The 72,089-nt window shown below is 38.9% G+C and overlaps 3 protein-coding genes across 4 annotated transcripts in view; all 3 read left to right on the top strand.

Moving 5' to 3' along the window:
- Positions 1-14,817: 14,817 nt before the first annotated feature.
- Positions 14,818-20,770, top strand: fgf8a (fibroblast growth factor 8a). Its single transcript, XM_053621377.1, has 5 exons — positions 14,818-16,532; positions 16,649-16,685; positions 17,430-17,610; positions 19,046-19,152; positions 20,495-20,770. Exons 1-5 carry the CDS (start codon positions 16,501-16,503, stop codon positions 20,768-20,770), a joined length of 633 nt encoding a protein of 210 aa, XP_053477352.1. The 5' UTR covers positions 14,818-16,500.
- Positions 20,771-28,457: 7,687 nt separating this feature from the next.
- On the top strand, positions 28,458-58,918 carry fbxw4 (F-box and WD repeat domain containing 4). Of its 2 annotated transcripts, XM_053621375.1 has the most exons (9): positions 28,460-28,858; positions 31,545-31,640; positions 34,733-34,921; positions 37,266-37,398; positions 38,913-39,007; positions 50,450-50,515; positions 56,071-56,211; positions 57,669-57,810; positions 57,976-58,190. In XM_053621375.1, exons 1-9 carry the CDS (start codon positions 28,674-28,676, stop codon positions 58,108-58,110), a joined length of 1,182 nt encoding a protein of 393 aa, XP_053477350.1. In that variant the 5' UTR covers positions 28,460-28,673; the 3' UTR covers positions 58,111-58,190. The 2 variants fall into 2 exon arrangements, with proteins under 2 accessions (XP_053477351.1, XP_053477350.1); XM_053621376.1 differs by lacking the exon at positions 57,669-57,810 and having other exon boundaries at positions 28,458-28,858; positions 57,976-58,918.
- A 12,354-nt stretch (positions 58,919-71,272) lies between these two features.
- wbp1la (WW domain binding protein 1-like a) overlaps positions 71,273-72,089 on the top strand; it is a 16,466-nt gene continuing 15,649 nt past the window's right edge. Inside the window, exon 1 of the mRNA XM_053621373.1 lies at positions 71,273-72,089. This exon is cut by the window's right edge and continues 207 nt beyond it. The gene's annotated coding sequence lies outside the window, so the exon portion shown is untranslated.

The raw sequence follows: 72,089 nt of genomic DNA, 5'->3' as shown, positions 1-72,089 counted from the left end.
CAGAAATGGATGCCGTTTAGTTAAATAGACCCACTCAAAATGTCTGAACTATCAACAGGCCTCTCGTAGATACTGTCAAACAAGCGGTTTTCAGTAGAGTGAAAATTTGAGGTAGAGAACATACCACAGGCAGATACAGTGAGTAGTAAGTAATCGTGGTGTAAGCTTTTGGGACTGCTCAGCAGCTCTGTGCTGTGGTGTCTGGATCTAATTAACACAGACAAATGAGCACTCCCAATGCAGCAGGTGCTGAAAAAATGTCCTAATTGTGTGCCGATGAATGGTTTGTATTAAAGGGAATGTTATCTGTTGGTTAAGTGTGCATATAAGTAAGTATGCAAGAGTGATTGATGTGTGTTGGAGGCGAGGGGCCACAGCATACATCTCTTATGTCCATCCATCCATCCATCCATCTTCTATACCGCTTATCCTTTTCAGGGTCACGGGAAACCTGGAGCCTATCCCAGGGAGCATCGGGCACAAGGCGGCGTACACCCTGGACAGGGTGCCAGTCCATCGCAGGGCACACTCACACACACACTCACACACCCATTCATACACTACGGATACTTTGGACATGCCAATCAGTCTACCATGCATGTCTTTGAACTGGGGGAGGAAACCGGAGTACCTGGAGGAAACCCCTGCAGCACGGGGAGAATATGCAAACTCTGCACACACAGGTGTGCACACAGGCCTCACACAGGCCTCACGGTGTGAGGCGAACGTGCTAACCCCTAAGCCACCATGCGCCCATCTCTCATGTCATATAATGCAATAGTAAAAGATTTCCTTAAAGCATGCCTATATTCTGGTGTATCCTAAATTCCCTGCTGCACAGCACACATGCTTTTAGTCTCAGGCATTACCTCTTTGGTCCTCAGCAAACATAAGATTAGAAAAAACTATGCTTTAAACATACTGCATTAAATCAGCCCACTATATTCAATGTACAATATACACACAGTAATAAAAGGAGTGTTTTAGATTCGAGGACAGGAAAGGTTATTTTAAAAACATAAAAGTGTAGATCACTTGGGAAACCTAAACCCTTAACCCATCTCTGCTTATTATTCAGTTATTCGTCTTAAAGTGCATTATTCAGAAACTACTGTTAATAATTCAGTAGTAAGAGTGAAATTGATTGAAAAAGGTTTGTAGTTAAGAATTGCCCTGTGAGTTTAAAGGGATTAAAGTATCTCATTCTCTCTAAACCAACACATCCAACATTGTGTGTATAAGTAAGTCTACTTTAAACAAAGTGAAATCATTATCCAAGAGTGGGGAGAAAGCTTCTGTCCACTGTTTGTCTGACACATCCTTTGTGTTAAAACAGATGTTTATCGCCCTGATGAAATGTCAGACAAATCTGCCAGTTTGTCAAAACCAGGTTTATTTATTTATTTATTTATTGGATGTTGATCAGTTGAAACATTGTAGAAATTTTGTCTTTAGGCTATTCAAGATAGTAACTGCTGCTTAATGGATACTGTCCTGAAGAAGGGTATTTAAAGCACATTATTCAAACTAGTGTTAATTATTCAGTAGTAACAGAGACACTATAAAGGCTCCTTCTTCTTATTATTCTTCTTCTTCTACTTCTTCCTCTTCTACTTCTTCTTCTTCTTCTTCTTCTTCTTCTTCTTCTTCTTCCTCTTCTTCTTCTTCTTCTTCTTCTGCTTCCAAACAGCTTTCCTTCTATTCATTGTTAATTAAATATTTCCAACAGATCAGACAGATCACATCTCTATTTCATTCAAGCAGGCTACTAAGTGAGGTTTCTCCAGCCTCCATGAGTCTAACAATCGCAAAGCAAAATTATTTCCTCCTCTATTTAAACAAAACAATTTACCAATAATCACTTTTTTCCTCTCTTTAATTTAATGATGTGCTCCTTTTGTGTGGCAAAGGGACACATCCCCAGTGACTACACACACACTCATTGTAATACTCCCAATTGACTTTTTCAAAGTAAGCCTAATAACATGTCTTTATACCCAGCAGGGGCTTTTTCACGTCGTATTTATGAGCTAGCTGCACTTTACATATTCATTCTGCGGGTGTTAAACAATTGTCAGTGAGTTGCCTCTCTGTCCCCAAAGCTTTTGCAAAGCCACCTATCACTCCAGGTCACAGCTGTGGGCTTGGACTGGCACATCATTCAACCAGTGGATGACAGAAGCCACCTTGCTCTTCTGCCACACTGCTACTAAACAGTTAGTAAACCATCTTCAAGCTCAATTAAGAAGCAACTACTGTGTCTAGCTATTGTGTCACCTGTCTGCGCTTGGTCATCCAGAGTATTGAGCAACGGTGAAACCCAGGCAAGTCCTCCTTAAAATCTGTCCCAATGGTCTTGCCGTCAAATTGCAGAAGTGACATAGTGACGTGAAAGCGACAGCCACAAACATGGAGAACTGAGGATAGGAGTCGCTCTACTCTAGCCTAACCGTAGTGTGATGATGATGGTGGTGGAAAGGCGGGGGGTTTGCTGTAACATCGCAGCCTTCAGCTTTACAAAGCTCGTTGAACACAAACAGGGCATCCCTAGGCTCCAGGAGACAGGCAGGAAGATAGAAGGCTAGTGATTGATAAGTATCCCCTGCTATCACACTGACAGCTCATGTCAAGCATCTAGTGAGTTCCGTATCAAATGTATCAACTGCTCGCCAAGACAGGTCTTATTTCAATGACCACCCCCATTCTCTCCTCCTTTTTCCCGCTGGCAATTCATCAAAACTCCTATTCAGCCTGTTCATTTGTTAGGCCCTCTATTTCCTCTCAATATAATGTCAGTAATAAATCAAATTATTGCAACGTTGGAAGGCTGCAATCTGTTAGTGTGAGTATTTCATGCAATGAAAATAATTACAACATTTAATACTTGGCATTAAATAACCATACATTACTGACAAAATCTACAAGGAAGTTCTTTCATATTATTTGACTGGGTCCATTTTTTCCTGTAAGGGCTCCATGATTATGATTGTTCTGAGGATAAAACATGATTAAACACAGCAATCTGAGAAGAACTGGTCTGTTAAGGAAAACAGTGTGATAGTTCTTCAAGGTGGCTAATATTTAAGTGGGAACAAAGATGCTATTTGGCACTGAGGTCTATTTCTGGGGCCTTTGATAAGGAGTTTTTGAGCTGGTTGGGTGGCGGCGAGGGCAGCGAGGTGACACTCAGAGACAGGGCAGTGTGTGAGAGAAAGGGAGAGAAGGGCGACGGGGTCCAGTACAGGGTTATCAGGACGTTAAAATATCTGGCTCCCTCTGTCAGCAGAGCTGGGTGATTAACACGTCGACAGCCTCAAACTGGAAGACAGGCGGGCAGAGGGGTGAGAGTGGCGAGATAACAAGACTGATTGACGTATGAAGGGTGAGACGAGAGAGAGAGAGAGAGCGAGAGAGAGAGAGAGAGAGAGAGAGAGAGTGAGAGAGAATGCTAGTGGAATGCTCGGTTGTCCACCCCACCCCTTTCCGTGTCTTGTATTTACCCTGTCCGACTGAACATTCTTAAAAGCATTCCTGACAGTTCAGCCACCATCGTCCTAAATAGCCCAGGTTTACCAAATTAGGTATTTAAAAGTATCATAGTACAATAAAGATATTTCATGAGATACAGTGATATTACAATAAAACTTTTTTTTTTTCTAAATAAAGCTACACAATAATCTAATATTGTTAAATTCTGTAATGAACATACATAATGGTAAGAATTACTTTGATAGGTCAGATCATATCAAAACATACTACACATAAAAAGAAAAAAAAAGATTTAAAAATGACATAAAGCATGCAAACATTATAAAATTTCATAAAGCCTTATTAGTGAATGGCCATGTTGACACATTTAGGCCCCTGTTGAATTTAACAAGCTCTCTGTTCAATAGAGTACACAGGCCCACTTGAGCTTTGGCCTCTGTGAGGTAGCTAGTTAAGCATGTCACTTAATCTAGCTTAATAGAACTTCCCTCATATCCTACTTAATCAGAGACTGAGTGTGGTCTAGAGATAAGTTCTCTTCTGTACCTACTGGTCATTCACTGCCTGTTATTTCCGTTTTATCAGAGTTTAATTCATGCATCATTTCTCCTCATTAAAAAAGGAATTCCAAGGTTCGATCTAATGCTGGAAATATAATTAATCTCTTAGATCAATTCAAATCTTTTTAAACATCTAAGAGATCAATAATATTGCACAGCATCTGATGGAACCTTGGATGCATGAGCTAATTTCGTCTATTCTTTTACTTAATGGAAATTACACATAAGTGTAATGGTCAGTCAGTGTCTGTAATTCAAGGGTATGGAAATGTGTCCTCTGGTGAAGTGTAGCTGATCTCTGGCCTCTTCGCTGCAAGGTCACCCAATACTTCAGAAGTTAAAGCAGAGCACATGGGGATTATTTCTGGAGCATGCCTGTGTCACGTCTAATTGGTTCCCCAGGTTGTCTGCAAAGGTAACATCTTGTTTCCATGCTAATGATGCTTCACTATGGTTTTACAGCTGCAAAGAGACAGGAGGGGTTAGAGGGTCAGGCGAGGTGTGAGGATGGTAGGCCTTCACCCTGCTCGTGTTGCCTCTGAGACTGACCTCAGCACGATGTGGATACAAGCATAGCTTTTACTGCCGGAACATTTGGGTTAGCTTGTGTTAGTGGCATGCGATGTTATGTTAGCCTGACTTATGACTTAAATTGCTATCAATGGGAATGTGCTATAATTTTGGAGTACTTTTGCATTGGATTTTTATTTTATTTAAGTAGTTTTATGTAAAAATGCTAAATAATTCTAACGTCAAGAGTAAAGGATTTTGTGATTTTTTTAAAAAAAGGCATGGTTATTTTAATAATTTTTAAATCACAATATTTCATATGGCCTTTAAGTCCTGGTTTGGACTGATAACTGTAAGTTTTCAACAATTAGCCTGTATTTTACTGACAGATATCATGAACAATGTGCATATTTTTTTTAAGTTGTGCACAGAGTGGACTACATAGAGCACCATCATTGTGCTCACTAGCAAATCATCTGAATGTGTATGCAGTGCGGTTGTACTTAGTATGGAAAAATAATTAACCTATCCTTTGAAGCAGACTACATAACACTACAGGTCTCTACATGCTGCTTTTTATCTATTCATTCGCTTTCCTTTACACAGTTCTTATTGAGCCCCAGCTTACTTTCTTTCCTCACCTTAATCACCTTTTCGAAAACAGTCCATCTCTCCTCATCCTTTCTCACTCTCACTTGCAAGTTTGTGACTGATTGAACAATTAAATTCACATGAACAGTTATGAAGGTTAGCGTTAGGGTTAGAACAGGATTGTCTTTCATACTTTTTCACATGGCTATGTTTCAATAAAACTGAACAAACTCCAACCACCTTGTCCTCATATGTTTGAATTCAAACATTTTTAATAAGATCAGATTCAATAACCATAACCCTAACCCTATAGACTTTGTCTTGGCAATATCGTTCAAGCGTTTATATCACACATATCTAATTGTAGATATGTATTGTCTACTGCATGTGTGTGTGTTGCCAGTGGAGTTTCTGCCAGACAGGGGTCTGTGATGAGAGTGTTGGGAGGCCTCTAGCTGAAACATGATCTGCAGAGCGGGAATGCACTGAGGCATCTCTCTCTTTCTTTTTCTCTCTCAACTCTCTCTGCAGCCCAGGGATGATTGAGAGACGAGTCAGACTCCCACTGGGCCACTGAAATCTCTTTCTTCTTCTATGCTGCCTTTTTCCAATTGGTTTTGTTGAAATCACCCTTACCATAACCTTGTCTTCACAGCTGTTCTGGCCAAGTGAGTGTCTACGAGGCCCAAGATTAAAAAAGGTGAGTTTTAATAGGGTAAAAGAAAAGGGCTGTGAAACACATTGATCTATGACAGAAAAACAGACACATAGAAAAAAGACAAAGAGAAAGAGACAATTGATAGAAATAGAACAAAAGGACTTAAAATTAAAATTTGTATGGTTTATATCAGATGAAGGACAATGAATTAAGAATTGAAAGTAATAGAAAATGATAGAAGGAGTGATAGAAACGTGTCTAGGAGCTGCAGGTAAAAGCAATTGGGAGTATACCAATCCAAAATGAGAGCAAGAACAAGCAAAACTACATCAGTTTGATACATAATACACCCCAAATGCAAATATATATATATATATATATATATATATATATATATATATATATATATATAAAATCTAAGATACAGTATTTTCTCGTTTGAAATGCATTTTGTAATGGGAACATGACATCAGTATTGCTACATAATGCTAACATAACGCTGTTTCCTTCAGATACTATACAGGTATCATGAATTAACTCATGATTCAATCAGTTATACTGTTTCTTTGATTTCTAAAGTATTACTGTACCATAAATGTAATCTGCTGTTAATTTTATTTAGCAGCTTTATGAATACATTTTTGTTTTTTGTTTTTTTGTTTTTTGCACAGTTTGGCTACTTGTTTATGGTTTAAACAAATACATGACACTGCATATGTTTTTGTCAGAGCTGCCTCATCAAAATCTTAAAACTTGTGTTCAGCCAGGACAGTTTGAAAACTGGCTTAGAACCTATATATTAAGTACACTGTATATAAATTAATTAGAATCGATTAGTTCAATAGATGAAGTTCAATAGACTATCAAAAGAATTGAGCATTAATTCTGTCACATTATACAGATAATTATGAGTTGACATACATGTTTTAGGGACTCTCAATTTCTCATTGAAGCCCCACTCTGCAATTCATAATGGCACAATAGCTATACCGGCCATATCAGTTGATTTAGACTCCTAATCCACTAAATGTGAAGTGTAACCCACCTGTATCCCAATCTACTGTCATGGCATCAGAAAGGAATTATTTCTCAATAAATTTTATATATAGTGATATATAGTATACAGACCTCTCCAAATGTATTGAAACAGCAAGGCCAATTCATATCAGTTTGTGCTATACACTGAAGACATTTGGGTTTGAGCTCAAAAGATGAATATGAATAATCAAAATTTTAGCTTTCATTTCTTGATATTTACATCTAAATGTATTAAACAACTTAGAACATGGCACCTTTTGTTTCAACCCACCCATTTTCAAGTGATCATTATATTGGAACATGTGACCGACTGGTGTTTCTTGCTTAAACAGTTAATATCTCTGAATGTCTACTCGTGGTTTGAGCTTTAGTTTTCGCCTGTGAAGAATTCATTTGCTGTTAAAAAGGATAAACCATCATAAAGATCAGAGAGCTGTCACTGGGAGAAAAGCAAGCCAGTTTGACATTAAGAAAAGAGGGAAAATCAATCAGAGGCTTTGCACAAACATTGGGCATAGCCAATGCAACAATTGGGAATGACCTGAAAACTAAAGAAACCACTGGTGTACTGAGCAACAGACACTGAATGGGTCAGCAAAGGAAAACAACAGCAGTTGACGACAGAATCAGTGTCAAAGCTGTAAAGAAAACCACCAAAACAACAACCAGTGACATCACCAACAACCTTCACAGGGTAGGGGTGAAGGTATCACAATCCACCTTTCAAAGAAAGACTACAAAAGCAGATATATAGAGGCCATACCATAAGATGCAAATCATGAACCAGCAGTAAGAATCAGAAAGCCAGATTGGAATTCAAATAGAAATACAGAGACGACCCACAAAATTTCTGGAACCAAGATTAACCTCTACCAACATGATGGAAAGGTCAAAGTGTGGAGAAAGATAGGATCTGCTTATGATCCAAAACATACAAGCTCATCAATCAAGCATGGTGGAGGTAGTGTCATGACTTGGGCTTGCATGGCTAATTCTGGAACAGGCTCACTAATCTTTATTGATGCTGTAACTCATGATGGTATCAGCAGAATGAATTCCGAAGTCTACAGAAACAATCTGTCTGCCAATATACAGAGAAATTGATCTCATCTAATTGGGAGGAACTTCATTATACACATCATCAAGTTAATCACCAGATTGACTTAACCCAATTGAGCATGCATTTCACCTCCTGAAGAGTAGACTGAAGGGAGAAACCCCCAAAACAAACAACAACTGAAATAAGCTGCGCTACAAGACTGGAAAAGTAAACGAAGAATGTAGTTATTGCAAGCAAGGGACATGCAGCCAAATATTAAGTGTTGTTTACTTTAGTTTACTTTCAGACTATCTGTTCCAATACTTTGGCTCACATAAACATTAGTTGGTCTGCCACCAAAGGTGCCATATTCAAAATTGTTTAACAAATGTAGATGTAAATACCAGGAAATGAAAGCTGAAATTCTGATCTATTGTCTCATATTCATTTTCTGATCTCAAGTGCCCTCAATGTATTAGCCTTGCCATTCCAATACTTTCAAAGGGGAATGTATACTTTCTAGCCCATTAGTTAGATCTTATTTATTCACTCCTGAATGCTTCAATACATACTTGAATACTGATTTTTTTTTTTTTCAATTTAGTGACTATATCGAAAAGTTTATTGTATCAAGGTGTTCAAGTTTTTGTCAAGTTTCCCATTAGAAACCAGTGTACAGAAGTACATATACACAGAAGTAGTATTAGAGTAAAGTAAAGATTAAAAAAAAAAAAAAAAGATTGTCCATGGGCAGAGCATCTAAGGCTGTAACTACATGGGCCTTAAACATCATTGATTTTAAAAAATAATGCAACACACTGTATTCAACCATGATTTTATTCACTACCTTTTACTACCTTCAAAACACATCAGTGTTATTAAGGTGTCTCTTGGTAAGTAAAGAGTAAGGGGTTGAATGGGAAGCTTTTGTTGACGTACTGCCTATTCCGATTCATTTAATTTATTTTATTCTGTTATAATTACATTTTGTCACATTTATCACTTATATTATCACTTATACTGAAACTCATTTGGTTTCAAAAGTCATTTAAAAGGGTTCATAATAAAAGGGTTAATGAAAATTAAACTTAGGGTTAATATTATGGTTAGGTTTAGTCGACATGGCCAGCCTGTGTTCATTTTTGCCATAAATTTAATTGATGGATCTCACAGACAGACTCCTTTATAACCCAAGTTTGCAGTGCAAGTTGTATATCACCAAGCAGTTCAGTACAGTTTAGTAGAACATTGTACTATACTTGCATTTTTAAAGAACCAAACAGGTACATTTACGAAATAGATTTCACAAGCAAATGCTTTTTCTATGACCTAATCAGGGTCATAACCCAATGGTCCCAGGCCAAGAGTAAAATGAACACAACTGGGATTTTAATTTTCAGCAATATACCTCTAACTTATGTTTGACCTTACAGTTTGACACAGTATAGCACATTGGAGGAAAAGAAAAAGGTTCCACCACTTAGTGGTTTTAAACCCACGCCTGTCTGTGCAATGCCATTTGCCAGCTAGAAGGAACTATTTCCCACGCTTTTCCCCAGCTTTGCCTACACAAAGAGTAGCGTTCACTCTGCTACTTTACCCACATTGCTTCTCCTTGTGCTCCTGCAGCAATGTGTCTTTTTATGTCATGCCTAAGGCCACCACTGCCAAATCGTGTCTGTTCAAAGCTGTCTCTGACATTTAGTCACTTCTGGTGGTTAATACCAAGCGGTGGTGACCTGCCAGTGATTTTACAACATTTGCCTCTGTGCTGCTGATCATGTAGTCCTATTGTATTAGCAGAATAAGATGTAAAAAGCAGTCCAGGAGAAGGTGGGGGTAGTGGAAGGTGGATGGCGAATGTGAAAAGCAAATGCACTGAGAATGGGGCAACACTTGGAGGGAGTCCAATACAACATTCTCACAAATGGACCCCAGACCCTCGCATGAGGCGTGTGAAAAATAATGACACAGTGATATGGAAAGCCTGGCTTTGCCTTAGCCTGAGAGAACCAACTGAGGTACAGAATAAGGAGGTTGGGGGTGGCAGCATGATTGTTGATCCTATTTTACTCTCAACTACTTTCCTTTTCATTTTGGCCAAGTATGGCCAATAGGACATCATCACATACTAATCCTGGAAACAAAATGTCTTGGTTATACATATGAAGTCATGTCAGACATCAGTTATATTTAAGACATTCCCAGAGAGATTGGAACCACAAGGTCAAGAATGGATGTCTTGCCTTTGGTCTGGTTTTCTTTTCTTTTCTTTTCTTTTCTTTTCTTTTTCTTGTTAGCATGAGCCTAATTCTAAAGCTGCAGAAGGATACAACAGTTTTCTAACAAACATAAAAGCCAGACAAGTACAATCAATTAAAAAAAAAAAAACCCACTTAATAACATATATACAGTAAATGCTCACTCATTACTAATTCACTCATTCCTTTTTTATAGCATTTGTATTTGACACAAACTAAGAGAGCAGGCTAGACTGATACATCTACCACACAGACAGACAAATAGAGAGCAAGGTGTGTGCATGTAGTGTGTGTGTGTGTGTGCACATGCATGTATAAATTGGTAGGTCTGAGCTGGTGCATGGCTATCCGTTGGCCTTCACCCCCCTGCTGACCGAAGCTTTTAAACAGGGCACGACGCTGCTCTTTAACTTACCACCCAGGAGTCAACCGTGAAGCCGCGTCTGTGTGATGGAGTACCCTCAGCAACCTCCCATCAGCTTGAGCTCCAGGACCCTAAGTCATGTCCAAACCAAGCACTGTCCTCATACAATACAACACAACAACAATGTCAGAATTAGCAAGTGTGCATGATTGCACAGTAAAACCGGATAGTTCATTTAACTCAAAAAAATTGAAGAAACTAATTACTTCAAAATTTTTAAGCTGATAAATCAATTTCTTTAAGCCAAATACACTTAAATTATAACAAAAATTTAACTCAAACTTTTTATATTTAAGTGTTTTTGGCTTAAAGTAATTGATTTATCAACTTAAAAATTTGGAGGTAATTAGTTTCCTCAAATTTTTTGAGTTAAATGAACTCATCTGGTTTTACAGTGTGGACATTAACCTCATCTGCCATTATTCTCTAATTTCTATTGTACAAAACACATAGGACTTTTCTGTAGTGAAAACAGTTTTATTTTTTTTATTTAAAAAAAAAAAACTTGAGAATTTTTTACATTAACTGTTTATATAGATTGATTTGTTGTTCAATTTTAAGGCAATAAAAAAAATGATAGAATGCTCAATGTTAAAACCATAATGTTCAACATGTTCATATGGGATATGTATTACTAACATGTGCTCAAATTAAAAAAAGGGGTATATTTGGGTGAACCCAGTGGGGCTATGAAAAAAACAACAAAAAAAGCGACATTAGTATGGCAAGGTTACTGTATCTGCAGCCAGAGATTTTCATAAGTGGATACCAGGGAAAGCTATTCCTCCATATGGATAAATATTTTAGAAGGTACTTATTTAACGAGCTCTGTACTTGCTAAAGAGTGTTCCTGTAGTGCCAGACAGGGATAGGAACAAGGAAAATGGCTGCTCGTTAACGGGGTGGTCAAACGGTTTCACCGTTTTTATTACATAATTGACTTTTAAAAAGTGTTTAAAAATATTTTAACCCCTTAAACTCCCAGATACTCACTCTTGTAACTACAACATATACCTTTCCAATTCATTTCACTGTAGTTACTGAATAGTTATTATATAATCTGATACGACTGGTTTATAGTATTAAAAGGTGAGGGCAGATGGATGTAAATATATTTTTTGTAGTTGATGAAGTTTCCTCAGTAAAAGTCTGTTCAATCTGTTCTCACCCCTGTATAATGGAGTTCCCCATCTTCTCACCAAGTCTCACCATCTTCTTTATTGGACATATACCAAACTTGTCAATGCTAGTGTGATAATAAGCCACAGATTATTGTTTGTGTTATTGTTGCAGTGTTTGTGTATTTGTGCTTTAACTCCAACAGACTTGCCTTACCTACCATGCACATGCACACACGCACGCGCACACACACACACACACACACACACACACACACACACACACACACACATATTAGCAGATGTGAAAAGCTCCATGAAATCAAATCACTATAGCCTCACTTTGAAGATCATTTGCTTGTATTGGGCCAATCACATTCCTTGCATTCTGTACTAATCTGAGGCTCTGCTGTCGAGGTTCCTCACCATTAGTGTGTTTGTTTATCCATTTCCTTCCCTCCCTCCAATTAACATGTCCCTCATTCTGGGTTTGTTCTGCCAGTGTGTGTTGCTGTGACGCCTGTCCATCACCCTCAGGCCCTCTGAAAGAACACTTTAAAAGTGAGAACAATGGCACTGCCCCTCCGTCAGCACAGTAGAGCATTGGTACTCAAATGAGTCCCCTTCCCTGGGGTGTGTTTTGTCTTGCTGACTCTTCTTGCTTCACTCTGTGAGCGTTCTGATGTATTTGACTGTAAGCTGTCAAGCGTTACCGTGGCAAGCTGCGGGACAAGGAAGGCGTCCAGCGTCAGCGATGACGTGGCTGAAAGCGGACGGATTGCACAGGGAGGCACTTCTTGGGCCCTCAGCCCCTCCTGGCCTGCTGTCCCATCACTCTGGAAGAGTCATCAGGCCCCAGAGGCAAACAGCAGGTAGCCCGCTCCCTGCAGCCAGGCACAGGGCCTGCATGCCCTCCTCTTAACCCCAGGAACATCGACATCCATCTCGGCCACCGCAGGGGTCCTTTTCTAGTCCTGCCCTCTCCTTCTCTCTCTTCTTTCCTTGTTCTCTCTCTCTCTCTCTCTCTCTCTCTCTCTCTCTCGCCACTCAGTCTTACTCAAATATATCAATCTTCTTCATCTTCTTCATTTTCTTCTTCATGTTCTCTCAAGTTGGGTTTAACTTGTCTGCCTTTTTTGTTTTCTTGTCATCCTTGCCTTATTAATGTAGTATGTGGACCTACACGCTTCAAAGTACAAATAATTAAGTGTAAGAGATAAAAATTGACTGGCTTTGTCTTGAAAAGACAAAAATGACATACATCACAGAGGATGATTTATGAGCCAGTAATTACAATCTTTCTGGAAGAAAAAGTTCATTATCCATACTCTCACATTTTCAGTATAATATTTGTAAAAAAAAAATAAAATAAATAAATAATATTAAAAAAAATAACCTTATTAGAAAATTGTGGATAGTTAATTGTTCTTAGCTTTATAATGAGATTTTACTTGAAACCTTCTCTGATAGGAAAGCTCTTTGTTATAGGATGTACACTATATGTATAGTGAGAAACCAAACAATACTTAATGCAATGAATACTTACTGTAATGTATATACACATCCAGCAGATCATGCTATATACATAAAATCATGTAAATAATCTTGTAAATCTTGCAAATGTCCTTTTTAAATATTTCTTAACAGCATAAATAAAACCTTTAAACCTTTTCTTGCAGGATCCAAATTTGTGCCAGTCTATAAATACCATAAAACAATTATTTTAGCTATTTCAAAAGCACATGCAAGGTAACACCTTGCCTTCATCAGAAATGGTTGTCAACTCTGTCAGGACAGATATGTGCTTGTCTGGAGTGTCACTCTTACACCACACACACACACACACACACACACACACACACACACACAAACACATTCACCAACACAGAAGACTGATCACAAACCCAGTAGTGCTTTTACCCTTTGCACAATATAAGACATAATATATACACAGATACACATCACAAAACGACATTCAAAGCTACCAATACAGTATGTTATTAATGACTTAGTAATTTACCACATTTCAGGTAATATAGTTAATATTATAGGTGATAAAGACAATCTAATGTGGCGCTCCATTAGAACAATGCATTGCTGTACTGATCAATCTGAGAAGGGAGGCTGTTTGTGCCAGAGGACCAAGACAGGACCTGGACTCACACATAACTCCATGTAGCCCCCTCTCTGTGCTGGAGTTGTCCCTCCGTGTGCTAAGCAGCAGTGGCTCATTCCCACGTTAGAATTCCTGCTGCTTGGTTAGGCAGTGAGCGACTGGAAGCTGGATGTAGGTTAATGGGGAGCTCAGCCCTGCCTTAGGCCATGCAGAAGTGCTCAGCCATGGCCGCACACTGTTGACTTTAATGGCCCATTAATATTGGGCCACTTCAACACAAAACACGATACACACATCAAAAAAAAAAAAAAAAAGGAAAGGAGAGAAAAAAACATTTCGCCAAAGAACGAAAAAATTGAAGGTGTGCATGTGTGGTTCTTTCACTTCTCTGTTTGCTTTTAGAAATGCAATCTGAGAGAGAAGCTAGAAAGACAGAGAGGATTTTCATACTTTGAACTGACTGGCCTCCTATCCAACTCACTACCGCCACCCATCCACAAGGTGCTAAACACACATTTTTGCAATATTCTTGCGTTGCTATTAGGTGTCAAAAATAATGTACAGCAAATAGGCTTATTAAAAGGAGACTGAGGTGCTGCCCTCTTGTGGCACTATTACAATATGGGTCATCGTGATAAAAATAAAAATAGACTTTTAAGACACACACACACACAGCGCACACACGCACGCGCACACGCATGTCTATCTATCTATATCTATATATCTATTTATATATATATCTTTTAATTAAGGCGTGCACTATCAAAAAAAGATCCATTTATTCAACCCTCCATTTCCAATAGCTCTTGTTCCATGTTATTAAGTACTCGGGCGTCGGCTGTACTTTACTTGGGCTATTTGACGATCTAAAGAGATGCAAAAAAGCTTTATAAGCGTTCAGAGAGTCCTAATTAATGACTGGCCATCAACAAACCCAGTGGGTGTGGTGGAATTATATTATGGTGATTCACAATAAAGTTAAGAGAGATGATTAATTTGGATGATTCACAGGAGGTCTTTCATCTTGAAGAAGAAGAAAAAAGATACGACTGAGCTGAAATAAATAAATAAATAAATAAATAAATAAAGGAGAACTTGCCCGATGTCTCCCTGTGCATTATTATTATTAATCATGTGAAGTGAATCGTGTTATTAATAGCTTTATTTTCAATCTCCATTTGAAGAATATGCAGAGATTCTTACAGCAAGAGAAAAGTGTGGCGTTCTTGACGGAGTGACGAAGGGGTCCGATTAAAGAAACACTAATCGTCTGTAATCCTTTTAATGTCTCACACTTCTCTTTGACAATACACAAGTCTGGATGGAGCGAGTTGTGGCGCTGCACAATGGCCTCGGTTTCAGCAGACAGATCCCAATTAACAAAGTTAAACTTGCTCCTGAGTTACTGAAAGGCTGCCTTACAACGCATTCTGCCTTACCCTACTGAACTGTGTCCAATAATAGGTCAGTTAGTACTGTAGTATGACTATTTAGTAGGTTTCAATCCTTTTTTTTTTTTTTTTTTTTTTAAAGTAGGTCTTTTATTTATTTATTTATTTATTTATTTATTTATTTATTTATTGAGGAGTAATGAGTTTTCATTTCCAGTAAAACACACTGGACAAGTTATAAACGCGTGGTGCTTTTGCTCAGTGAAGTCAACAGGAGAGGATTTATTATTCAGTGTGTGTCCACATTTACCGCAAACAGGCGCACAAACGCCTTTGTGCGCTCTAGGCCTTCACAGCTCTCGTTAGTGTTCATCCTCAGCTCAGGTGAAGTATAGGCTAGTTTAAATTCATGGGGGGAAGGGAGGGGGTAAAGGGGGACGCTTTTGTTCTGCTGAAAAAGGGGGCATGTTCCTCCAGGACCAACCTACCACTTTAACCGCGGCTGTAAAGCGCGAACGGGGTTGACATTGGAGCCTGCATGGGAATGGGAGAAGAGGAGGGGATAAGAGAGGCTGCTCAGTCCAGCAGCACCGTGTCCTGAAGAGACATCATCATCATCATCATCATTATCATCATCATCATCATTCTCATCATCCTCAGCAGCAGCAGTAGTGCGGGATGCATCGTCCTGATTCCACACACTGACACCCAAACGGAGTTGTGTCCACAGCAGGGACATCCGACCTGGAGAAAACGTCAACGCTGGAAATACACGCAGCAGCGATTATTTAGCTGTCGTTATTTTATTTTTTTTAAATGGACAACATGACTCTAGTAGTTCTTATTTAAGTTATTTTTTACTTGAATGCTATCATTATAGATGCGTTTAGTATAATAACTTGGGAAGCTCATACTGCACGGACTCGATTGTTTTTTTGTTTCGTTTTGTTGTTGCTTTTTTCCCATTAAGTGCACTTAAGTCTTTCTCACTGAGCAGTAAATTGACCGCTGTCGGTTCGGGCTCGTCTCAAACCTACTTTTTTTTCTGCCTGCGCCGTTTTTGTTTTTTTGTTTTTTTCGTGTGTTGAGGCGTCCTTCATATTTCGGATTTTCCTCTTCTGCTCCTAAGCAGAATTTACAGGCTACTGGTCGCATCCTCGTTCTGTGATCCATCCTTTGGATGTCCAAGAAGATCGACCTTTTCAGGGAGAGGACCTTGTCCATTTCCACTGGGAGACCCTGAGCTGTTATCTCTTCAAATCACACGCTAATTTGGTCTGCCAACTTTTATCTACGAGGTCAACAATGAGATTAATTCCGTCACGATTAAGTTATCTGTAAGTATAGGTCCTCTCCCTCTCGCGCCTTAATATAGCCTAATTGTTGATGCTGTTATTGTTTCATTGTATTAATATAATATTTTGCCTCTCTCTCCACCCCCCCACCCCCACAGGTTCCTTCACCTCTTTGCGTTTTGCTACTATGCTCAGGTATGTGCAAAATTTTTAATTTATACTGTTAAATAGTAAGATAATAATAATAATAATAATAATAATAATAATAATAATACGCCTCGAGCATACATTAAATCATACATGATAGGCTATAATGTATAACAATACACATAATTACAGTATAGTACAGTGCACTAAGGAAACCCACACACATTTTTAAGGCAACGTCTATATGCAGTATCTTAAAACAATTGTCCAATTGTAAATTGAATATGCGCTGAAAAATATAAAAGCTGATAAGTCGGGTGCTTAAATCGTTTGATTTGATTAGATGGCTATGGACGTGAGCAGGTTCCTCCTGAAGTGAGCCAGCAGCATGGCCAAGCGCAGAGCGCACAGAGCGCGCAGTGGTTAGCGCCTTAAAACCGGCCAAACTTTACACACTTCTGCGCTCCATTTCTTCATTCTGACAGGGAAATCATCTGCGTGGGGAAACCTGAGAGAGTCCTTACTATTTATTTGAAATGATCTGGGGCGTATTTTGATCTTTTGGTTATTCAATTTAGCGCTAATATTTTAGGTTAGCTCTTAACCCGTGGCTCCTTTTTTTGGGGGGGGGGGGGGGGGGGGAGGGGGGGATAATAATGGTACTTTTATTTATGCCCGACACTGGTCTACTGTATTTAATACTTTTAATGCTCACGTAATTTATAGGCCTCTGTCAACGATTAATGAGGCAATTCTGCAGATATTGATTATGTCGTACTTAATTTCTGACAGGTAACCATTCAGTCCCCGCCTAATTTTACACAGCATGTGAATGAGCAGAGTAGGGTGACGGACCGGGTCAGCCGCAGACTCATCCGGACCTACCAGCTTTACAGCAGAACCAGTGGCAAGCATGTACAGGTCCTGGCCAACAAAAAAATCAACGCCATGGCCGAGGACGGAGATGTGCACGGTAAGAGCTTTATATTAGCACACATCCTGTTTAATATGCCATTTCTTATCCTTTTTTCTTTTCTTTTTTTTTTTCTTGTTTTATTTTATTTATTTTTTTCTTATACTTTCCCAAATTTAACCTACTATAAGGTATTGCCGTGGTCTCTGCAGCTTTCTTGTTAATACTTGTGTACGGCGATGGAAGAACTTGAGTATTCAGTGTGCTCTGGAAGCTGAAAAACAAGTTTTGCAGTACAAAAAAATGTCAAATGGATTTTTAGGTGGTTCTGGAGGTGACTCTCTAGAGAGGCGAGTGCGTCTGGAAGAACCATTAGAACTCATCTCACTCCAACCTCCTGAACATTTCCTGAATAATGCTCCTTTTTCTTTTGACTGACTTCTAAGCTTCTTGCTTTTATGTGTGCTTTACACACACACACACACACACACTTTTTTAAAAATATATATTCGAGCTATTTTTTTTCCTAAACATTTATACTACGTAAATTAATTTTCAGATTTATAATTAGATTGATAATTCCATGTTTAAAACATAGGCCAGGAAAATATATAGGCCATAAAAACTAGTTTTCTTTGAGCCCAGACTCCAGTTCCAGCTTTCTCGTATGTGGTTTCAACACATCCCAAAGCCTTGTAATTACCAGTCGTGTTGAGGTATTTTAGGAAGGCTGGCTCGGGCCCTGCACGGCTGTGGTGACATCCGTGTCACCTGAGCATGTTGCAGAGACAGCAGGGTTGTTAACTCGGGCCAAAGTCTGACTGCAGCTTTGGGCTTGTGGTCCACCAGCAGGTTCACTGACCCCCTCCATTTGAACCGTAACTCTTTACGATCACTGAGAGCATGGGAGAATCAAAGAGTGTTGCAAGTGCTAATCTTTGGCACATGTATCACGAAAGGGTGACTTTTATAGAAGCCTGTGACTTTTATTGGTCACATGCATGACTGTCTTTGAAAATTTATTCAAATCATAGGTTTATAGTCTTTTGGTAGTGCATAATTTTCAATTCATCGTTAATTAACATTTATTAATTTTATTGCATTTATTGTCATACTAATGTACAAGTGATGTGCACATATATCTATCTTTACATTTTGACTGAAAAAAAAAAAACATGAAAGCAACATGGAATTCATCTTCATGGGCTAAAATCTTACAGGTATATATTTTACTGGCCTTAAATATTTTGCCAAGGTGGCTTCTTCCTTTGTAAAAGAATTGAGGTCCACCTGTTTTTATCATTTTGAAAGAATTCGGACTGGCATAAATCCTAAGTAATGGCCCCCTATGGGTTTTGTGTTTGCTTCTATGAGAGTCTGTGTATGAGTACTTATAGAACGTGCCTTAACAAAAAAAAAAAAGATATAGTTTCGAGTGTTTTCCACAGAATCTCGAACACAGTTTCTGATCTGAAATGAATCTTTTGTTTCACAGCAAAACTCATTGTGGAGACAGACACATTCGGCAGTCGAGTTCGAATTAAAGGAGCTGAGACAGGATTCTACATCTGCATGAACAGGAGAGGAAAGTTGATTGGCAAGGTAAGAAGAATAGCATGCAGTCAAGAAAAACCTGTCACAGACCTTGTTGTAACAGATACCAATTTCAACAATTTCTGGATTAAATGGAAGGATTTTCTTTTATTAGTTCTGATGGTTGGATCAATAGGAAGCATAAGGTACATGCATGAGATATATTAATCTGTGATATAGATCACAGTTCTCCCACTGTTCCTGCACTGAAGTATTATAATAGCAAAACCACAACATCCCGTGGAGAGAAGTGGTAAGCAAATAGAAAGCTTCCACATTCTCCTTTTGTCTGGTAAATGCTTACAGTTTGCTCCAAGCCTTTCCTGGGTTGCAGTATGGGATATGGACTGTAAGGAATTGGATCTTTCCTCCTTTTTTTAGCTGGGCACTCTTGTTCCAGGGTGGATTTGTGCCTCTTTCTTGCTGTGAATGGTAATAAAGTGGGATGGAGACTCGGCCCCCACCTCCTAGCACCCTACCAGGTGGACCATCTGCTTGGCACCCCTGATCTTATGCTATCTGACATATTGGCTACCCAACGACAGCCTGCATGAGAGAGGTTTTTTTTTTTATTTGTTGTGTTTTATTGGTGGATATAGACTGTGAGCAATTTTCCATACTTCATATGAGGTTAATTTTAATGGCCCTTTTTGTTAAGAGGTTGGCGCTAGGGTTGCACTTTTGATTTGCCACATTAAGGCATTGACATATCGCTAGTTTTGGAAGGTTTAGGTTAGGAAGCTCGGTTGGTATGGAACCTGAGATGCATTTTTGTGTACAATACCTGATTATAGCAATTACTGTTATAACAGTTTAAATACAAATTGTTCAGATCATGTTCTTACCTAGAAGTGACCTAGAAGTTAGCAGCAATAGTGGATTGATGGGTATTACATTTTTTAAAAATAGTTTTGATAATGTTATAATTATGATCAGATTGCTTGGCTATGAAGGATTAAAAAAGAGCATATATGCAAGTAATTTCCTCTCTAAAAGTAAGTCTTAAAGCGTTGACCTGTGAGAAGCCCAAAGTGCATAAAACGATTAATCTCAGAGGATGAATCTTCACTGGTGTTTACCAAAGGGGGAAAGCCATTGGTTACTCCTGTCATTTCTCTTTCTCTTGATCTTGAACTATAATGACTTCAGCATATGCTGTATGCTGTATGCTGTGTGTGTGTGTGTGTGTGTGTGTGTGTGTGTGTGTGTGTGTGTGTGTGTGTGTGTGTGAACGGGCTTTCTACAAATACCTTCTGGCAGATTTGAGATACATTTTCAAATGACCTTTAACGGAAACATAGATTTAAAATGAATTAGATATCTGACTCTTCACTGTTCCTTTTGTTTGCAGAGAAATGGTCAGGGAAAAGACTGCATTTTCACAGAGATAGTGCTGGAGAATAACTACACAGCTCTCCAGAATGTAAAGTATGAGGGCTGGTACATGGCATTTACACGCAAAGGAAGACCTCGCAAGGGCTCCAAAACCAGGCAACACCAGCGGGAAGTGCACTTCATGAAGCGAATGCCCAAAGGACACCACATCGCAGAGCACAGACCCTTTGATTTCATCAACTACCCTTTCAACAGACGGACTAAACGAACCCGTTACTCAGGAGAGCGCTGAAGAGTAATGCAGGAGAAAAAAGGGGGACAGTGAGTGAGAGAGAGAAAATACCATCTCTGATAATGAACAGAATCCTCTTATGGACTCCGAAAATGATTTTTGTACTGAGCATTAATATACCTAACATATAGTTTTTAAAAATAATTTTCTAGAAAAGAAAAACACACTCTGGAAAAAAAAAAATACATGGAAAAAGCTCTATTTTTGTACTCCAGACTTTTAGTACTGACTTGTGTAAAAATGTTAGGAAAGTGAAGCACATGGCTTGAGATACATGTGAGATGTCAGAACTGACATTTTAGTAGTGTGTGGACTTCACCGTCTCATTGTTTCATTTTGTTTTGTCAGTTTTAGAGTAATTTATACTCTTCATATTGCTGCTCATGGGGACTTGGAGGGCCTGAGAGAATGCACTGACAAAAAAAAAAAAAAAATGCTGTATTGAGTTACAGGTACAGCCAAGGCACCTCTCGACCACCCAGTGATAAGACACCCAGCTCATCTGAGTAACCTCTGTGGCTCTTGGTTCTGGATTGTCCTTGAGATAGCCACAGTTAAAGCAAACACAGCTTTAAATCCATATATAATTGTGGCAGCTACATTTTGATAATCAACACATTTCCTACTGTGGTTTTAACTGTTGAGGTGTTCAAGGTGTTTAAATGCATTGTATGAAACCTAGGGAAAACGTTGTTCTTTGTGGCATTGTGTCTGTCTGTTTTTATACATATATAAATCTATTTTTATTTGAGGATGTGTAAAATAATTTTAATGATGGAAATATTTATTTAAAAATGTGTAATAAATTTACCTTAGGATACCAGTACTTGTCTGTTCAGTTCTTTTGTTCGTTTTATTTATTCATTCTAAGTTCATGTACCTCACATTTATGCTACTCTCTGAATAACTTCCCAAACACATTCCATATAACGCATTCCTGCATCAAAATAACCAATATATTCAAAATATACTAAACCAGTTATGTAAGCTGTGATGTAAATGCATAAACTCAGGATTTGAGGATAAACTCAGTGTTGCCAGGTCCAGACATTCCTCACTCTTTTAACTATGCATTTGCTTTTGGTTTCAGTAGTAATTACAAAGTGATTAATCACAGTTATTGAGTAATTTGCTTGAAGATAAATAACTGAATAATAAGCCGTGCAAATAAAGGTTTAAAATTCTAATGGATTGTCCTCCACTGATTAATGTTATTTTATAGACTGTGGCAAATACATATATAAAAAATCTATTAAAAAATCTTCAGTAAACCACACAAACACAGATACGTATCAACAGCTTAGCATCATGTAATTACATCATAATAAATACCAAATTTGTTTGTGTAACCCTTCTGCTTAGTGGCTGGTGGAGCCAGAGATGAAGGTACCATGTAAAGGCATCTCCCCCCAGTGTGTTTGGAGTGGCTCAGCACAGGTCAACAGCTCAGTAGGACTGACTCCCCAGGGGTCCTCGTGCTGTTTGGCCTCTCCTTTGGTTGAACTGGACATGCAGCAGTTCCCCGACTCTGGCTCCTAGCCACCAGACAGGTGTTTTTCTTTAATCTCAGACCTTTAACACCCTGTAGCTTAATCTAATTTGAAGAGTCTACGTTTTGTTCCAGGAGGTTATGCGTATTTGCAGACAGGGTATTGAGGAGTGAATGAGACTCAGTGAAAGAGAATTAAGATGGAGGGCAAATGTTACTATTGACTGAGATGAGTGGAGCTTACCATTATTAATGGCTCCTCACTCTGTCACATTAGCAAAGCTTGATATTTATGAAACATGGATGTATCACAATAACATACCACATAAAGCCCATAATTTTAAATCACTTTCAGCATTAATGTAATTCCACTCTTAGTAAAACATAATATAACTTTACAATAGATGAGTCGCAATAGATGATTATGATTTCACAGTAATTAATAATGCACATCACTAATGTTGGAAATTAATTTATATGTAAATGATGTGCATTTTTGCAGGTCTATTACTAAAACCTGGTTGAGTTTTTATGGCGCAGTCCACCATGTGGTCTGCCTCATGTTATGCTAGTAGCTGACCCAGAGTGCAAGGGTCAAACTTGCGGAAAGGCCAGTAGCTCAGCAGGGCTCTCGGAGGCTCAGTGTTTCTGAGTTTCTACAGAGGCCTCTGCACTTTAGACCCACTCCAATCTACTCAGCACTACTTCACCCCATTTGCAGGGACTCCCAGTGACCTCCAACGTCCTTGGAATTATTACATAAATGATAAATATATATATAAATATATAGGGTTATATACATGTATATACATATATATATATATATATATATATATATATATATATATATATATATATATATATATATATATATATATACATACACACATATACATATATATGTATGTGTGTGTATATATATATTATTATTATTATTATTATTGTTAACACTTACCTTGCATGTTTTAATTATGAATAAAAACAGGATTATTTATGTTATAGGAAGTTCTGAGACTCCCTGTAGTTTTCGCATTTTGGATGATCACTACTGATTAACAGGGCTTGAAGATTTGCCAGTTATCCTGTATTATCTGGGCTTGGTTTCCCCTTAAATTTGTCTCAGTAACCATAAAATTGTAGAAAACCAGAGGGATCCAGCAGGTTGTGGGAAAAATCACACCTTCTGTGTAGCTTGTGATGCCATGCAAATGAGGGGCAATTCTCTTGAAAAAGTGGGGGCGAAAAACTGCTTTCATCCATTTTATTGAGCTGCAACCGTCATCCTTAACCCCAGATAAACAAACAAAGCTACCTTCTTAATTTGCTTAGGGAGCAATTTAGACTTGTACAAGGCCTCCTGCTGAATCTGTAGAATGCCAGGGTGAGAGAATAAGATGACCCAGACCTCTAAGCAGTCTTAATTCACATTCTCCTTAACCCTAGCCATAAAATCATTCCTGCAAACAGGAACTCAACTGATAGGAACATGACTTGGAAATAACATAAATAATTCAACTTAAGTGTCCCCAGCACATCGATATGTATAAGACAAATTTCTTAGGAGCTTGAGTGGATCTTATGAAATGTAATATTAATATGTTTATGTTTCAAACCTAAACCAAGACTAACACCTTTTTCTTGTCCATGTAAACCTCCAAGCTACAGTGGCTGAGTGCACAGATAGCTCGCAGCCAAACGGAAAAGCATAATTGAAATGCAAACACCGATCAAAGGGGAGATGAGTCCCGACAGTTTAATTGTTTATAAATGGGACTTACGGAAGACCTGTTGACTTTTCCAATTGGATCTGTAATCTTTGTTTGCTCATGCATTTCTAAGGCTGATTGTTAGAATGTTCGGAACAATTACAGGCTAAATGTGTTTGCCAGCCTCAGAGAGTACCCTGCACCCCCCCAAAAGAGATCAAAAGACCCCGCCCCCCTCCTTCTTTATTTCCCTTTAGTTATGTCAATTCAGCTGGAAAGTCAACCATAAATGATTTTTTTAGAAGCCTGAGTATTGGGGACATGGCCATTCATAGTGCCTGAATGTGGAGCACTGACTCATTGGGGTGATATGCATATTTCATGTAAACTTATTGTGCACAACTGATCAAAGAGTCTAGTGTTCTCTCTGTAATGACAGTGTAGTGACTCAGAACCATTAAAGTATTTTTGATATCTAGAATGTTTATGAAATGAAATCCCAGAGATTGTCATTGACACGCATCAGAAAGTACCTGCTTTGCATGTAAAAGCTGGTATTTACAATTCAATTGAAATTTAAGCAAGAAAGAAACTTCTCAGATGAATCAACAATTTGAGCAGCTATTGTTGTCAATGAATATGGGAGATAGAACCTTATAACACTAAGGTCATGAAGAGAGTTTATATGTAAATAGCAGTGGTGATGTAGTTGGACTTGATTTTAATAGAATATGAATGTTAAGAAAATCATCAGTACTTTTCACAGAAATCGAGTTGTGCAAACTTACAGTTATAAAGGATCCATTAAAACACTAATTAGCAAAACTTTTATGAATTTAGAATGAATTAAACCATTTCGAAAAAGGAAAAATCACAAAAAATTGCAGTGCAGAGGAACTATAGAACCAGGTTTGGGGAAACACTGCTACAGAGCCTTAAACTACTTGGTCATCACTTTGAATAGGTTGAGGTCAAGCTAGCACTTCTTTCCCAACAAAGCACCTATCAAGTAGTTGCATTTCTGACAATCACATACCATAACGTAGGATCAAATGGGTCCATTGTGAAGGCAATATAAAAACATGTCTTACAATGACAAACACTGAATGCTCAGATGAGATGGGATCTGCGGTCAAAAAGGCTTGCCATTCAAAAAACAGAAGCTAGAGATGAAGAAAAACATCAATGCAGTTGGTGGAGCCAAAGTGAGGGGTGGACAGGGAGAGGAATTGGAAAAGAGCTGAACGAAGAAAAGAACAAATTGCATTCCACAAGCAGCTGAGCATGTCCACTGAGAAATCAAGTCTACAGGAGCAGTGGAGACTGGAGCTGAGAAACGTATATAAGAACATAAAATGAAAAGAAATATATGTTTCTAGTAAAGTCCACATTTCAACATTTTCAACAAGGCCTTTTACAACACTATTCTAAAACCACTGTGAGAAAGCAACAGTCTATTTTTGTTTGTATGTTTTGCTTTTTTCACTTCCAAAAATCCTTTACACTTTTTGAAAAACAAGAATCTTGACCATTCATGTTCTGGGTTTATAATCAGAGCATTTAGGACATTTGTAGTCTTTGTCATAATTTTTAGGGATTGGTTGTTTAGCTTGGAGTGGCTTGCCCCTGACAAGCCTATCTCTGCTGAAAATTCAGTTCTCAGTTATAAAAAATCAGTTTGTTTCATTTTGTTTATTATGAACTCAGGCTAATACATGGCAAACTATTTCTAAACTATACAAGTGCCAGTAAGATTAACAAGTACACCATAAGGAGTGTCATATTTCCCCATACAATGCAGATGAGCCTTCGAAAAGTATTAAAAGCTAGAACATGATTTCCACTAGCAGTAACAGTTTTAACGTATTGGGCAGTACTGGGCAGTAATTGTGGCTGTAATTTGGGGTTCTGTTTAAAATGGCTTAGGTTACCCGTACTACTTAAATTAAAGCCCACACTAAAGCAGTATGTATTACACAGCATGTTAAAAACATGAATATTTCCATTATGTGAGGATACCAGGGTGATATACTACATGGGTTGAATGTCCACTTACAGTCCCGTCTGAAAGTATTGGAACAACAAGGCAACAATTCTATTGTTTTTCTATACATTGAAGACATGCGGGATTAACATCAAAAGATGAATATGACATGATAGATCAGAATTTCTGCTTTCATTTTCTCATATTTACATCTAGATGTGTTAAACAACTTAAAACATGGCACCTTTGGTGGCAGACCACCCAATGTTTAGGTGAGCAAAATATTGGAACAGATAGTCTTAAAGTAAATTAAAGTAAATAACACTTAATATTAACAGACATATCCCTTGCTCAGAGCTATGTTTGCAGTACAGTGCATCCCATGATATTACATAATATTACACTTCAAAAAGGTTTGTGTGAAGAAGGCAACAGCAGCTACAAAAGTAAATACAATATGTAGTTATACTGCAATATGATTTCATCTAAACGTTGCAGGTAATCCTGTTTCATCCTCTTTAAAAATCTGTTATACTTAATACTTGATTCAGAGAAAGATTTTTACTAGTTATCTAGTTACTGTATTTGTATTGTACACCTGTTCCCAAAAAAAAAAGTACCTGACTACATTAAAGGTATAATCAGTGATTTGGGGAGAAAAGAGAAATGAAACTCACTTTTGTGAAACTCAAAATTCAAACAGTTCCAGTTTGTCCCTTCAGTGTTCTCTTGAGGCAACGCCCCCAAATTACATGCCTAAATTCTACTGCATCTGGGGAACTTTTTTGAATGAATAGGCAGTACATACACAGAGACTGGACTTTATTAGGTCTTTTAAACAATGTCTGCAAACACGATTACAGTGAACAGAGAAATCTGTGATATCTCATGAATGCACAAATTTGACTGGCTGTTTCCTGCCACAGTTACATGCAGGTGTACTATGGTAAAACAACAACAACAACAACAAAAACAACAACGTTAAAGTCCCTTAAAGTCCCTAATTTACTGACAGCTGCTGGAATGTGAGAAGAGCTTTGCCAAAAAGTGTGATGTGGAACAAGAGTGTAGATTAGGGGTTCTCAAACATTTTGCAGCCAGAGATTCACTTAACTGTAAAATAAAGATTCTAGACACCGCTATTCAAATAATAGTCACATTACTTAAATGTATGGTGCCCTGTGAAGGACTGTTGTCCCATCCGGGGATGAATTCCCCCATCTAATGCCCAGAGTTTCCACCGTGACACTGATCAGGATAAAGCAGTAACAGAAAATGGATGAATGAATAAACGAATGACTGAATGAACTTTGATAATGCTGGGTTGTGATATTTGTGACTGTAACAAGACAATGTAAATAATAATAATAATAATAATTTGCAGGACCCCATGATTATGCTTCACAGACCCATGTGTGTAGGAGTATTTTACCTCAATGACCTGTGAATAACTTCTGTATTCAATTCAATTCAATTGAATTTTATTTGTATAGCACTATTAACAATGGACATTGTCTCAAAGCAGCATTACAGAAATATATAAACACAGGATACAGATTTTAAGTGTGTGAATTTATCCCTGTTGAGTAAGCCGGGTTCGACGGTGGCAAGGAAAAACTCCCTAAGATGATATGAGGAAGAAATCTTGAGAAGAACTGGACTCAGAAGGGGACCCATCCTCATCTGGGTAACAACAGATAGTGTGAAAGTAAAAGAAAGTTCATTATGGTTTATATATGAAGTCTGTTTATTATTTATTAAAGGAGACTTGAGTCCAAAATTGTATGTAGTAATTGCAGTCCTAAGTCCATAGTAGCAACCATAGTCCCAGCAACCACATCAAGAATGTCCATGTGGAATTGAGGTCCAAAACCATTTCCATGGACCTTCAAGCGGTACCATCCTAAGCATTCTCCAGGCTGTAACCTCCAGTTGCTGAGAGCTCCATCCAGAGGTAGGGCATCAAGATGGATCAGGCAGGTCAGAGAGCAGAAAGTGTCAGGATCACTGGCATCTCCATAAAATCATGTCTGGCTTGACAGAAGGAGAGAGGGAGAGGGAGGGTATGTATTCTTACTCTTTATCATTATTAATAATAATAATAATAATAATAATAATAATAATATTGTTATTATTACTAGATGTGTCTGTCTGCTGTGTGCCATTTTTACGGTATATAATTACAAATCAATAAAACAAAGCAATATTTATTTTGACTGATTTCACTTTTAATTCCCATCTCTGCCACCTCATATCTCAAATTTGTCTAACCAAGAGTTTGTGTCAAAGTTACTGTTATGAATAATAAAAAATGAAGTCATCTTATCTTATCTTATCTTGCCTTATCTTATCCAGACGGGTGAGTGACAGGTTAGTCACATGACTGTGTAGTACACTAGATGATACTGTATACTATAGTACATACTCGCACAAAAAGAAAACCTAGAGTATAAGTGCACGCTTTTCCTGTATGCAGTGAGTGCACAAGCGTTCCGTTTTAAACACAGCTCATGTGACTGAGGGAACACCACAAACCACGTGACCTGCTGTCATACTGGAATGGCTCTCTTCGCTCACTGTATTACTTCGCTCTGAGAAAATGGGATTCTCCATACGCCTAGCTAAAACAGACAAATTTATCCGCTATAAAGACGTTAATAAACATCTAAATAAATCCGGCGTGATAGCTAAGAGTGATAAGGTGACAGATTGGAGGAGCCCAACATGGTATTTTTTCAGTTACCCGATGATGTTCTTTACCTAATCTTGTCGTACCTGGACTACAAATCGCTATGTCGCCTCTCTCAAGTCTGCAAGAGAAGCCAGCACTTCACCCTCCGCGACGTGGTGTGGAGGAAGATAGCGAGACACTTTATCAACACTGGACTGACACGGGAAGGAACAGACCTGTGAGGATTTATTTTGTATAGATATGTAGCTAGTCTGCTAACTGGCTAACGTGGGCCTTCTGCGCGAATTACGTAAGGCGGAACGTAAACTCCGCAGAGTGCTTTATTTAGTGTGCGTCGTACGAAAGGAAACAGCGTAACTGCTAAATCTGTAAGCTAACGCAACGAGCTACGGTCTTGTTTACATTTGCTCCCAAGTCAACCTGTTCAGTTAACTGGTGTTCACTACCCCACTAAATATGATCTGAAATAATGTATCTATGTAGTCAGATATAATAGTCACTTCTCCATTTAGCTGAGTTTCCTGAGTTTGAATTATGTTTCATTGGTTGTCCATTTAGACACACATAAGATAACTTTTGCCAAAATAAGGCTCATCTTGGAAAATGTAGGTATCTTGGAAAAGGTGTCATGGCTAAGTGAGCCTGTAACGTCTTCTTTCTTCAATTATAAGTGATAGCTTGGGTCCATTTGATGTGCTTATGCATTTCCTATAGTTTATACATTCAGTGGCAACTTTAGCAAGTACAGCTGCTATACACCAATCAGCCATAACTTTAAAACCATCTGCCTAATATTGTGTAGGTCCCCCTTGTGCCGCCAAAACAGTTCTGACCCTTTGCGGCATGGACTCCACAAGACCTGTGAAGGTGTGCTGTGTTATCTGGCACCAAGATGTTAGCAGCAGATCCTTTAAGTCCTGTAAGTTGCAAGGTGGGACCTCCATGGATCACACTTGTTTGTCCAGCATATCCCACAGACGCTTGATTGTATTGAGATCTGGGGAATATGGAGGCCAAGTGACCACCTTAAAACCTTTGTCATGTTCCTCAGACCATTCCTAAACAAGTCTTGCAGTGTGGCAGAGTGCATTATCCTGCTGAAAGAGGCCACTGCAATTAGGGAATACCATTGCCATGAAGGGGTGTACTTGCTCTGCATCAATGTTTAGGTAGGTGGTACGTGTCAAAGTAACATCCACATGAATGCCAGGACCCAAGTTTTCCCTACAGAGCATCGCCTTCCTCCCATAGTGTATCCTGGTACATCTCTTCCCCAGGTAAGCGACACACTCACCCAGCCATCAACATGATTCATCAGACCAGGCCACCTTCTTTCACTGCTCCATGGTTTAAATCTGATGCTCAGGTGACCATTGTAGTTGCTTTCGGCCTGGGGTTAGCATGGGCACACTGAACGGTCTACACAATACACTGTGTTCTGACACCTTACTATCATAGCCAACATTAACTTTTTCAGCAATTTATGCTACAGTAGTTCTTCTGTGGCATCAGAACAAACGAATTAGCCTTCACTCCCCACGCGCATCAGTGAGCCTTGAGTGCCCATGACCCTGTTTCTGTATCAGTGGTTGTCCTTACTTGGAGCACTTTTGGTAGATGTTAACCACTGCATACTGGAAACACCCCACAAGACCTGCTGTTTTGGAGATGGTCTCCTCTGACCCAGTTGTCTAGGCCCTGGTCAAAGTCATTCAGATCCTTACACTTGCCCATTTTTCCTGCATTCAACACATCAACTTTGAGAACTGACTCTTCACTTGCTACCTAATATATCCTACCACTTGACAGGTGTCGTTGTAACAAGATAATCAATGTTATTCTTGTCACCTGTTCGTGGTTTTAATGTTATGGCTGATCAGTGTATAGCTGCACTTTGTAGGTAAACAGTCTATTGTCCCTGGTATTAATGGAAAAGGGACCAGATATTATTGGGGAGTGGACTATTCTCAGCACAGCAATGACACTGACATGGTAGTGACATGATAGTGACAGTGGTGGTGGTATGAGTGTATCAGGCACAGCATCACTGTCAGCATTAACAGCTCGATTTCAGTACAGGATTGAACGCAGTCTACCCACCAAAAATATCCAGCCAGTTATTGATAAAGACCATGAGGATGACTAACACATATCTGTTCACAAAACTGTGCACATGCTTGGTAGACTAAGCTTTCACACTAGGTGTTTATCTACAGAAAATGTTCTGACTGGACAGATCATGTGACACAGATCACATGACACCGTAGCCATAAACACTACCACAGATTATTAGCTAATTAGTTAGCACTGTTATTATGAATATCATTAAAATACTGATATTTAAAAATCTCCATATCATGAACATATCATAAAGCACCTCATATATTGTCACTAGCAGTACTATGTTTTTCAATATAACTTGCGACACTATAAGCAAATATAAGATTTAGGACATGTTGAATCAAAAATATTTCCCTGCCAATATCCCATTGTTGCGAGCTAAATAAAAATAATAATGTCTCTATATTCACTGTCTATGGTACATGCTGTGATGAGACTACAGTCAAGTTTCACAAGCAGCTCTCCTTCTTTTCTGCCTCCAAAGACATAAGTGTGTTGTTATGGTTAAAAAATGCCCCAGGTAGTGTCTTTACTCTAATTCAAAAAGGCAGCCTAAGCTGACATGAGTTCGATTCTATTATTGTTGGTTTTTGGAGATCTCACATTTGTAGTAACACTTAATGGGAGCTCTAAGAGAATGAGTAACTCTTTTAAATTACCCAAATGTATTTTATCATATTTATAGGCAGCTATTACTGCCTTCTTTTTAAATAAAAATAAAAATAAAAAACTTGCAGTGCGCATGTGTTATTAAATTGAAAATCTATAATGTGTTCTTTTAGATATCCTACCATTGCCCTAAAGGACAGGGTGAAGATTTCCCAAAATTGGAGTCACGGTGTTTGTCGTAACAATGTCCTTCTCAAGTGGAAGATAAAGTAAGTTCATTTTACTTTATAGAATGTCTTGAAATCTCTTGGGATTCTTATGACGTGCTAGAGAGTCAGGTACATTTTCTCAATAGACATAACCAAGAACCACCGAATTTCAGGAAAGAGGCAATTTGACTTGACATGTCAGATGACCAATCATACACCTTTTCCTGTAGCCTGGCAGCAAACATCCATCCAGCATATCTTACTCTGGAAAAAAGTTAATTGTGTTGTGGTGTTCAGAAGTTCATTTTCCTGCTGCACACTGGTGCAGGAAAGTGCATTTACACGGACGTGCATTTAAACAAAAATACGGAGCACCGATCAGATTTCAACCTTCAGGATTCTGAAGCTTGTGGCCATAAAAGTGTTCAAAAGATATCAGATGCTCCATGGCCCATGGGCAGCGCTTCTAAAGCTCAGACTAATGCTTACCTAAATAGCCCACTTAAAAAATATTTCTTTAAGGTATTGGATTGGTCAGTAAATTCCTTATAAAATATTGAAAAAAAAATTTGTTTCCTATTACAGTAGTCAGTATGGGATATGTTCAAATCAGTTAACTCAATGATATGGGTAACACTTTACAGTAAGGGTACATGATTAATCATGTACTAGTATCTGAATTACAGTCATGTGAAAAAATAAGTACTTGAAATTGTTGTTGTTTTTTTGTACATATTTAGACAAGCAAACATTTTATCCTCTTTGAAACAGTGCCTATTAATGAAGGTGATACATGCAATCAAATGAATTTTATATTTTGTAGTAATTGTCACAATTTAAATGAACAAAAATGAGGGTTATGGAATGACCTAGGCAAAGCTTGGATTTGAATCCCATTGACAAGTTGTGGGGGATTTGAAATGGGCAGTACATGCAAGAAAACCCTCAAACATCTTGAAACTGAAAGAATATTGCATGGAAGAGTAGTCAAAAATTCCAGCAAGCCTGGTGGACAATTATGCAAAATGCCTCCAAAAGTTATTTCTGGTAAAGGGGGCCAAGGGTGTACTTACTTTTTCCACTGAAGAACATCATATTTATTGATATTTCTGTTGAATAAATGATTGGAAAAGAGAGTTTTCCTTGTGGTTTTCATGAATAAATTTTATTTATAAATATTTTCATAATAAAGTATATCAACTTTATTAATAGGCACTGTTTCAAAAAGGATCAAATGTTTGCTTTTCTAAATATGTCAAAAAAGCCAACAATTTCCATGGGGTGTCCTCATTTTCTCACATGACTTTCACATAGGATAACCTTTTCAGCAAAAAGGTTATCCCATACCAACTGGGCCTGTGTGAAAATATATTTGCCCCTGTAGTTACTAATTCCCCAAATCTGTGAAACTGTATTCCTAATGCGGTTCAGCTGGACTAGACGCAAACAGGCCTGATTACTGCAAAACCTGTTCAACCAAATCAACACTTTAATAGAACTTTTTCAACAGCATGAAGTTGGTTAAAAGGTCTTACCCAGTAACACACTATGCCAAAATTGAAAGAAATTCCAGAAATTATGTGGAAGAAGGTGACTGAAATGCATCAGTCTGTGAAGGGTTACAAAGCTATTTCAAAGGCTCTGGGACTCCAACGGACCACAGTGGGGCGGCTGTGGCTCAGTTGGTAGAGCGGGTTGTCCACTAATCGTAGGGTTGGCGGTTTGATTCCCGGCCGAAATGTCCTTGGGCAAGACACTGAACCCCAAGTTGCTCCCGATGGCAAGTTAGTGCCTTGCATGGCAGCTCTGCTACCATTGGTGTGTGTGAATGGGTGAATGAGACACAGTGTAAAGCGCTTTGGATAAAAGTGCTATATAAGTGCACCATTAATTAACGAGAGACACTATCTCCAAATGGAAAAACTCTGCACCTTCTCAGAAGTGGCCAACCTTCCAAAATTCCTCCAAGAGTACAGCAACGACTCATCCAGGAAGTCACAAAAGAGCCAACATCAAAGGACCTACAGGACTCTCTTGCATCAATAAAGGTCACTGAGCATGACTCCACTATCAGAAAGACACTGGGCAAAAAATGGCATCCATGGAAGAGTGGCGAGGTGAAAACCACTGCTAACCCAGAAGAATGTTAAGGCTCATCTGAATGTTGCCAAAATACACTTTGATGATCCTCAGATCTTTTGGGAGAATGTTCTCTGGACTGATGAGTCGAAAGTGCAACTGTTTGGAAGACAGGGTCCCGTTACATCTGACATAAAACAAACACAGAATTCCACAAAAAGATCATCATACCTACAGTCAAGCATGGTGGTGGAAGTGTGATGGTGTGGGGATGCTTTGCTGTTTCAGGGCCTGGGAAACTTGCAATAATTGAGGGAAAAAATTGAATTCTGCTCTCTACCTGAAGATCCTAAAGGAGAATGTTCAGTCTTCAGTCCATAAGTTGAAACTCAAGCGGAACTGAATTATGCAGCAAGGCAATGATCCGAAGCATAGGAGTAAATCATCCTGGAAGTAAGTGAAAGACTGATCTCCAGTTATTGGAAGAGTTTGGTTGCAGTTATTGCTGCTAAAGGTGGCACAACCAGATTTTAATTTTAAGAGGGCAATTCGTTTTTTCACATACATAGGTGTTGGATAGCTTTTTTTTGCTTCAATAAAATAAAAATAATAATAGAAACTGTATTTTTATGTTTACTCACGTTGCCTTTGTTTTATGTTATATTTTGTTTGAAGATCTAAAACTGCTTAGTATGAGCTACACAAAAGCAGAAGAAATCAGGATGGGGTAAATACTTTTCACAACACTGTACATGATTAATCAGTACCCTTATTGTAAAGTGTTACCAAGATATGACATGACCAGTTATTAAGATACTTAAAGGATTGTACGTTTTCGTTTAACATGCTGTTTCTTTCTCTCCATGCATGACCTTAGAACATGTCTTTTTATTGTCCATTCCATGATGAAATAACTACTTTAAATGTGGTTGTGGGTGTGTCATTGACATTACCAGCTGGGACAAGAAATCATTGTCACGTTTATTATCCACTTTATCACCTTTAAAACCTTAGAAGCCTGACTGAGCTACATGTGTAGGAGTAATTTCCATCCCTTAATTTTTCCTCCACAGCTTGTTGCCGTGGCTACAGCTGGATGGAGATTTGCTGTATCTTTCTCAGGCAGCAGACATTGGAGTGTACGATCTCAGGGGGGCTGAGAGAGGGAGGTTTCAACATAATAGGGTGGACGTTTTTTCAGGACACCAAGAAGACGTGTGTCGATTCACGTTGACGGATGAACATCTCATCAGCGCTGGAGGGTAATTTATAGTTATTTTATAATGACATGTTGGTAATCATCCATCAGCAGCCTATCTGATACAAGTATTTAGTAGTTTGAACCTAATTACAGTATGTTTAAGGAACATAAGGAAAATCAACAAAGAGTCTCTTAATACGGTGTTGGTCTATCATGATCTGATAGAACAGCTTCATTGCACCTTGGCATTTATGCTAATTCTTCCAAAATATACTCTCATTTTGGTATTCTGATGATGATGGTGAAGGCAAGCACTATATAACATATCACTCCAAATTCTCCCAGGTGTTAAAATGGTTGAGATCTGGTGACTGAAGACTGTAGCATATGATTTAGATTATTTTCATTCTCAAACCATTAAATGAGCCCTTGTGCCCTGTGAATGCCGACATTGTTGTCCTAGAAGAGACCACTCCCATCAAGAAGGAAATGGTTCATCATAGGATAAAGGTGATAGAATAAATTTGTATTGATTTGCAATGACTCTGACCTCTAAGGGGACATGTGGACCCAAACCTTGGCAGCAAACTGCAGACACATCTTAACCAAGCTACTGGTTTATCCTTTAACACCAATCTGTTCACATGGAGGAATCTCTACAGCCTTGCAAGGGTTGCAATAATAATAATAATAATAATAATAATAATAATAAATAAAAATAATAATAGTAGTAGTAGTAATGATAATAAAAACTGCACTACTGAAAAACATTTTGAGTTTGAAAAAGTTTTAAAATGGTACAGTAGAGATTATGTGAGCTTAATATGTACACACTATATTAATATATTAATATGCACAGCCTATATTTCCATATGGAAAAACAAAAATCCATGAGAGCGGAGTATTTTTGCGAATTTTTTTAACAAAAGCTCAAACGGTTAAACAATAAAGACAATTTTTCAAATATATTTCACACACACACACGCACATACATATATATATATATATATATATATATATATATATATATATATATATATATATATACACACACACAGTGGAAGAAATAAGTATTGAACGCGTCAACATTTTTTTCAGTAAATATATTTCCAATGAGGTTATTCACATGAAATTTTCACCAGACTTTGGTATTAATTCAAGAAATCTGGAACTATAACGAATTCACAGCATTAAAGTCCATAAATAAAGTTGTGTGTAATAAAGTGGAATGACACAGAAAAAATGCATTGAACATGCTAAGAAAAAGCAGTTCTCCAAGGCAAGGTAAGGCAAGGAACCAGCTGAAATCCGTAAGTAATTATACTCCCTATCTGTGCAAATTAATATCAGCTGGGTTAGTAAATTGATGGTCTGTAAAAATGCTTTTCGTTACTAAGGTGTCACACAAGAAACATCTCATGATGGGTAAAAGCAAAGAGCTCTCCCAAGACCTTTGCAACATTATTGTTGCAAAACATACTGATAGAATCACATACAGACGTATTTCAAAACTTCTGAATCCTCCAGTAAGCACCACTGGGGCCATTATCCACAAGTGGAAGGAACATCACTTCGTCATCAACCGACCACGCACAGGACCTCCTCGCAAGATTTCTGACCAGGAGTCAGAGGAATAGTCAGAAGAGTATCTCCCAAGAGCCAAGGACTACTCGGAAAGAGCTCCAGAAACACTTTGAGGCAGCAGGTGAGCTCATCACAGAGAGAACAATAGGCAATGCACTCCACTGCTCATGCTCATCCTGCAAGACTCCTTTACCAAAGAAAAGGCATGTCGAAACTCGTTTAAAGTTTGCTACAAGTCATTTGGACAAACCTATGAAATACTGGGAGAGTGCAGTCTGGTCAGACGAGAGCAAAATGTAACTTTTTGGCTGTCTTACTACACACCATTTTTGGAGAAGAAAAGGCACTGCACATCACCCGTAAAACACTATACCAACAGTGAAGTTTGGAGGTGGAAGCATCATGGTGTGGGTCTGTTTTTCATCGCATGGTACTGGCAGACTTCATATAATTGAAGGAATGATGAAGGGAGCCCTTTACCAGGAGATTCTTGAGAAGAATCTGCTGCCATCCACCAGGATGATGAAGATTAGATGTGGGTGGGCCTTCCAGCAAAACAACGATCCAAAGCACACAGTAAAGGAAATTTTTTCTCTGGTTTCAGAGAAAAAAAATTGCCCAGTCGTTAGAATGGCCCAGTCAATCACCTGACTTGAATCCAATTGAACAAGATTTAAAGACTGTATGTTTAGAAGAATGGCATTAAAAAGTCTTTAAAAGTCTTAAATCTAACTTTCCTTAAGCTGTAGGAAGCTTGATTAAATTTTTTTATGGAAACAGCACTGCTTCATTAACTTATTAGATTTTGTTGTGTTTGACAGAGATGGGAAGATCATCGTCCATTACAAAAACCGTGATTATTCTGTGGAGTATTATGGGCATAATCAGGAGGTGAACTGTATTGACTGCAAGGGTGAATTGATCATTAGTGGCTCTAGAGACAAGACTGCTAAGGTAAGAAGAAGACACCATGCTGTCGTTAAGATCTTATATTTTAAGCCATTAAAAAAAAGTATGTTGAAAAGCATTTATTCAGGCCTGAGATATAGCAGACTAGTTTCATCTTGACTGGAACACATGATGGGTAACTTAAAGACTGTAATCTATGTCTAATGCTTTGTCTGTTGTTTTTTTTATTTTCGGTCAGGTCCCAACACATCTGTATCATGTATTCAGTTCTTGATTGCTTTATATAGGTGTGTTAGGAAGAGGGAAAGTTAGTCTGTACTAGTGATGCGCCAAAAGGAAAATTCTGGGCCGAAACCGAAAGTTCAGGATGCACATGGCCGAAAACGGAAAATGAATTTTTTAAAAACCCATTTAAAAAAAACTTCTTTTTTTGTAAATTAATTTTTTAAAAACCCATTTAAATTTTTTTTTTGTATAATTGTATTAATATTAGACTTTTTAATTCATTTCATGAATTTAATGAATCTGAATTGAAAAACTACAAACCAGTAAAATGATCACACATTTATTGAAATGAACACACCAAACCAAAAACAATATTAAATATATTATTCTTCATTCAGTTCTTTAATGATTAAATTTAACAGTTTTTTTTATCCAATTATCCAAACAATGTAAAGTTCTAGAAAACTATTATGATATGCAAAACAGTGGTCAAGTAATGAACTAGGCCTCTGTTCTGTTTATGTAAACGTATTTCCACATTAATTAAAGATTATTGTGCAAAACAACAGCAATAGAACTAAAACCGACCTCAAACTGTAAACAACAGATGTAGCCTCAAGTCAAGAACAAAGTTTTGCAGGGCTACTCGAATTTTAATGTAATTGCTGTACACGTAGCAAATTGGACTGCTTTCTATTTAAGCAAAAGTGGCAGGTTTCTCTTCAAAAGCAAAAGCTGCTCAGCTTTCTGGCGGGTGAGACGCTTCCTCTTCTCATCATGAGATGCTGCACTGAATAGTCTCTCACTCTCTGTGCTGGTTCTTGGGACAGATAAATACCTGCATGCAATCCGTGCAAGCAGTGGAAAGCGTAGCTGTGCTTGTTGTGGCACTGCTGTAGATCTGGGCGCTTTCCTGTAGAATCTCATCAAACATGTCAGAAAGTGAGGGAGTTTGCCCCTGTGCCATTTCTCTGGCACACTTTGCTCTGTGCTGCGTGTCGATCCTCATCACCTCCAGCTCGGCCTGTATCATTTCCTGTGCACGCTGCTCAGCATCAAAGTAATGCTCTTTAAATCACGGCTCTAGTAATGCTGCAGTGCAACGATAACAGTCAGTTAGATCAAGAGTGAAATCTCAGGGGGAGCGAGCACTGAGGGGGGTCATATATTTTCTGCCTTTTTTCACTTTCAGACAAAAACCAAAAATGGCATTTTTGGCGGCCAAAATTTTGGTGCATCCAGAGTCACAGAAAACTAGTGGCACTAAGGATTTTATTTCATGTTTTGTTAAAGATGCATGACTCCAATGTTGTCTTGTTCTTTTTTGCTTTTAGCTGTGGACGTTAAATCCAGACCAGCTGGGCAAATGTCTTCATATCATCCCTACTTATGACAGAGTGTGGTCAGTGGCCATCAGCCCCTCTCTCTGGTGAGTCCATGTTCTTGTTTTAACGTTTCTGGTGGTGTTATTGTCTTCATTCTCTCAGATGCATGAGTTTTATTTGTGCTTAAGAGTTTGAGCAGCACTCGTGCGTCCATTATCAGTGGAAACAGAAAGCTGGATTTTGTATTTAACATCACGGTTGGGGACATTTTGCTTATCAGCATTACAAGAACTTGTTTGAGCTCAAATTTTCTATAAGCACATGGCTTGGACAGTAGTGCCAGCTGCAAATCACAGGTTTATATTAACCTGCTCATTCTAATGTGTTATCTTTTCTGTAGTAACAACTTGTTCATAGGGATGTGTATATGAAATAAAAATGTGTTGTTATTTACTTGTTAGTGAAGCTTTCTAAAAGAAGATGTTTATTACACGTATGGAAGGCAGCATTATGGGTAGAGGACTGAAATGGTCAGAGGCAGGATGCACCAATGCAGGTGGCCAACCTTTTTTTTTTTTTTTTTTTTTTTTTTTTTTTTTTTAATAAATGTACTCTTCAATTTATTGCCATGCCGTTGCTTTGAAGTCAGTCAGCTAACACCTCTGAAATGCAGATGGTGAAGAATGGGATCCTGATCCTAAATGATTAGAAAGCAGAATTGTGCCCCCTCATGGTGTAGAATATGCAGATTTTTTTTTTCATTGACTTGAACCTTGACCTTTGCTTTGCCATATCTGTTGAACTATAAAGTAACATACTTTGAATTTTTGATATGGTACTTAGTCTCTGTTTTTCTTTTCTTTTCTTTTCTTTTCTTTTTTTTAATCTAAATGATCATTATTACATTTTATAAGCTGTAGCCTTCTTTGAGACCATGAATAGGAATTACACAAATATTAACATATTTAGTCTCTTCACCCAGTTACATCTAGCAAATCTGGGGGTTTTTTTTCTTAATGTGATGAGCTAGGTTAAAAAAAAAAGTGAGACAAAAGGCAATGAGGGACATGAAAGGGGGGAAAAAACCGAGGCAGGATATAATGTCGAAGCAGGGTTGCCTTCACTTCTGTTGCCTTTGATTGCTCAGCCATGTATACACCCACACACTTAATGACACACAGCAGCATGAAGCTGTAACACTAGTACTGAGCCTCCACCTGCCTCTGCGTGTCAGGCAGCTGATCTATCAAGCGCATACAGTGGCTCTGTGCTGTTTTATCCATTCGGCTAAATTATTAAACCCTGGTGCCCTGACTGTTCATCCGCGAATTTAGATTTCTGAATAAGAAACGATTATCCACATCATTAATTCTCCAATTTGATGGCTGAAATAGCAGGCCGCTGAAACAGACTGCTGCACCCAAATAATAGACCAACTTCTTTTTAATACATTGACAGTGGGAGAAGTTAATTTAATGCTCTAAAAGGTGTCAACTAGTTTGGCTTCGAAACACTACACTATTTGTAGTATATTGGCAACTGTGAGGACGGCGAGGACTTGAATCAGTTGAATCATTTTTGATCGTTAGGATGTGCTCAATGTGCTTGAAATAATTTGAAGGATAAAGTGAAACAAATCCTAAAGACATTGTAATGAATTTGATGAAAGTAGTCCAATCTGAGTTCTGCTATTAGTAGCTCTTGTAAGCCTTTTTACTTCTTAACATGTCACGATAACTGCAACACCTGTTTGATTTGTTATGATTACCTGTAATTGTTACCTGTAAGTTATAATCAAAGAGCCGAGATCTATCTTGGAATATCTTAAAGGTGGTAGTAGAGGGTTATGAAATGCCGGTTGTACAATGTGCGTTTTAATTTGGGAAGCCGGGTGACGAAGAGCCCCTTGTGTTGCAAATGTAATTGTTCCAGCTTCACGCCTGAGGTATCTAAAGGGCAGGGAGTGAGACAGGAGGCACAGAAAACGACAGCGTCCTAAAGAAAAGGAGAGCAGGGGAAGAAGAGCATGAGAAAGAGAAGTGTGGGTGTGCTTTTGACACTGATGTGTCGTACATTTTATTGTATGCACCAAGGGAAAAACAGCAGTAGTATAACGTAAATGTGATTGTACTATTCACTGTTCTTGTTGTCGTACTGTTACTCCTCTCTATTTCATTCTTTCTTTTTCTTTGGTTTCTTTCTACTTATTGGCTACCCTTCTGTCCATCTGTCTCTTCCACTCTCTCTCCCCTCCCACTCATACTTTTTTCTGGTCAGTTTTTCCACTGAACATCATCTCAAGGTTCATTACAGGGATATTGTGGCTGGAGAAAAATGCCAAGGTTGATTCTTCTATCTCGTATCTCTTTGCTGTGAACATGATTGATCTCAGCAGTGTTCTGGCTACTCGTTTTTCCCAGGATTGCTTTTCACAGTTGAATTTGTAACCATGCTAGGCATGATTATAACACTCTTTTCTTCTTTTCTTTAACGAATCATCTGCTCAGAAACCCATCTTGTCTCTCAGTAGTTGTATTAGTCTTGCAAGTGGCAAATTGTGAAAGTGTTTGCAGTTAGTTGGACTGGACTGTTGCAAACTAGATGATATCAGTAGTGGAATATAATATAACATTTGTATCGGTGAATATAGTATAACATTTTGTTGTATATATTACATTATAAAAACTGCATCTGAAAGTACTCTGACTTCCAGCGTTGCTCTTATTTCTCTTCATTGGCAAACCACTTTGTATGAAAGACACAGTGAACAAGCTGAAGAAAATGTGTCTGAACTCAAATCTGCTTAAATTATTTGTCATTTGTGGTCTTGATTCTTTAGGCTTGCCACCCTCGCCACCAGTGTATCTTGCAATTCGAGCAGTCTTAGTCATGTTAGGTCTTGGTCACCTTGGTCACTTAGTCTTAAAGCGGATTATTTTCCACTACTGCTGGTCTCTTTTATAATACAACCTGAAATAGCTTGTTCAGTTTGTTGAAAGCTGCTCTTTCAGGATTTCTAGTGGCTATAATTATAGTATAGTGCAATGGACAGTTTGCATAATCATTTTTTTAAAGGACTTGTACTGTAAAAATCCTTTCAAGTGAAAGTATCCTGAATTAATTTGTAATATTTCTCATTATTTAACTAAAGCTTGAAATTGTGTTGTTGTTCTCCTGGCAGATTTTGCTTGCTTTTAGAAATAAGTGCTTAAATAAGTTGAATTATTTGCCAATAGAACAAGACCACTTGAAATTAATCCTTTCAAAAAATAGCTCTAGCCGTATATTTGTTTTATTGTAATATCATAATAAGAAATAATAAGATAGTAATTATGCTTATGATATCATCCCCGTCATATATATTTGTTTGTTTTTTGTTTTTTTTTGAAGGGCTCATTGCAATTAAAAAAATCATCTCTAAAAAGAAATGTCATTATCATGCCATAAAACACTCTAATTTAATACTAGGTTTAATGTGATTTATATGGTTATATGACGCATAACTGGTGTTTATTCTTTCACACTAATGACTCATTATGTTGGATAACACTAGCATAAGTGCAGTAAGGAAGGCAATATGGTAATAGACCTGACCTATTAATAACTTCTAGCCTTTTATAGGCCAGTGCGCCAACAGCTTCGATTGACCCGTTTTTCTCTTATTCTGTTTTCCTGGTGAATTATAAGGAAGCATTTGTGAGTGTGTGACTAATAGTCAGCTAAACTGTTTCCTGTAATGTCAAACATGTCAGACCCTTGCTAACAAGCTAGGGCTTGTAGAGTCTAGAAGACTCCATCCAAGGGAATGTAACTCTAGCCGATGTGTGTACACTCAGCATGCCAAATCATTTGTTCTCCAGATACAAGGGCTTTCATGTGTTTTATGCGAGTCTTCATACAAGCTAAAATTACATTCTAGTTCAAGTGACTGTGACAAATGTTAAGACATTAATAATTTTAATGTGCAAAATAAAGCTGATTTGCCCTGACATGTTACTCTTCTGGGTTCAATTTTGCCATAAGCATCATACTTCTTAGATCATAGTATGACAGACCTGAAGCTAGAGTAGTTTTGGGAAATCTGTCTTCAGTGATTTTTAAAAACCCTACTGTAATAATTATCAGAGCATTTGTCTCTGAATTAATTAATAGTTTCTGTATGTTCATATATTATGTTTTGCTGGGGAAATGGTAGCGATTTCAGCACCATAGATACATGTGAGTGATCAAATACACTGCTTCCCTTGGTATAATGATGACAGGCATGGCTGTTGCTCCTAGATATTCTGACTGTAGCCAGTCAATGTAGTGTTCAGGAAGCATGTATACCTTCATGTGTGTATGTGAATGATTTCTCATAACCTGTAGCACAAAGGTTGATGCATATGGTCATATGGTCCCCAGGAGTTGTGCTATAAGCACAATTGGTCGAGCCTGTGACAGTTGATCTGCATGTGTCAAAGAGCAGAGTAGACAATGCCTCAGCAGTTGTAGTGAGTCTACATTGATCAGACCATGGGAGATGAAGGGGGAGGGGGTGCAAGGCATCGAAGAGAGAAGCAACCCCAAGGAGAGGTGAGAAAGGGTCCTTTTTGGCAGAATCTGTTTTGTCTAGAGTTGGTCAAGCACAACTACAAAGATGTTGCAGGGGTACTGCCTTTGAAACGTTCCAAAGAAAATGATTGTTGGATAAACCGCCCCCAAATCGCCTCTCCCTGGCAAACGGAGGGAGCATGACCTCTGACCCTTTCGTATCAAAGTACATGGAGACTCACCCCTCTATGCTGCTCCAACCCCACCCACCACAATTTCACCCCCATTGCTCCACCCCACTCAAACACAAAAAAAGAGAAAGAGGGGGAAAAAATCCTGAAACTTGCGTCTTCCATTCTTCCTTTCGTCTCTCCCTCTCTCTCTCTCTCTCTCTCACTTTCTCAAGTCTAGTAGAGCGAGCTGTGTCTTAGGAGTCAAGAATTCAATTAGTTTTTTACAAAAAAAAGCAAGTGAAAGAAGGGGGGAAAAAGTCTGCAACAATAAAGCGATAACGGACAGAATGTGCGTTCCCACATGTTAAATACAGGGCGCTTACTACTGAAAGCACTGCATGGGAGCTATAGCCCCTGACTGCAGGTGGTGTCCTGAATAATTGCAGTCAATATGCCCCTTCTATGCAGGCTTTCCAGAAGCAGATCATTAGACACATGCCACATACAGGTGTTCCCTGGGTGCATTTGAGATGGAAACTTCTGGTACTTGCTAAAAAGCATTTTTCCCTTAGATGCTGTGTGGTGAGAATTTATACTCCTGTAGGTTCCTTTTTGCATACGGACTGCAGATATATACAGAAGCACAAACCTGCAGTAGGTTTTCTATTCCGAGTATTTGTAAATAAGTCATATCTGTAATGACGACAAAAGGGCCATATGTTCATTTGATCTGCCTTTTAATAGCATGGCAGAGTTGATTGACGGAGAAAATTGATGTTCAGTTAATTACAGTTGCTTCATGATAGAACGCAAACAACGTGACTAAACAGACATGATTCTTCCAGGGCTTCCTGCAGCTCCAAATGGGAAGAAACATTCAGAAAATGTGATTGTAAATTCCAGGAGGAAATAACAGCACAAACAAAAGTGGCTTGGTAATTCTTCCCAAGCACTGCAGACTTTTGCATTGCACCTTGCTTGTGTTGTAATAAGACATAATGAGTCTGGTGACTAATAGCCTGCAGCAATAACGACAGTGGGCTGCTGAGCTTCTCATGAATTTTCTGTTGTATTTTGTCCAAATTGATCTGGGGATGTTCCACCCAGCTAAGCAAAAGGCGGTGTGTGGAATGTTCCTCTGACCTCAGACACAGGGGACATGAACAGAAAGCCAAAAGGTCTGTGAACTCGGGTGTGAGTTGAAGTGGGGGGGGGAGAGGGCGGAGGCACAGACACCGAGCAAGAGAGAGAGAGAGAGAGAGAGAGAGAGAGAGAGAGAAAGACCGAGGGAGACCTCTTCTATTGTCCTTTTCAGAGCGATATAAATACATCATAACCCTTTTCAATTCAAACATATTTAGGGGCCAAGATGAAAGCACTTTTACAAACTAGATACATCCCTTCTTACAAAGCCAGGGGTCAACCATAACAAATGAACAACCTCCTCTGGGCCCAAAGCTATCCCACTTAAAAGACATGCTGATGTGCTGGGCTTACACTTGCTGTGAACCCTCATTTGTACCTCCGTGTTACTCACCATTTACAGGGTCTGATATATAATTTTAGATTATGTGTTTTTAAAAAGTATGTATTTTCCTTACTGAATCAAAATTGTAGAATTAAGTTGAAATAACCTACTATGAATAGTCTTCATATCAAACTAATTTGATATTAATCTGTTTTTTTCCTGCTAGTTGTTTAGTATATTCCGTAATGAAAATTTATGTTATTGTCAAGCTACACCCACCATACACTTTAATAGGAACATCTAAACACCTGCGCGTTTATGCAGTTAACCCAGTCAACCAATCATGTGGCCGCAGCACAATGTATACATACTGTAAATCATGCAGATACAGTTAAAGTTCCCATCTAACATCAGAATGGGGAAAAAGTGTGATCTCTGTGATTTTAACCGTGGCATGTTTGTTGGTGCTTGAAGGGCTGGTTAGAGTATTTCAGAAACTGCTGATCTCCTGGGATTTTCACACACAACAGTCTCTAGGTTGCACAGAGAGGTGCGAAAAACAAAAAACACTGAGTGAGCAACATTTCTGTGGGTGGAATTTACTTGTTGATTTGAGAGGGCAGAGGAAAATATCCAGATTGGTTCAAGCTCCCAGGAAGGATATATAATCACTCTTTACTGTGGTGAGCAGAAAAGCATCTCAGCATGCACAAAACATTAAACCTTGAGGTGGATGGGCTACAACAGCAGAAGACCACATTGGGTTCCACTCCTGACAGCCAAGAACAGGAATCTGAGGCTGTCATGGGCACAGACTCACTCAAACTGGATCGTGTTTGGGATTGCCTCGCACCTCCAGGGTTGGTGGTTTGAATCCCGCCTCTGCCCTATGTGCACTAAGTTTGCATGACCTCCCCGTGGTTTGGGGTTTCCTTCCAAAGACATGGGTTGTAGGCTGTTTGGAATTTCCAAATTGTCCAGGTGTGTCAGGGCCTGTTCACACCGGGACGTTTTTCACAGTCCATTAAACTGTCTGTTTTTCACCGCATTTTTTTTTTGTGTTCACACCCAGGCGTTAAACATGGGTGAAGAGCTGAATGAAAGAGCAGATTCACTCCCTGACAGTAGATGGCGCTTATTGAAAAGCAGAAATAACCCGGTACACAAGGTGGCGCTGCACAACTTTCCGTTTCTGACACTCGTTTATCACTGAGAAGAAGAAGAGAACCAGTATTTACTTCTTTGAGATGTACACACACTTTTTGCAAACTGGTTAAAGCACGTATGCACTTTTGTGAAATGTAAGGTATTTGGTGATTTGGCCATCGCATTAAATACTTCTTTAAAGCTAAATCCTTAAAGTTATTATTTTAAACAAAAAAAAAAACAATTTTTTAATCTGTTTTTGGGAGGGGGTGGGTATAAAGCAACTATGGTTGTGCCCAAAAATGTTAATGTTCCTACAGATTGATTTTTTTTGTGGTCACTATGTTAATACAAAGACGCAATAATGGGGCACTTAACTATTTGAATAAGAGGTCAAGAATACTTAGATACATATATATACCAGGTGGAAAATAAATACAATGGGACTATCAATCAGCCCTGCGATGGATTGGCACCTTGTCCAGGGTGTACCCCGCCTTGTGCCCGATGCTCCCTGGGATAGGCTCCAAGTTTCCCCGTGACCCTGAAGGAAGGATAAGTGGTATAGAAGATGGATGGATGAATGGGACTATCAATCAGCGGATTATTGTTTGCAGGGAAGAGACAAAGAAACAAACTTAGTGCAGAAAACAACACTGAAAGAATTAAATGAATCATTTAGAATATCCATCCATCCATCCATCCATCCATCTTCTACCACTTACTCCTTTTCAGGGTCATTTAGAATATATACTTGCATTTTAGTGTCGTCAAAAAAATAGCCACAACATAATAAATACACTTATATAGTATTTTGTGTGTAATTTTGAATCTGGTGATTTCAGAGTGCATCTTCTTTGTGTGTAGGCAGAAGGATTTATTAGCAGTGAGCATTTTATTTCAGGTATGTCACTTATGCACTCTCACTAAAATGGTGGGTGCTGGCATGTATGTCTTCTTTTTTGGCTTCCTCTTCGTCGGTAAGACAGCTTTGTACTTGAGCGCTATCAAGTCGTACTTTTATGTAACTTCAGCAGCTCCGGGCATGTGAACAAAAGCGCAAATCTCATTGGTCGGACAGTTTTTTGACGCGGTACGTCAAAATAAAAACCCACCCCACAACGTTAAAAAAATTTGATGCTTTGATGCCACGCGTTTTACAATTGGGTGTGAACACTTCCATTGACAGCCATTGGGGCTTTAAACAGACCGCTTTCGCTCTGCGAAAATTGTACCCGTGTACATTCACCCATTCACACACACACTCACACACCAATGGTAGCAGAGGTGCCATGCAAGGCGCTAACTTGCCATCGGGAGCAACTTGGGGTTCAGTGTCTTGCTCAAGGACACTTCGGTAATGTGGAGTCATGTGGGCCGGGAATCGAACCGCCAACCCTACATTAGTGGACAACCCGCTCTACCACCTGAGTCACAGCCACCCCACACAACATGTGTGTTTAAATGTGGGTATGTCCTCCCCTTGTGCCCCGAGGTCCCTGGGATAGGCTCCAGGCTCCCCCCCTAAACCTGTGATAAGCGGTATGGAAAATGGATGGATAATTCCATACTGATCCCATTTATCAAGAGAGTATCAGCCCCAAAACTAATAATCAGTTTCAGATCGGCGTGCCCCTAACTACTAATGTCAGTATAGTGTCGTGTAAAAGACATTTCTTTAAATAAATAAATAAATAAAATCATAGCTTCTTCATAGCATATATCTTCTACTGGATGAGATAATATAGTAGCCAGCTAAAAAGGCCACATATCCATATACGTTACCATTAAGGTCATGTCAAAAAAATAATTTGCCTGTACAGTAAACTTTATTTTTTAGATTATAAAATGACTTATTTAATTCAGAAATCCTTGAGTTGACAAGCCTTGGAGCTTCTATTTTACACAGTGAAACATTTTTATGCTCTCTGCTTTTGCAATAATCTTGACCTGGTATGTGGAGTTGGTTATGTTGCTTTGACCTTAACAATGTTATTACTGTTGTAGTTCTTCTCTCAGCAGGGGCTGGATTAAAGTTTGTGTGACCCCAGCACTAATTTCATGCTACGCAGTTCCACGAATAATGATGTCAGCTGATTAGGTTACCAAAATGGTTGTGTTAGCAGTGAACCCCTGACATGTTCTAATGATCCTGAGGGGCACTGTGTTTGTTGCGTTAGGGGAGTAGTTAGGGTTTGCAGGTCGTTCGGAGGGGGCACCGCGGGCCATGGTGGTGTTGTTGACTGCGCTGATTCAGTCCTTGATTCAAAGGCGCACGGGCAGTTATGAGGTCAAAGTGGGTTTGGGGGGGGATGTTGGGCGAGATAGAGGCTTTGACCTTTTACAGCTATAATATCACTAGGACAACTTTTCATATCAATCAGAAGTCTGGAGGACAAAACTGTATTTAATTGTAGTGTTGTGTTTTTGCCTCATTCATTATCTCTTGTGGGGGTTTTTTTCTCTACAGTCAGACGCAGTGAGGGATGAGTAATTGAAGTAATAGAGAGTAATAAGGGCTGGGAAGAGAGAGCTTGGCTTTGCCCCTATTGTATCTTGTGTCACACAGGTTCAGAGGTCATGCAGCCTGAATATTCTATTAGGACACACAGCCTTCACTGGGGCAAATGAGTTTACCCAACAGTAATTAAAATGCCAGCACTGGCCCAGCAAGCTGAATATGGTTGATGGGCCACTGCTAACTGGGTTGACAGCTGCCATGGCTGTCTTTGCCAATAGACTCGGGCCCTCACTGAAGAAACTAGCCAAAGCCATCAGAAGCAGGAATGCCTGTTCCCTCTCTTCAACTAGCTGTGTCTATTTTTCCTCCCATACATGGCTGTCATATTGTGTTATTGATTATCAATATATATATATCATTCAGAACGTGTGATATTTCTTTTACACAGGTTACCCAATTATGTGTCTTTAAGAAAAGTGTTTTTTATTATTATTAGCTTACCTTGTACGTCTCACAAAAAAATCTGAAAAATAAAAATGTTTCAGACTGCTCTTCTTTCTATTAACAGGTTATTGGCCTTGTCTTACTATGACCTTGGTGTAAAAGGTGACCTTCAAATCCTGAATCATCTCTCTCTCTCTCTCTCTCTCTCTCTCTCTCTATTTCTTCAAATCATACAGGCTGTGGTTTAGGGTCACTGTCCCTTATTCTGTTTTTGTGCTCGGGGTTTAGAGTTGGACCCCAGGCTCTAGAGAGCTTATTCACACAGGCTGGCTGTTAATTTGAGGCCACACTGGTATTCCATTGTGGAGTCCGTTTTGTGTGTGTGTGTGTGTGTGTGTGTTGGGGGCGGAGAGCCCACTGCTCGGGTGTTCTCTGGAGGTATGAAAGTATGTTAAAGAAAGAGTGAGAGTTTCAGTAAGCAGCTTTGGGATTCATTGTGTGCAGCATGCTTTCAAATCTTTGTGGCCTCTCAAATCTGACACACTATTAGTCAAAATCTATATTTGAATTGAATTTAGGCTCACACAGACCCATGCATGTGAACACACATGTGAACTGTGTGGTGTCTAAGAAGTCAGTTGGGTTATGGGGGAAGAAGTCATCCCAGCAGGACATTGTAGGAATACCTGGGCGCTAAAGCCACCACATTCTTGGCCGTTCAGTAGTGTGGGAGTCCTATTGTGCGCCTCACCTCCACACACAATGCAGGGAGCGGTGGAGGCCTGGAGCCTCACCTGCCAATCCCAGCTGTCCAGGAGGGCTCTAATCCCTAACTATCAAGCAGGTCAAAACCATGGCACACACACACACATGCACTCACACCCTCCTCCCTACCTGTTCCAACTAATTTCAACCTGTCATCCAAATCAAAGGGGGTACCAAAGTGTTTTTGTTTCTCTTACTTAGCCACCCCCTAACAGCTTGCTGAAAGAATGCACATCTTTGAACAAAGTCAACTGTCTTACCTTACCGCTCAGCTTTTCTTGCACCATCAGTATTCTGACTTGTTGTTTGCTTGTTAAAGGTTTTATCAGTTGTGTACTGGCACGAATAGATGATAAAGTAGAGATGCTCAAAGCTCTTAATCACAAAAATATAATTGTATAAATGCACTATATTTCTAATAGCCTATCAGCTATTATCACTTCTGAGCTAATGACGGATTTTGCTTGATACATATTTTGCTAGATATGTGACTGGCTGTTAATATGGCTAATATTTATTTATTACTAAACAATTGTTTATGTATCTCTCTCAACAGTACCTTCGTGACTGGAGCAGCATGCTGTGAAAACTTTGCTCCTCTTCGGATATGGGACACAGAAAGGTAGCGGACACCTCAACACTCCATTCTCGTCATCTAACCTGTTAGTTTTTGGTCATATTTGTTCATATATTACTGTTAAAACTTCTGTCTTTCTATTCTTCTTGAATATGTTGTGTGTAAATGCATCATATTTCCTAGAGTTGCAGCCTGACAAAATCACTGACAAGTGCTGTTCAGTCTCAACACCCTTTACTATTTGTCAGTATAATTAATAACACATAAACGTATGATAATGATAGTTGTTGTTCATAAGCTTCTGAGCTTTTCGAGAAGTTCAAAGCTGACTTCAAAATTCCTATCATGAAAGGCCTGGCTTAAACCTGATCCAACCTGACTGGCTTCTGTAATTCCCCTGCTTTACCTGCAGAATTCAGCCTGCTTGCACATTGTCAGTCCAGGGGAGGAAAAATTAAGAAGGGTGGAAAAAATGGTAGGTTCCGGCACCAAATGACAAGGAAATTCGAGAAAGATTGCTGGGAAGGAGGAGGGGCGATTCACCATGTATATCCCTGGGAATCACATTTTACAAAAGCAGAGGAGAAATAGAAAATTTGGTCAGGATTTAGATGGGCAAAGGCTGGGGCTGGGGTTTGATCTGTGAAGTATGGATACGTAGTGTCAGGCTGATGGGTCTGTGTACAGGCAGATTTGACTTGTGAATTATGGGAGCTGAAAGTCAGCTTGTACAGTACATCACTGCTATGGAAACTATAGTCGCAGACCGAGATGTGGCAGCCGTACTGGCAAAATGATAAACATGCTTCCATGCGTTGTTGTTGTTGGTATTTTCCTTTTTCATTTGTTTGAATAGACCTAAAGGGTTTTTTCTTAGAATGTACATTTTATTATAGTTTTTATTGTGAAACATTCAATACAGTTTTATTTGTATAGTGCTTTTAACAATGGACATTGTCCCGAAGTAGCCTTACAGAAATATATAAATTGAACCGTAATGAGCAAGGCAGAGGCGACGGTGGAAAGGAAAAACTCCTGAGACGATATGAGGGAGAAACCTTGAAAGGAACCGGACTCAAAAGGGAACCCATCCTCATCTGGGTGATACCGGATAGTGCGATTATAAATAAATGAATCCCTTCTATAAATGTGCTAATACTACATGGTCAAATAGTTCAATTGTGTATCAGGAAAATTCATTACAGTTTTTACATGAAGTCTGTTTTATTGAACTTGAGACCATGTTGAACAATGTTGAAACATGGTCTCAGTAGCATCGGATGACCTGTCTCACAGTGTCGTATTCTCTGTCCTCTCATCTTTGTGCTGCGACATTCGGGTTAGATGTGTCCTGTCCTAATGTGTTCCTGTCTGGTAATCAGGTGCACCTTGTGCGGGGCACAAAGCCTCCAGTCACAGAGGGTCGAGAAAACAGCCATGAGCGAAGGGGTGGTGGAATGGGGGCTGTGTGTGCGTGTGTGTCCCTTTTTTTTTTCTTTTAACGTTTCCCAGACAGACCACCAGCATATTCTTCAGACAGCCACTACCAAGATGAGATAACACATTAGGATGGCAACAATATCGGTGATAAAGGCAGATATCAGATCATAAACACTATTACAGTGTTGGGATCAACACATGTAGGTGATGATTATCGAAACAACACCATTGTTTTCTGTTGTATTTATCATTTCTTTAGATAGGCCTTTATAGAATCTCATTCAAAAAAACAAACAAAAAACTACTTACTATCAGCAGCACTTGTTTTTAAGTGCATAGTGCTTCATTCCCAAAAGGCCTGCATGCTTTTTTTACTGGCTTTAAATAATCAAAGTGTTTTGCGGCAGTCATGTTTGCAGGGCAATTAGAATGATGAGAGATCTTGTATTCCCATCTTTTGTTTATCTGGTTACCTCAAGAACCACTTTAAGTATAATGACAAGTGTCCCTGACATTTTTCACAAAAGATGGGGGCACCTTTTTGAACACTGCATGTTGACTGGAAAAGAGAATAATAGAGGAGACATGTACAGGCTAAGATCTCTCACACCCTCATGTCTCAGCAGCGCAGCTGACCAGCTGGTGGGGAAACCGACTGAGGAGTCATGACAGACTGAGAGAGCAACATGCAGCCTTCAGATGGCAGAGAATATTGTGCAATCAGTTACTTTACTGTTGACCTTTTATTTGTCTTTTCAAAAGAAATGAACAAATACATGGAGTCGAGGTGTTTCCATACAAAAAATGAAATGACCAGAAACAATGCTAAATTTGAAAATTAATGTGAAAAAGAAATGAGGTGTTTTATTTTTCCTGACCCTCAAATTGGTGACCACACTTGATCAGAAATGTTTTTTTTACAGTTCATGTTCTTCTTACTTGTTTGTATGGTCTAGAGGTCTGTGATCACCACAAGTGAGAGTCCCACACAAGTGGTGTTTTAAAAGCACCCCTAACTTTTCATGAGGCCGTCGGTCATGGATAAACAGAGAGAAAAGCCATCAAAGAACCATACAATTGCGCTGAAATTCCTTGCATTCTTCCCTGAAAGAGAGGGTTAAATGTCTGGATCTGGCAGGAGCTGTGTTTTACAAATTGCAATCTCATTGTTTTTTAAGAGAACGCGTGTGACATTTAAAAGTCTCCATTGTCCAGCCCCCTGACATTCCATGCTGGGCTTTTTTTTTCTTTTCCTTCTTTTCGTTCTCTCTTGGCTTGCGGTTATTTCAACTCTCAGCTGAATTGGTTGACGAGCAGACGGTGCAATACTATTTCTGTTTGTTTTAGGCACTGAAAACCCCAGCAGGGTTCTTTAGGTACCTGTCTCGCATCCTTTCAGGGCACTGACTGTTTCCCATAGCTTCCCTGTGCCAGTTTACCCTCTATACTTAACCTTACAGGAGCGTCAATGGAAAATTACCTTTTCTGTGGCTCTGAAAGCCAAAGAAATGCCCTTAGCCTCTCCCTTTTTAAAAACCATCAATTCATTAAAGGTCCCTTTCATAAGGTGTGTATGTGTGTGTGTGGCCCAAATGGCTACAGAGAAAGTAAGGACTGCTGAAGAAACCAGCCCCTTCATTTTGCTTCATTGCTCTGAGACCATAACTCACAACTAATCACTAACATATGTCATTCTTTATAGCCCAGAATTATTATTTAACAGCTTTTCAACCATATCAGGACATAAAAATGGATGGACTGCTTACCAGCTTGTTTTATTACACTTTTCTGGAAAGGTCCGGAAATGCATAGCATTAATGCACATCAGAAGAATTACTGGGTTAAAAAAGATCCATACGTTTTACAAATATATTAGTCCCTTATACTAAAATATAGGTCAGAATCTGTGCTTTGCAGCTCTTACTTAAATGTATCCAGGGGTCAAAGAGGATTAGGGTGAGGTCAGGAGCCTCCAAGGAGTGATTTAAAAGAGCCTAGAGTATAAAGCATTTTCCCTCTAGTTTGTCTTGCTGCATTTGTTGGTAATTTCGTCTGTGATCACTTTAACAGGTTGCACATCTCAAATGCCCGTAACTGGTCTACGTTTGACCTCTTAACTCCCCCACCTGTTTGGGCGTTAGACATCTCCCTCAGCAAGCAGCACAAAGCAGCAAAATAAGACATGATAAAGTCTTAATCCTTTCTGCTATTTGGTTCTGCTTTTTCAGAGAAGCCGCAAGTCTTTGCACACTCTAGGTCTGAAAGTGCACGAGGGAAAGAAGACTACTCTGTGTTATTCCACCCTCGAATGTATAATAGTAAAACCCACCATTTTGTGTGGTCTGCTATCATCTCTGATTCTGTTGACGTTCTGTAGACCCTCTGTAATACAAACGAATACCATTTACTCCAGAGGTTTCTATCATGTATCTATTATCTTTTTAAAATAACTTTATCAAATATGAGCAGTCTTGCTACTATACAGCAGAATTAGTTTGACATGTGCTTTTCAACACGTGCAAGCCCTTCTTTCATAATCAAAAGCACCCGTTTAGTCAAATTCCCATTCTTCCTTGTCATCATCAAGGACAGGTATGGTTTCACCTGACATTTCCAGAGCTCTCGGAGCTTGCCCGACATACTTTGTGATGCTGTCAGATCAGACACTGGGCCGGCTGTGGAGAGAACAAGGTTGGCCGCCATGCAGATGCAGCAATTTGAAAGATTACACGGTTATCCTCCATCCTGTAATCTTCATAGGTCCTCTAAAGGAACAAAAAAAAAAAAACACGGCACACATAAAACCTGTGACCTAACAATTTAAGAATCCTGGTGTTTGCTCCTCTGCATGGAACAGTGCTATTACTGGCTTTAAAATCAGAGCACAGATGTGAGGACTTCTTTTACGATGCTTGTTTTTCTCGCCTCACGCTTTGACATTTGCAGAGGGCCAGGCAGTCACCGGATGTGCTGTATTGACATGAGTTTACACATTATTCCTAACCAGTCCATAAAACCATGTGAGGCGAAGCACTGTAATGAGAAGTTGTTTTTTTGTCAAGACCAATTGACTGTTTCCATTGTTCAGTACTCTATCTACAACTGTAGGTAGTCGATAAGCTGCTGTTTTAGCAGTAAGGGGTAAATGATGAGTTCTTGCTTAACATAGACACCCATGGGCCAAAGGGGCAGTTTGTCTGTTAGGCCCACCAGGGGTATTGCCTTTAGTTCTGGAGGCCTATCTTTTAAAAAGGCTGTGTCTAATAAGACCCCCCCATTGTCCCCTGGAGCGAAGGTTGGGGATTACCAGTCTGCCTTTGGTGAACAAACTCATAGGAGACCCCAAGCGTGGGGGGTGGTCGCTATGGCCATTGGATTCCTCTAAATAGTTGCTAGGGACCAGGTATCAAAGGTCCACAAGTCGCACACAGTCACGGTCATGAAGGGAATTAAACAGCAACAATGAAATTGTTATTCTACAATAATCTGGCTTCTGCGGTGTGGGTCGGGGAGGCGAGGAGGGCGCAGCAGGCCTGTTCAGCCTGTGATCATAGGAGCGTGGTGCTAACATGGGCATCTCCCCCAACCAACTCCCCACCCCACCCCCCTTATCTCTCCTTCTCCTCCTCAGACCCTCTCTTCTCTCTGTCCTCCTTTTTTGCTCCCATACACATCTAAGAATAGAGCCCAGCACTGGTCATAATCTGCTTTCTCAGCCCATTCAGCTAGGTGTTTACTTTTTTTTCCCTCCATCTCCTAGAATTTTAGTTATCCTTTGTGTGGTCTATGAATGATGGGAATATAGTGGGATTTAGAGGTAATTAACTGGGCAAATTAAGGCATTTGGTCTGAAATGACAACTGATGGATTGGTCACACTAACATACCAACTGAGACTTAAGACCTTGAGACTACCTTATGAGTGCATCTAATATGTTGAACAAGCACTGAGGTGTTAAATAACCTCTCTTTCCAATCCATGCTTTTTAAACAACTTGTTTTTGGCCTAGAACAAGCACACTGGATTTACTCTCCTGTGTCAACTTTGAAGCCACTCCCTGTAATTTTTTTGATGCCTGCAATTTCTTTCATGATGTTTGATGAGGAGCAGTCTATAACTTATCTTGTGTTGTGTCGTATCTTCTCCTCGCTCTCCCACAGGTGTGACCTGGTGACGTGTCTTGGCACAAATTTCCGCAGAGGCGCAGGTGTGTTGGATATTGTGTACGAGTCTCCCTTCCAGCTCCTCACCTGTGGATATGACACCTTCATCCGCTACTGGGATCTGCGTGTCTGTTCCAGGTACGTGAGATGGGAGGAGAAGGGGGATCTCCCCTGTCCTGAAAGCAGAGTGGTGTCAGTGTATCATTCATTGTATAACATTTTGTACGGCAGAATGCTAAGCGCTACTTCTCATGCGCTGCATGGCTGATGCGCGGATTGAATTGGACTTGGAGTGAATTGTGCCGTCAGCAGAACCCGGCTTGTCTGCACAGAGTAATAAAGTTAGTTAGTGAATCTCTCTCTGAGAGCTTGTGAGGAAGATTAGTGTTCTCAGTTAATCTAATAAGCCCTCCTGTGCATGGAGCACCATTTAGACAAAAAAGGAGCCAAGCCTGAGACTCCTCTTGTCTCGGTGGACGCCATTGTTCCTACGGGCTGCTGAAAGGGACCCCCTCTTTAAGAGGGGCTCTCACTGTAGGACTCTGACCCACCCAGGTCTGCACCACTCGGTGGCCATATTGATGTGGTGCTGTGCATCTCCAGGGCAACGGGGCGAGCTCGAGGGATCAGTGAGCCGCTTGTGAGGCAGACTGGGCCTCTATGTCGGGCCATGGTGGGGACACACCCACACATATGGGCAGTCATGTAACACAAATCAGAGGTGATTGAAAGAGGCCCTGGAGAGTTCAGGGAGGTGCAAATGTCCCCTCTTAAGATATCAATAATTCACAGTGTGACCAGTCAGGGGCCAGTATGTGGCCAGTCCTCAGACAGAGTGAGTAGTCATGTGAAAGTTGTTCTCATTACTAGAAAGGGGATAGTTAATACACACTGTGTGAAATGCTAGTGGCAGGTGTGAGTGTGAAACGAACAGTGACAACCATTGTCACTGTCATTACACTAATTGTTTTTTTTTTCCTGCCCAAAAAAAAAAAAAAACTTCTTCACTCCTACTTGCTTCTGTCCATTTTCATTTATAGCATTTGGCAGACACTTCTATTATCCAAAGCAGCTGTATACTCAAGGGGCTATAAACTTGAGGTTGTGGTTTCCTCTATTGAAACTATGGTCAGAGTGTTCGTATTTGTTTACATCACAAGAAGACGAGGTTGAGAGACATTCGAATGATTTGCACTAAAAGTGTATGCATGTGTGTGCAAGCGTGAGATCTGGAGAGAGTCCAGACATCTCATCCCATGTGGTCCTCCTGCCCTTAGGTCTGTTGCACACACCAGTCACAGTCTTTTCCCATGATTTATTCATCAACACCATTAATGGAAAATTGATCTTGATCGGGTTAGCACATCTCACTTATTTCCTCAGCTTGCACTTTTAGGTAGACAAGTTTAATCCAGTTGTCCTTAAGGTGCGCAAGGAGGCAGTCAGAGTGCTTTAGGTCCTGCACTGAGGAAATGGCGAAGTGTGATATGAACTGTAGTGACAGTCAGTGTAGAGTGTAACGTGTATCGAAATGTTATTACTTATCATTTAGCAGAACTCGACAAGTAAACATAGAAAACCGATCTTGTCAACAGGAAGAGTGTGATGGAGTGGGAGGAGCCTCATGACAATGCACTTTACTGTATGAAGACCGATAATAATTATATGATCGCCAGCGGTTCCTCCTACTATGGAGTAGTGCGTCTGTGGGACAAACGGCAAACCCGCTGTTTACAGGCGAGTGCTTGTGTGTGTGTGTGTGTGTGTGTGTGTGTGTGTGTGTGTGTGTGTGTGTGTGTGTTTCACACTTTTATTTACTTTGTATATATGTAGTGAAATGTGATGCGTGTAGTGCTTCTGTTCAGCCGTGTTGTTTATGTCCCATTGTGTTTAACATTCCAGATGTTCCAGCTCGCCTCCACCACCAGTAGCCCAGTATACAGCCTGTGCTTCAATGCCACACACCTGTACGCCGCCCTCGACTCAGCCCTCTACTCACTGGACTTTAGAACCCCAGGGCCCAGGCCCAAGAGATAAAACAGCTCACTCACAGCACACACACACACACACACACACACACACACACACACACACACACACACACACACACAGCTACACGTGCCTTGGCGTTTAAGTCCACATTACACAACTTCAACACCTTTTCCCTCCAGCTCTGACATCGAGCCTTTGACCTTTTACCCTTCCAAAACCTCAGCTTAGAACTTCAGGAACCCAATTAAAATATCTGTACCCAGTGTGGCCTTGGATTGGTGCCACAGATAGTAGCAGATAGTTGTCATTTCTTCACTAATCTGTGTCACTGGCTGTTGAGAGGAGCAGAGGGAGCAGGGTTCATGACCTTCTGTGACCTGAGCTTTAACGGATTTAACACATTGCCAGCGACCTGTGGGATTATAAAACAAACACTGCTCAGAGCTGCCCGATCACCCCATGGGTATTTATGCTGAAAGGTATACAGTACAATAACATTTTTTTCAGCTGTTCATTTTTTCCTCAAAAAAAAAAAAAGGAATTTAAATGGGTTGACTTGGCTTTGTGATTTTTTTTTTTCCAGTTCACAGTTAAAAGATGTTGTGAAGGTGTTGCTTTTATTCAGCACTTGTTCTGTATAGATGCCACTTTAGGCAAATAAAGCTTTTATACTGTAAACACAGTTACATGTCTCCTCAGGTCTGTTCTGATTGGAATCTTGCAGCATGCCAAAGACTTTCATTTAGAGACATTTAAAAATAATAATAATAATAATTAACGATAGCACTAAATACACTCAACGTTCCATTTTAGCACCTCAGTACTGTTTACATTTAGCACTGTTTAAATGACATTTTTACAGTATACACCTACTTGGGTTTTGAAAGAATGTAATAATATCAAGTCTGTTATATTCTAAGATATCCTGTGTGAAAATTTCGAAATATCAGAGATCAAGTTGAATAAGGTGTGCATGCTTGATTTCCTCTCTGCTGTTAATGCATGTTTCTGTGAGTTGTAATATATATGTTTTGAAACGTTTAACATTGAATGGGCTCGAGAGCTTCAAAGGAAATGACTCACCCTGTTGTAACATGTAAGCTGAGAGTACACACTAAAAACTGTTCTCAAATGTGTTCACAAGGCATTTCGGGGCTACTTGTTAGGTTTTTCACTGAATATTTCATCTGTTACACATCAGGAAGCTTGGAGAGCTCTGCTAGAGGTTTTGTTGAAAAGAAAGTGATCATTCTTGTAGCAGTGGTCTTAAAGCCTGTGTGTGGTCGTGGGATCTCTCGTGGTCATGATATTAGAGCACAGACATCTGCCGGAGGGAAGAAGACAGAGTAAGTGCAAGTGTCTTCACAACGTGCGCTAAATGCTGTTTTACATCGCACTAGTGTCTGAGTGAATGACCATTCAGAGGGAGCGAGCAGGGGCCTGCACTGACATGGTTAATTCACAGACCTTCCCAAAACAAACGACTCTTTCCTTTAATGTTAAAGCCCCTGGATTTGACCTGACAGTGGATCACATTGGAAAGGTGTTGCCCCTTAACTCTCTGCTCTCCTTTCTCTCCCAGGTTGCTGTGGAAAACCTCAAACGTGAGTCAGACCTTAAATAAATAACATCAAAGTCTCAAAGAAATTAGGTTCTACGGAAACACTCAGTGGAAAACCAATGGAAAGCGTACATAAACCATGACAATGAGATAAAATAAAATCAACATGTTGATAGTGTTTGTGAACATTTAATGTATATTTGTATTTATAATGTACATTCTTGAGATTCAGAATCTTTCTGATACCGGAAAATATACTGGTCAAAAGTTTAGACACACTGATTCTTTATTTTCAGTCTTCCACATTTTACAATAATAATAAAGTCATCAAAACTCTGGAATAACACAAATGAAACTATGGGAATTATGTTGTGATAAAAAAAATCCAAAATTATTTAGTATTTTAGCATCTTCAAAGTAGACACCCTTTTCGCCTAGAATTTCCAGAAATGTATTCTTGGCGTTTTCTCAACCGATTTCTTGAGGAATTCACCTGAGATGCTTTTTAAACATTATTAAAGGAGTTCCCACCTATGCTTATTGGCTGCTTTTCAGAATATTTCGCTCCAAGTCGTCTGTTTAAAAAATATTTTTTTGTAAATAAAATGTTAGTTTTCTAATGAAAAATATGAATATGGCACAATTATATTTTCGTCTACAACACCGATTTCAAACATTTAATCACACACCTTCAGATCAAACGATTTTTAAGATCAAGAGAAACATTTCAATTGAGTGTCTCCAAACTTTTGACCAGTAGTGTTATACACACACACACACACACACACACACACACACATATATATATATATGCCATTCACCTATTCATTATGCTCAAAACATTCTACAAAGCCAGTTTAACTTTAATATGCTGCAATGCATCTAAATATTATATCCAAAAACCTGAAGAGCTGCTTTATAGATTAGTAGCAAAGGGATGCTTAGCGTTGGAAATGCATTGGGGGTGTAATTTATGGACAGTGATGGAATAAATGACATCATATTCAAACTGGGACAATCCATTAGCTGATTTTCCCATTTAACATGAAAGGTATGTCTACACCTCTGTGCAGGGACTGTACAGTAATGAAGGAAATACGGCCTCGTGGGACATGAAACAGGGGTCAGTTGAATAAATAATAATCTGCTACTTTTGATGGAAATGAGTACTCTTTGCCAATATTCTCATTAGTAACAACTTAAATTTACCTGCAAATTCAGAATCAAAATTTACTGTTTGCTTTATTAAATCTTTTCATAACCTCTTCATTACTTTTTTTAATTTTTATTTTACCCTACTGCTTGACTACAGCCACCTTTCTGGCCTTTCCACTGTTCTCTCCTGTCCTCTCAAAGGTGTCCATATTTATATTTTCTACAACCATTGTGGTAAAGCGCACAGAGGAGTGTAGCTTATTCAGCCTTTGAAATTAAGGGAAAGTGAAGTGATTAGAAAGTGATTAGAATAGATAATTATTTTATCTACTCTAGGCCTGTATATAAATCATCCAAATGGCATATCAAAGCATCCAATTTGAAACAAAATTCTGTAATCAAATCAATATTATTCAAATTATGACACATGGCTTAAGGTCTTGACCCTTACAGAAAAGACACATGAACATTACATGCTAATAATTAAATGATTGACATGTGATATGTATGTTTTCTCTCTAAAGATGACTTCATATTTCACACATTTTTCACATGGAAATGTAGTGCATGGGATTTTATTTCACGTGATTTTTTTCACATGATCATTTTTCTCATTTGCTGTCTCATGCAGTTTATTTTCAGATGTGATTTTCTCTCATGAGTAAGTAGGTTACTTCTTCACATGATCAGAGTATTCATATATATTTACTTGAATTCACATGTGCAGTTCAGGATTGGTCAAGACGTTCCACATGGGATCATATTCAGATAATCACGTGTGGAGAAACTTATGATTACGTGAAATGTATGAGATTTTCCGCAGGGAGTGGTTCACTATTTTAGGGAACATTAAGTAATTAGGGTGTCCGTAGTGTATGAATGGGTGTGTGAATGTGTATGTGAGTGTGCCCTGCGATGGATTGGCACCCTGTCCAGGGTGTACCCCACCTTGTGCCCGATGCTCCCTGGGATAGGCTCCAGGTTTCCCCGTGACCCTGAAGGAAGGATAAGCGGTATAGAACATGGATGGATTAAGTAATTAGGCACATTTTAAGTGTCACATACAGAGTACGAGGACACAGTTGAAGTCGATTACAGTCGAGGTCATCTGCAGGCCTGTGAGGTTGAGCGACCACCTAATATTCTTTACAGGGGCAGTTACAGAAATGGATAACACTCCTGAGTTTCCATCCAAGTGGATTTTTTCTCTTTTTTGCAAAAAATTATTTAATCGATGTGAAATGTTTGCAGTATAAACAGCATTTATCGGTAATCAGTTACGACTTAAGTGGATAAGTTTCCAATACGTGAAATGTTGCAAGAAACATTAATGCAAACAATTGGAAAGCATTTAGGGGTAAGTGTTGTGTCACATGACATCATATATTATCTGCTAAACAATCCAATAAAACACCAGCAGGGTTGTGCTGCGTAAATGTGCGCCATCTCCATGTCCCATAACTGCTTGCTCTCTCTCTCTCTCTCTCTCTCTCTCTCTCAGTCTCTCCTGCATCTAACAGGGAAATATATCCCTTCCCACAAATGTTTAACATTCACAATATTGTGTTATTCCTAACATTTAGCCTAATGTCTATACCAACCATTCCTGTTTACACAAAAATTCGGCTTAAAGGTGTGAGTAATATTCATATCATTTGAATAATATAAGAAGTAATATTCTATTCTGTGTATCAGGTAGTAAAAAGGTTATGTCAATCAACAAGTTATTTAGAATATTTCCAAATAAGCGCTTGAAAAGGAGGAGCGGAGATTACGCACAACATCTGTAGAGAGGCGCAGCTGGATTTAGGAGACCAAAGTATTTCTTTGTTTAATCACAGAAAATATCGTGACTTTTTTTAGTTGATGTTAAACTAGAGCATATACAATGGCACTGTCGTGTAGGTAATGTCATGTGACCATAAGCGTCGTCGTATGGATGTTGTTCACTGGGAGGTTCGCTGAGAATGATAACTGCCTGAAATTAATACTGAAACGCTCTGAGAATCCATTATGTTTTTGTCACCTGCATCAGGTGGCTAGGAAAAATGCACAGACGTTTGCGATAAAACATGGAAGTCTTGATGGAAAGGTAAATGTGTTGAACGCAACAGTTTGTTTGGTTGGTTGTTTTTTTCCAACGATAAAGCAAAAGGTATTCGACAATAGGCTATTACAGGAAGTGACGTCAATGGAAATGAGTCAAAAAAAATGCAGACTAAAAAAGTCATTTTTAAATGTATAATAATCCATAGAGTGCCATGGGTTCAAAGGGAGAGCAGTGTGGAATTATGTGGCACACCTTTAGACCCTCTCATTTGAACATTCTCAGCCATGCACACAAATACATCAGCTACTACAATATATACCATATTTCCAGTCATTATTTCTCTCTCCTTAAAAACATGGAACTCTTTATAGTATGCAGAGCTGTATCTGCATGGCACCTTCTGTTTTATTTTGGCATGGGTAATAGCCTCACTTCTATCATCTGTTTAATCAGAGATAATACATTAAAGTACAATGGGCAATATAAAAGCTCTATCTAGCACACTAAAGGGGTCCTTGGTCGGTTCATCTGGAGTTTCCTTAAAGGTTTATATAATATGAACTATCCAAAAGCCACAAAGGGACCATTTTTTTCTAAAAGTGAATGATGCATCTGCCCAGGATTCAGGCGTTCCTCTTTAATGTGTTAATTACACTGTGATTCCCTCGGCAGATGTTGGAGAAACAGTGTGAAGCAATTGGGCCAAGGGAACTAAGCATTTAGCAGGTGAAACACTATCCTCCATGTTATGTTATACCTCAAAAGAGTGAACACACATTGCCAGACAATTATATGGTAATGTTTCCAGAGGACAGCCCTATAAATTGTTAAATGAAGAGTAAAAGATATTTCTTAGAATAGTCCATGGAAAGTGCAGAGGATTAATGATTGCAGTCAATACCAAACCTGGAAACTAAAGATATATCTACCTAATTTCACACATTATTCACCTGCATTCACCTGTACTTCTCCTCAGCCACACTGAAGAGAATGGAGAATGTAACATGAGTATTAGTTAAGAGTTACACATGTTTTGCTTGGCCAAGTTCACTGGACTTAAATGGAATCAAGGACTTCCTTTTTAGAGCAGGTGACCCCTGTTTCCTACAGGATGATGCCTCTACCGAGCTGCATTAACTTGTGGTCACAGTATCGGGTGTCACTACGGGTCTAATCACACAACCAGCAATAAGCTTCAGCCCGCTCAAGCGTCTCGGACATTGTGGTAATTTTACACAATAGTGCCATCTAAAGGTCATTAAAGTAACTTACACAGTTTCTAATATATATATATATATATATATATATATATATATATATATATATATATATATATATATATATATATATATATATATATATATAAATAACTTCCAAAGGAACATGAGAACCTACACACCAATCGTTCACCTAGAAATATATTTAAAAGGATATGGTGATTCTGCACTGTAAATATAATTCACAGCATGTCTGCATGTAATAGACGATTTTACTTCCAACATTAAATACAGGATTTGTTTTCAACATGGTACTGTATATTTAAGCAGATAGGATATAAATTGCCTACATATGGTGTGTGTGTGTGTGTGTGTGTATAGTGTTTAAATATTTTTACCACTACATGCATTATTTTATGAATTATTGTTAAGTTATACATACAAGTAATACATTAGAAAGTCAGAAAGCAAATATTTTGGGCCTTTCCGGACAGTGAAACATTTGAAACACATTGATTTGCAATACAGAATGGACAGTGCAAGAAGCAGATCAGTTTGATCTATCTGTCAGACTTTTCTCTTTAGAATTGATGAGGCTTGCATTATAATAGGTTTGATGCAGAGGGTAAAGGGATGGCCCAGCTTGAGCCCACCATGCTTCTCCACCTCTCCATCTTCTCTGCTGTGGGAGAAGCCCAGGAGCTGTCAATCAGCTGCTAGTGTAGGACATGAAGAATAAATGCTTTTCATACAGACCTAACCATTTCTTCTCGTGGAATCCTATCAACATTTGGTCAAAGGCAACCCTTACCAAGAAGAGGGAGAAGAAGAAAAAAAATGTAAGAAACTCGAACCTGCTTTTCAAATCAGGCAGTAGATACCTGATTGTCACTCTAAGAGTTGGGGACTAATCCTTTTGTGTTTCTATAGGATTACTTGCGCCAGGTCCCACTCCCCTTTGGCCCTGCATGGGAGAATAGACAGATTAAGGGGATTAGCTTGTATCCTCCTAACTTGTCAAGCCTGGATGTAAGAAACCATTGACTTCTCTGTTCTGAATGAGAGAAGTGCCTAAAAGGGGGGAGAAATGAAAGGCAGTGAACAAGAAAAATTCCTGAAAGAACAATGTGATTTGTTTGCTTTTGTTCCTTTAAACTTGGTGGAAAGGTTCAAAGAGTCTCACCTAAGGAGCAGTAGTCCAGAGATTGAAAGAAAAATATATCTTGGGAAAGTTGGTGTGAGCCCATTTTTATGTCTGTCAAAATAACACTGCCTGCAAAACAACTCCAAAGAAATAGGCTACGCTTGCCTTAATCATAGATTTCCACACATATCATTTCACAAGAATTATTTAAACACAAATGTATAGCAAAGCAAGAATACCTTACTTACTGTATACTTTTTGGGGGGGGGAGGGGGAGGGGGGGGATGGGAAGAGAAATAAAGTATAGAATCCTTTGGCTGATCCTCTAAAGGAACCCTTACATGTTCTGTAACATGTAGCCCTATGAACCCTACAACAGATTGTGTCCTCATTAGAGAGGGGTCCAAGAAGAAACCCTTAGGAAGCTAAGATTACTTAACAAAGAACCTTCTGAAGAGTCACTGAAGAAACATGTAGTAGTGTAGGCATAAAAATGAGGCAGAGAGTTAGGTCTACAACCATGTAAGGTTGTAAATGCATAGGCAAATCTAGAATTATTGGCACATAATAAGCGACACATGCAATAAGTGGTGAGGATGTTGTTTGATTTTATTTCAACACAATGTTTTGTTTTGTTGTCAAAACTAAAGTTTTATATTCATAACATTTTCTGAAAAACTACTGACTTCAATATGATCACCATACTTCTAATTAATATTTTGTGATGCCTCACTTGGAGTGAATAACAGCACAACAACATTTACTCATGCCATGCTTAAGATAAAGTTAAAGATCTTGGAGCACTCCTTTCTGCAGAACATATTTAACTCCATTATATTCTTAGATTTGTCCATGTGAACTGCTACTTTGATTCAGATTGCTGGTTTTCAATAGAATCTCAATGCAGTGATGTCAAGCTCATGCAAATTCCTGTATGCAGCGACACCGCAATCTAGGCAACTTCTCTTGTGATGTTGATTTTATATTCTTTTAAAGATATGTTGTATAAAACGCCATAAAATGGGACGGTGCGACACTGCTATAATCGTTCTGAAGAGATCACACCATGACATGTCGATCTTCTATTGGTCACACGTCTTCATGTGATGCAAATTCGCAGATAAGAGTTTACCAAACTTGAACTTTGGAACGCGGTGAAATGCGAAACTTCTTCACACAAAGCTTGCGTTTCTGGTCTCCAGCATTGGCATGCATATGAATGGAAATGAATGGAATGAAAAGTGTAGTGTGACCACCCCTTATGTATACTGCTATGTAGCAGGATAATGTCATCATTCACATCACTACATGATATTATTCAAGAGAACAAGAGAAGAAAGCCTTTATTGCCACATATATACAGTGGCAATAAATGCTTTTTTTTTTTTGTTTACATATTTGGACAAGCAAACATTTGATCATCTTTGAAACCATGCCTGTTACTGAAGTTGATATATTTGCACAAAACCACAAGGAAAATGATGCTTTTCAATCATTTATTCAAAAGAAACATCAATAGATGTGATATTCTTCTATGAAAAAAGTAAGTACACCCTTGGCCTCAGAAGCTAGTCTTGCTGCCTTAGCAGAAATAACTTCTGGTAGGGGTTTTGCATAATTGTTCACCAGTCTCTGACATCACCCCTCTTCCATGCAATATTTTTTCATTTGCAAGATGTTTAAGAGTTTTCTTGCATGTACTGCCCATTTCAAATCCCCTACAACATTTCAATTGGTTTCAAATCCAGGCTTTTCAATTCCAGGCTATTCCATAACACCCCCCCCCCCATTTCTTCTTATTGAGCCATTCCTTGGTGGATTTGCTAGTGTGCTTAGGATCATTATCCTGTTGAAAGGTCCACTTTCAGTTCAACTTCAACTTTTGTACAGATGGCCTCACATTATCTTCAAGCACTCTTTGATATGATGCAGGATTCATAGTTGAATCAATGAATACAAGCTGTCCAGTCCCTGAGGCAGCAAAACAACCCCAAACCATAACATTTCCACCACCATGCTTCACAGTTGCTATGAGGTGATTCTCCTGAAATGCTGTCTTTGGTCTGCACCAAATATGTCTGTTATTAGTGTGGCCAAACAAGTCTATCTTTTATTCTTCTGTCCAGAGCACATTATTCCAAAAGGTCTGGTCTTTGTCCATATGCTTATTGGCAAACTGTAGTCTTGCAAAGGCTTTTTTCTGGTACGTCTCACATGCAGGTCAAATTTGTGCAATCTCTTTCTGATTGTAGAAGCATGCACTTTAACAGCAACAGTTGCAAGACTTACTAGCAGATCCTGTGATGAAATTTTGGGGTTCTTGGAGAATTCTTTTTGCATCAGATGGTCTACTCTTGGGCTGAATTTGCTGAGACAGCCAGTCCTGGACAAATTGGAAGTCGTTTGAAATCCGTGTCATTTGTAGATTATGTCCTTACAGTGGAATGATGTATTTCAAATAATTTGAAGATCTTTTTAAATCCCTTGCCAGACTCATAGGCATCCACATTTTTCTGAAGGCTTTACAGAACTCTTTAGATCTTGGCATGATGACACCATGCACCTCAATAACAAGGAACACCAGACACTAGACATGAGAGGGGTATAAATTAGACAGGTTCCACTTGCACTTCCTAAGCAGGTTCTAATCACTGTCACCCATTCTTCAACACCTGATTCTAATTTTATGGATTTGAAGGTGTGATAAATGTAGGGGTGTACTTACTTTTTCCATGTGACTGATCTGGTGTTTTTTGTTAATTTATATTGTGAAAATGTAATTTGATACAGTATATCACCTTTATTAATAGGCACTGTTTCAAAGAGAATCAAATGTTTGCTTGTCCAAATATGTAAAAAAAAAAAAAAAACAAAACAGCAATTTCCATGAGGAGTACTTATTTTTTCACATGACTGTACACATTCATTCATTCATTCATTTATTTTCAGTAACTGCTTTGTCCTAGTCAGGGTGGTGGTGCCTCCAGAACCTGTCCCAGGAACACTGAGTGTGAGGTGGGAATACACCCTGGATGGGATGCCAGTCCATTCAAAGCACCATGAACACAAACATTCACATGCACTCAGCAGAAGCACAGGGTCCCCCATAATACAGTGCCCCTGGTAAAAATTTTACCTCCAGCATTACATTTACGATTGGTTTTCAAGGTACATTTTATTTATGCTGACAGGATAAGAGTAGTCTATATAGAGTATATATACAGTACATTGTGTATATAATACAGTTCTGTGAAATACTTTATTTAATTTTTTTAAAAACTTGCTAGTAAATTGGAGTAAAAGCACAGAGTCAGCCATGACCCTGATCAGACAGGGCTAACTCCCAACCTTTTAATCAGCAGCACAGAACCTTAACCACCGAGCCTCTTCTGCTTACTTCTAACTGCTGTCATACAGACATTTTGCTTTTCTTCTTTTGCTGCTGTGAGTATATTTGTATACATTACAAGCACTTTTCTGGTGATACATTACACAGTGCTCTGGCATTCACTAGGCTTTCCCTTGTTAGCATTTCACTGTTCTGTGGAAAACATGGAATGTTCTGCAAACTCTACTTCATGGAACATTACACAGTCAATCAACTGATTTACAAAATTGGATGATATGACCTTTGGCAAGGTCTGTCTTCTGTCATCTGGCCATCAGTAGGTGTCCACAAGGAGAGTCTCCTCCTCATGGGTATTATTTTATTGATGGGGCACTCCAGGAAGTCTGTGCTGCTGCTGCTCTTACCTTGGCATAACAGTGCAACCTCTCCTGGTTCTACAATTTTAACATTGCCCCATCTAGTGGCATGAGCATAGTGGTCATCTCAGATCACCTTTCCAGATAGTTTTATAGTATGTAGATTGCTCACGTCATTGTGGCATATGTGATTTTCACCACCCTTGCCAGTTAGGAGAGGTGCAGTAAACCTACGTTATGCATGTAGCTATGGTTCTATGAACTCTAGAAAAGTGCTAGGTTTCCTTGGATTTTGAATTAGCACCAACCTAGTAAGAACTCTGCAAGGAGGTTCCAGGTAAATAAATCACACATCACTTCATGACTCTGCTGTTAAAATATTCAGGTAAAATCTATTCAAGTGGGTTTTATTGTCATTCTTATAAAACATTACATTAGAACATATTAGAACATATACATTAGAACAAAATTTTTATTTCATTCAGGACCATGGGGCAATGCAGTACAGAGCACTACATAAAGTGCAAATATATGGCAGATGGCAAGAGGGTGAAGAGTCCATATTTCATTCTTTCAGAATGAGTGAAAGATTAAGCTGTTTCTTCTATCTATCTATCTATCTATCCATCCATCCATCCATCCATCCATCTTGAAAGTAGCCAGTAATTCTGGCATTTACTGAGTCCCATTTTTATTTTACAGTTGCATTTTATTTTAGAATAAAGGCAAATTTAACATTCTGTATGTCTTTAAATGTTTGCTTATATTAACGTGTGTGTAGTTTAATGTTTATTTTGACAGTTTATCATGTAGTTATGCTGATGTCATGCCTATTATAACAAAGTAAATTATTTACATAGTTGATCAGAATATTCCCTTGTCCTTGGCAGAGGTGGGTATTAACGCGCTATTTACTTTGTACTTCAGTAAATTTTTGAAAAAAATTTACTTTTAAGAGTAGGTTTAACTGGCCATACTTCTATTCGTACTCAAGTTAATATTTAGTCGCAGAAATGTACTTTTTATTTCGCTACATTCGGTGGTGTTCCTCCATTTCTGTTAAATGTTAAATGAATATATGTAGCTTTAATAATTTGTTTATATCACAAAGTATGTATAATGAGGTCATGAGTCTCGCTATACGCTGTAGCGGTCTGAATGCAGATGCAACAACTGCTCACTTTTTTTAGCGGCTCAGTGCTGGAACATAATGGCCAGAGAGGAGGAAGAAGTGAGCATGTCGATTAAGACAGGACACCCACATCCACACCCACATGTTCACACACACACACTCACACACCCACACCCAAACCCACACACATCCACACCCAAACAAACACTCACACACACCCACACTCTCACCCAAACAAACACTCACACACACTCACACTCAAACACTCACACTCACACACTAACACTCAACCATTCACTCTCACTCTCTCTACACACTTTCTTTTCTGTTCTGTTCCATGGTCTGTTCTTTTGTTTTCTGTTGTCTTGTTTTAAATGCAGATGCTGACATGCTTGTGTCGTTAGCATGTTGTGAAAATAAAGACAGTCAACTGTTGGGAAAATATTTGTTTTTTGGGGGTGTTTGTGTGAGATTTTGTGTTGAAAATGACAGGTTCTGTGTTATTGTGCCCGTCACAGGACTGGGATATGCTGCTTCATCTTGAACCCAGGTTTTATATCATATAAACAGAACAGACAGACTTTCAAGGAGAGGTGTAACTTACGGTTCTCTATGTAGTCTGAGATTCAGGATTTTCCCTTCATTTTAATCAGATCCGAAGTGACTAGTAACTTGCAAAGTAGTCTTCTCGCTGGATAATTTATTAACAATAATTATCAAGTAATTATTCACATTATTAACTTTTACTCTTACTTGAGTAATTATTTTTATAAGTAGTTTTACTTCTATTTGAGTAAAATTATTGGCTACTCTACCCACCTCTGGTCCTCAGCATGTGCAGTATTAATCTGTGCTGTTGAGCAGAATACTGTTTCTTCTCTATATGCATAATCTGAAATGATAGAAGAAATGTTAACTAGACTTTATATTCCTCAGTCCGATTGGTCAAAATGTGTTGATTAATTTTCTTTTACCACAGTGTTATTGGATTCTCAAATCTGAAGGTGTGGGTTGATTATCTATAACAGCACAACACTTACATTAGTGCTAGCTGTAATACAAATCACAAGTTTAAACTAACGTGCTTGCTTTAAGAAGTAATCGCTTCTATAGCAACAGTTAATTCACAGGGACTTGTAATGCTAAATTTAACATAAGCCTAAAAATAAAGGGATCAATATTTTGTTATTTAACTAATCAAACAAAAAAAGTTTTGATATGGTGAAGCTTTCTGTAATGGGACATTTATTTAACGTTTAGTGATGGAGTCTCGCATTTTAGTGCTTTTCAGGAATTTGCCCTTTCTGGTTTCTCAGCAATATTACAAGGTGGATAAGAAAAAAATAGGGTGGTGAGGGAATGATTATAGCTGCTATAAGGTAAGTGATAACAGGAACTAACTTGTCTTGTGGACGTTTCACAGCATTAAATGTAACCGTAAACGTATAAAAATCATGTGTGGTTCACTAGAAAATTAATAATTGTAATAACTTTCAAATCTCTGCATTATAAGAAGAATAAAAATGTGCTGTTGTGGGAAAATATTCCAATATTATTCCAATAATATTAGCGTGCCCTATCGTGTTTTATTCCTTATTCCCTACCACATTACATTACATTACATTAGTGCTTAGCCTTAAAACATAATTTCAGTCGGGGCCACAATTTGGAAAATGCTACGAATTTAGGTATCCTATTCTTGTTCATTTTTGACAAAATAACAAACAAAAACTCGGTACATACATAATATTTAATAACCTACTGACATCACGTTTAAAGTCTGCTATCCTTCCCTTTAATTCAACATCTGATTTCTTTGCAATCAACAGTCAAGAGTTTGGTTACCAAGTCACACCCTGTACATCTTCACAGGCAGAGACAGTAACGCAGCTGGGTCTCAGACTGACACGTCAAGCAGCCAATGACTTAACGCCGTCACCGTAACACCAGGAAGTTTCCTCTTAAACTGTCCAATGGCAAAGTAAGAGGAAGGCGGGACTTGAGATTGTACTTTCGGAGTTGTGTGGGGCTAGCTGGCTAATTAGTTGAAGAAGTAGGAA

The sequence above is a fragment of the Ictalurus furcatus genome, chromosome 3 (assembly GCF_023375685.1).
Source record: "Ictalurus furcatus strain D&B chromosome 3, Billie_1.0, whole genome shotgun sequence".
Classification (NCBI taxonomy): Eukaryota; Metazoa; Chordata; class Actinopteri; order Siluriformes; family Ictaluridae; genus Ictalurus; species Ictalurus furcatus.
Note: the sequence above shows the minus strand (reverse complement) of the source record. Positions and strands in the feature narration are given on the sequence as shown.

Bases quoted from the DNA above. Each gene is read 5' to 3' on its own strand.
- fgf8a (XM_053621377.1), top strand. From the start codon at position 16,501: ATGAGATTAATTCCGTCACGATTAAGTTATCT. The intron at 17,611-19,045 runs GTAAGAGCTTTA...TTTGTTTCACAG, and splicing joins CGAGGACGGAGATGTGCACG to CAAAACTCATTGTGGAGACA. The intron at 19,153-20,494 runs GTAAGAAGAATA...TTTTGTTTGCAG, and splicing joins GAGGAAAGTTGATTGGCAAG to AGAAATGGTCAGGGAAAAGA.
- fbxw4 (XM_053621375.1), top strand. From the start codon at position 28,674: ATGGTATTTTTTCAGTTACCCGATGATGTTCTTTACCTAATCTTGTCG. The intron at 39,008-50,449 runs GTGAGTCCATGT...CTCTCTCAACAG, and splicing joins GCCATCAGCCCCTCTCTCTG to TACCTTCGTGACTGGAGCAG. The intron at 50,516-56,070 runs GTAGCGGACACC...GCTCTCCCACAG, and splicing joins CGGATATGGGACACAGAAAG to GTGTGACCTGGTGACGTGTC.